The following is a 72,089-nucleotide window of genomic DNA, read 5'->3' on the forward strand; positions in this document are numbered from 1 at the left end:
ATAATTAAAATTATTATGTAATGGTTTTGGTTTTTTTAATTTTTGCTTTTAGGTTTTGGTTTTGGTATAATGGAGACAAAAAAAGATTATGTAATAATTACTTTTTAATAATAAAAAACTAATTAAAATTATATAACCAATAAAACACCATAAAATCTACAGTTATTATGAAACATGTATTATTTCATCTACTATAAATACTTCATTTCATTTTTTAATTTATCACACCATTTCAACTTATATTCATAATATTAATTTAGGCATTAATAAAAAAGTAACTATAATAATAATCATAATATATATAAAATAAAAAACTTACGAAATACAATAAATATGAAATAAATACTAGATTTCTACTGATGTCTAATATTAGTGCAATCTTTGCGGGAATGATCAGACATCCTACAAACGCCGCATCTTCTCTCAGTTTCCACATCGTCCATCTCGGTCCTAATGCGAGTAATTGATGGACGACCTTTCTTTGCCCTACGCATGGACTTGTTGGGAACCACCTTCAGTCCTTCATAATCAGGCCAATACGACTGGTGGTGAACCACGTCGAAGTGGATGTTGTATACGGCGTATACACACTCATTCGTGAATTTGTTATCGACAAAAGTCTTGTAGTCGTGAGAAAAGCTAGAACATGCGGCAATGACATGTGAGCATGGTAGGTGTAACGCTCTAAATCGTCCACAGTCACACCATTTATTTTGCAGGTCCACCTTGCAAGGTATTTAAAAAAAAAACCAGCACCAAAACCTAAAACGCAAAAATTTAAAAAACCAAAACCATTACATAATAATTTTAATTATTAAAAAAAAAAAACCAAATAAAAAAAAAACGCAAGTTGTATTAAAAAGGAGAAAAAAAATTAAAAAAAAGAAAAGAAAAGGTAAACCGCAAGTCCCACTTGCGGGGTAGTTTAAAAAATAGAAAAAAAAATATAGGAAAGTACCCCGCAAGTGCAAGTAGCGGGGTACTGATTTTTAAGGGTACCCCGCAACTTCAAGTGGGGTGGTACCAGAAATTCTGAAAAAGTAGAGCATTTTTGCAATTTTTCGAAAAAGTGGGGCATTTTTGTATTTTTTTGCACAAACTAAGGCAGAAAAAAAAAAAATTCGACCTTTTACCTCCAAGCAGCATTGCTCCGTCAGGCTTTCGCCCATTATCGGTTTATTACATATTTAATTAAAAAAAAGAAGACATTTCTAGAAGATGAGGACGAATCATTTCAAAAAACAGAAAAAAAATTAAAAAGGAAAAACGCCAAAAATATCAAGCACCATCCAATAAAATAACGCCGTGACTCAACCTACCCACTTGGCGCGTGAGAATATGAAACCAATCTGAGAATCTTCATCAATAGGTTACTTGGAAAAGAGGAAAACAGTGTGAACGAATACGCACGGTATGCTTCAAAACCGCCACCCTTAAAAACCCACCAGACCCAATCTCTCACTCAGGCGCGTCGTTTTTCAGACCTTTTCTCCACCGCCTCGCTTTGATCCTGAGTATCTAGGGTTAGGGTTCATAGCTCCTATTCATAAACCTAACTTCTTGAAATTCTAAATCCGTGAATAAAATTCCGATGGTCAAAATTTGAGACCAAGAGGTAATCGAATTTTTCTTCATGATTTTCAGTTTTGATATCGATAATTAATTAATTGTTCGTTATTATGAGTATGATATTATGATTTTTGAAATTTATGAAATTTTTGTGTATGTTGTTGACTTTATCGGTTTCAGCTTGGAATTTTCTAGATCGGCGTTGATTTCGATTGTTTATGAGTTTTTGTATCAACTTTTTCGGTTTTCGTGAATTTTTTTAAGCTTAATTTATTGCTGGAAGTGGATTATAGAGTTTTTTTTTTTCTTCCTGTATTGATCTGTTGATTAGCTGATTTATTAGGATTTGGCTATTGATACTCAATTATTCAATTAACCCCTAAAAGATGAAAAATGAATCTTTGCCTAAAAAAGTGATTTTTTTTAAGCTTAGCTTTGTCTGATTTGTATTTAATCTTGATTTTGTGATCAGGATTATAGGTGTTTCGGATAAAAGAATGTACAATATGGAGGGTAACTGCAGTGCTTGGTATGCATAATTTTGGTTTACATGCTTTTAGTTCATTGTGGGAGTTCTTAATTTTGGTTGATATATGAATCTCTTGTTGTTTTTAGTTTGGTTGTTATGTTTTACTCTTTGGATTTGAGTACTGATACTAGTTTTTGATTTGTATGCTATACTGCCTTTCTTATGGATTGTGGATACTTCAATGATGTTTGTGGTTTTAGACTTGATAATCTTCAAGACTGTCTTATATGGCTATTGGTTAAACTAAGGGTGGATTTGTTTAAGCTTTTAAAAAAATGATTTTGTTTTAAAATCTGAAGTTATTTTCCGTTTGTTGACTTTCATAAAAGTCACTTTTCTTTATGAAAATGATAAAGTGATATTTATTTATTTATTTATTCTAACTTGTGTTATAGTGAATATGCTAAGATAGTTTATTTATTTATTTATTTTTTTTTTTTGATAAAAGAATATGTTAAGATCTATCTTATTGGACAACTATAATTTGTTATTTTCGTTAGTTTCCTTTTTGCTCTCTCTTTGATCTTATTTTATGTTCATTGTGCACATTTAACACTATTTGATTTTGTCTAATGTTTTAAAATAAGCATGTTATAAGCTTTTTTAAATGTAAGTAAATGTTGCAACAAGTTTTAAATTTATATTGGAATTTTTGGTGTTTGATCATTAATATAACTTCAAACAAATGTGTAATAATATGCGTACAAGATTGTTAGGATATTAATTTGCTTATTCATTTTTGGACTTTTGAGAAGTGAGATACCAATTCTTGTGTTGAAAAATATTGCTGTATTTACATTTTTGGCAAAATTGAATTGTCCCTGTAATTGGATAGTCCATAACTCTTATGTCCATCAGATGTTTAATTTCTAGAAGGGTCAACACAGCATCTTCTAGAATATTTTGTTTTTGCTTTGTCGGATCTGTTTTTACTGTTTTTATTTTAAAATATTAAGTTATGAATAGTAGCATACTAGCATGTGACCTTATCATAAGGTCTATAAACTTTAAAGGCTTTGTTTGGAAGTTAGGAGGGACAAGTAGGGAAAAAGAGTGGAATCCATCAACCTTTTGGCGGTGTTTTTGGAGGGGAGGGGAAGTCTTGTGACTAGTATTTTCTTTGTTTATAAAGAGAGAAATGTTTTGAATGTGTTTTCAAATCCTTCCAAAGTGTATTTTGTGAGATCAGATCACTACTGGGGAGGTTTAGTTCTATGGAGAAAAAATAAACCTCCATGCAAGGTAGGAGATTATCCTCCCTTCCCCTTGCTCATCCCTTTCCCCTCAAATCCCTTCCCTCCATTTCTCCACCAACTCCCAAACAAAGCCCAAAGGTTATACGGGGTGGCTGAGTGTGTTAGTAACCCTGAATAAATTGTTCTAGGGTCTTATTGAACTACATCGTTAAGCTGCTATGTTTCACCTCTTATAGCAGCCGACATGGTGCCTAAAACTTAAGAAAGCATGTGTCTTTCTTCTTACTATATACTCCTATTGATTAATAAGAATAAAGAAATATTGACCAGATGACTAATTAAAGTATTTGATGCTATACTATTAATCTATGGACTAAAATGGATGAGTATTCTTGGACATAATTATATCTCTTATCTTCTTGGAGATGGTGTTTTTTAGAATTTCACCTGGAAGCCGAAGTGCTTTAGACTGATTGTTTTGTCACACATGGAATACTTCTATTGATTAATTTATTATTCATCATGTCAACTTTACAAATCATGTGTATGTGACCCTATTCATTAGTTCCATATTCCCAATTTTTTTAAATATCCAGGGAGTTCCAAATATTCTTGATGTCATGCTCCTCACCCTCACCAGCACAGTTTGTTTGAAACTTCCCAAGGACCAGAATTCTGTTTGGTTGCTGCACTTGAGCTTTTATATTTGAACTTGTTTATAGATATTGATCTAGTAGATAAACATGGAAGCAAACAGCGGAAAGGCATCGGATAGGGTTGTGCTTAATCTGAAGCGTAAACATGCTTCTCGACATGCTACATGTCCCAACGGAGCTCTGCGACCAGTGTTACCTCAATGGGCATCACTTGTATCTCCAAGAAACAAAGTTGTCAAACAGATGAAATTGAACAGTTACAAGAGCAAACCGACGAAATCAGAGACTCATATTAGACGGTCATGGGTTAGATATTATATGAATTATAAGAAGAGTGGACGCCCTGAACGTTTGATGGTCTATCAAAATGGTGAATGGAAGGACTTTCCTCGGAATGTTGTTGACTTGGTTAGGGAAGATTTTAATGCGAAGAAAGGATCTGTGGAGGTAGAGTTACATGGCCATCATCTTGTGCTGAATTTTTTGCACATGTATCAGATGAATTTGAAATCTGGTTTGCAGCGCCCTATTGCCTGGATTGATGAGACAGGGTGCTGCTATTTCCCTGAGATTTATGATGATTCTGATGAAGGGCCTTATGATCCCTGCAATCAGGATAGTGGAGAAAGTCAGGAATCATTGTTCCAAGATCCTAATGATATTAAATTACATTTAGAAATTGAAATAAATGGAGTCGATGCTTCCAAGTTGGGGGAGTCCACAGGGGAGTCCAATGTTATAGTTAAGCATACTCAAATTGATGCTAAACAAAATGATTTAGAAATTGAAGATAGTAGCAATAACATGGGAAATGGAAATGTTGGTGAAGCTGTTGAGCAAAATAAAAATATAGTTGGTAGTGCAGTTGTATATGTAAGGTTGGATTTGGATACTGTACAGAAGATGTTTCTTAAGGGAACTAGTAGTTTTGGTAGTGCTGACATAGTTGAGATTTACCCCTTCTCAAGTACAATGATGCTATCACGATTGGAGCTGTTTGAGAAGCAAGCTGAAATTACGAAAAATTGTCGTGGGGATGCGAATATTCAATATGCCTGGCTTGCTTCTTCTAAAGGAGAACTATCTACTATGATGAAGTGCGGGCTTGGTCATTGTGGAATATCTACATCTAAATGCACACATGGCTTTGGTGTTCATCTTGCAGCTGCTACCTTTCCTTTTGCCAGGTTTAATTTCTAATCATCAAATTTAAACAATAAAATCTTTTAAGTGCTAGTAATATTGTTGAAGCAAATATGAATAGAAATTCAATATTCAATAGTTTTTTCCTTTGGTTTTTTACACTAAGTATTTATTTAAGGATGGAGTTCTACCAACATATCTCTGCATGGTATTTTTTATTTTTTTTACCACTTCAATTACTGTCAATTGTCAATATATTTTTTCCTTGAAAATGTTCTATAATACTAAAAATTTGATATTTTTAATGCATTATGAATGTTCTATATTACTGTCAATTGTCAATATATTCTCTTTAAAAAAAAATACCTTTTTACCCATATTTATTGTTGAAGCAAATATGGATAGAAATTCAATAGTTTTTTCCTTTGGTTTTTACACAAGTATTTATTTAAGGATGGAGTTCTACTAATACATCTCTGCATGGTATTATTTTTTTTACCACTTCTATTACTGTCAATTGTCAATATATTTTTTCCTTGAAAATGTTCTATGCTAAAAATTTGATATTTTTAATGCATTATGAATGTTCTATATTACTGTCAATATATTCTCTTTAAAAAAAAGAACCTTTTTCCCCATATTTTTATACATCAATGTCTTCTTTACATTCTACTTTAGTTCTTCATTTTATCAGTTATGTACTTTTTTTATTATTCTGTTGTAATGGAAAGAAAGGGATTCAAGTTTGGCTTATTTACAGTGCTAGTCATTGTGATATTGACGAAAATGGGGTTCGACACTTGGTCTTTTGCCGTGTAATAATGGGGAATATGGAGCTTCTCCGTCCTGGCACTAGACAGTTTCGTCCCAGTAGTAGTGACTATGATAGTGGGGTGGATGACATCCACAATCCAAGATACTATATAGTATGGAATATGAATACGAACACCCACATCTGTCCAGAATATGTTGTTAGTTTCAAGGTCTCTTCTGCTACTGAAGGTGAAATATTGTTCCTTTATTTCTTTAATGTCTTCTATTTTTTTACGTTTTCCTAACAAAAAATAAGATCCTTTCCATTTTCGTTTTATAATATTGATATATGGTACTTGATGAGTTAATCAGAGGCTAACTTCTTGATATATGATTCGGTTCATTCCATTTGGATGGAGGGTTTCATCCCTAGCTTGTTGATTTCTCCTTCTGGTTGGGCACTTGAGCTCCTTCATATTTGACAGATCACTTCATGTCTGGTCAATGACGTAGTCATCTGTTTGCCCTGCTAAGCTGTACAAGTGCCCTTCCTTTTGGAAACTTGTTTCTTTCTTGATCACTGATATATAATGCATTTTTACAGGCCTTCTTTTAGGAAGTAAGACTAAGAATAATATTTTTGGGGTTAACTCAGCTAGCCGAAGTCCTAAAATCTTGTCACGTTCAGAATCTTCTACAGTAGACACTGTAAGTTCTTCAGTATTTTGAGCATAACCTCCGATGCCAAATTTCCTTTGTAAAAAGCAATGCATTTATTATATTTAACTGCCACTTTCCTTTTTTCATATATATTAATTTTTTACTTTGTTAAAACTTACTATTATCCTTGATATTAAGATGGCCAATGTGTTTCATCTTTGATATAAGTAGCAAATCTTCAGAAGGATAAATTCCAGCATATAGAAGAATTGATAACTTAATGAAAGGTGAAAGCATGTTGCTTGCTACAATGCTAAGAAAAGTTGACGCAGAAGATAGTAATTGAGCTCAGTTAAGTTCTAGATATGCAGGCATAATTTAGGGTTTTGGAGGAAATAAATTATTTAGATGAGACAGGAGATTGATTTAAATTCCGAGTGACTGAATTGATAAAAGGAATGGTGGTGATAATGATGTGATAGCTATGTATCACATGACATACTCTAGTTAGTCTTATCTGAAATCATATTATACGTACTGCATAAAATAAAAATTTATGATTGATACAAGTTTATTTTAAAAAAATTCTGAGAAGGCTTTCTTATAGATTTCTGACTCATCATGGTTTTGAAGATTCACTTTATAGTTTATACTATCTAAGCAATCTAGGTTTCAGTCAGATAAAAAAGTATCAGTTCACAGTGGAATGTGTGTGTGTGTTAGAACACCTTTATGTTCTTTTAGATTTTGAATTTGCTTTTGGTTTGAAATCTTATATTGTTAATCCTTGTTGTGAATAAAAAAAATGTCGAATCAATTTTTGAATTGTGGGATACCTCAGGGAATAGCATCTGGTTCGCGTAGAGGTCCAACATCCCCTTCAATGCCTTTTCCTGTGCTTATTGATGCTCTCAAAAACAAGGTTTCTGCTAAGGATATGGAAGTTATCAATATGCATTATCTGCAATTCAGGGTATGTAGTGTAAAACTAGCTTTGCTGGAGGTCCGTCTCTGTCTTAATTGATATATCTAATTAAATTGTCGTTGTTTTCTGGTAATCACCAGGCAAAAAGGATGACTCGTGATGATTTTGCTAAGAAGTTGAGGTTGATTGTGCGAGATGATGCTCTCTTGAGAGCTACAATAGTTGGCCTTCAAAGCAAGGTACTTTTCTCAAGGCTTTAATTATTTTTGCATGGGACTCCAGTGAATGGTTTATCTGCTACATGGTTATGCCTATACCTCCTAATTGTTTAAACGGCTTCTTGCAGATGCCCCCCCAACCATCTCGCGTGATCAAAACAGAACCTTATTAAGTATTGGGAGATGACCTTTTCCGTCTTAGCGTGGAACACTGAACGAGAGATGAACATGTGAATATTGTTGGCTCTTGGGATTACTGTCTGCTTTAAAATGTTATTTTGTTGTTATGAACTTCATTTGAATTGTTTTATTTTTATTTTTATCAAATCTGTGATGAGCTGTCCAGCACAATGGTTCAAACATTAAAATTAGGCGTTTATGATAAAGCTGTTTGGATATTCCATATTGTTTTTGGTACTTGAGTTTGAGCTGTCACTTTGCGCCGTAGATTGTTGGATAGAAAATCTTACGAGTGTTTGATGCATTTTACAAAATTGTTTCTCAATTGTTTGCTATTTCGATAGCTGCAGTTTTTCGTTTAATCGGGTAAGAATTGTTATACACATATAAATTATAAATCATGTCTCTTAATATTTTTTCTCAACGTTGGAAATGTCGTATGCAATAATAAAACTAGGCCTATGCCCCATAGAAACTGTCTACCTTAATGTCTATAATCTTACACTACGCAACATTAAAAATATTAATACAAAAATATAAATCACTCCGTGAGAGGTGCCTATGATTTGTTATCCGACGATAATGTTTCTCAGATGGGCATACCTTTTGAGTTGGTGTGGCATCATCAAAAGCTAACCTTTGAATGTCTCAGTTTTTGCTTGGAGGCTTATTCAGGATCGACTACCATCGAAAGCTAACCTGGCTATTCGTGATGTTATTCCTGCAGATGATATCTTTTATGTTTCAGGGTGTGGTCACGTGAAGACGGCCGAACACTTATTTTTATCGTGTTCTACGTTTGCATCTTTGTGGCAACAGGTGCGCAGTTGGATTGGTTTTCTTGGGGTGGACTCTAATATTATTGCAGATCATTTGGTGCAGTTTACTCACCAGGTGTTGGTAAAGCTAAAAGTTCATTCATGCGGCTTATTTGGCTTTTGTGTTCTTGGGTTATATGGAATGAACCTAACAACCGTTTGTTCAATAATACTGTTACTACTGCTCCTCGCTTGTTAGATAAGGTCAAATTGTTATCTTTGCGGTGGCTGAAAGCTAAAAAGAGGCAATGTTTGTTTATGGTACGCAGAGGTGGTGGTCGAGCTCGTTAGATTGTCTGAGCATCTGTTTTAGTATATTTCTGACATCTTGTAACTTTTTAGTAGTCTCCTAGACACACCTTGTGCTTGGGAACTACTGATTGTTGTTGTGGTTATATAATTTCATTTTGATTTCTTAAAAAAAAAAAATATTGTTTTTATCATTTGAGTCATAATTTTTGTCAAAAATCCCTAAAAAAAAAACTTTTGTTATGAAATGAAAAAATGACATTCACATGGAATTAATTTCATTTTCCGCCATATTATCACGGCATCTTCCTATTCTCACGGCAGCTTCTTACACTCTCTGCTGAGGGTATTTGGATCCATCCAATCCAATAAGCACAAGCAAAAAAACCGTTACAATGTCTTCTTCTTGTTCGATTTCATGCACAAAGCTAACACTATTCACCATAACAGCAATCACCATCCAATTCATCGGTCTCTACCTTTTCGTCTTCGCTTTCTTCCCTGTCAAACCACTTCTCTCCGGTTACAGGTAAGTAATAACACTTCAACTTCAAATTTCTCTTATCAATTATCTCTCACATGCTTATTCTTCGATTCTCTTTTCATTTTTAGTGGCTCTGAGAGTTTCCAACGCCCAAATTGCAATGGAGATGGCCATGCGAATCGGAATGAAACGTCTCTGCCTCCAGATCGGCTTCGGTTTTTGTATCAGGTTGTGATACTGAATTACGAATTGCGTTGGTTTTTCTGATTCATGATTTTTATTTTTATTTTTTTAGACATATAGTTAATGATATTCATATAATTACGCTTAGTTCGATAATAGATCACAGTCTAAGATGACTTTTGTTGCTCTATTTTACTTGAGAATTGCTGTTCCCACATTTGCTTTGGCTGTGCCACACGAGTACTTTACAAAAATGCCCTTCGGCAGTAAACTGCCGAAGTTTTTAGTAAACCGGCGGCAGTTAACTGCCGAGGAAAACCTCGGTAGTTAACTGCCGAGGAATGAAAAAAAGGAATGAAAAATAACGTGTTCTTCTTCTTCCACTTCAATAGCTTTTTTTTTGTTTTCTTTCTTTCACAACCACAAACTTCACTTTTCTTCTTCTTCCAAATCAAACACTGCTACATTTTGCAAGAGGTAACAGAAGAAGAGCAACAAAATCCACATCCAAACACAAATTAAAGATTGTAAATTCTATAGATTCATTGAAACAAATAAATTGGAAAATGAATTGAAGAAAACTGTTCAGAAAATTGACACAAGTTAATTGCTGATGGGAGAACCATCAGAAAAATGAAGGAAATAAAAGGGTGTGGCGTTGAGTCAAAAGAACTATGATAATTGAAGGAATAAAAGGCTCTGAAAAATAATGGGTATAAGAAAGTTATCAGCACAGGAAATCAAAGTGGTGCATGACTATCTCTATGATTCATCATAGCCTATGAAATTAATAGCTTTATACTATGTTATAATTGAGAAGGAATAATTAAGATTGCAAAAAGAAAAAGCATAGAGAAGAAACTAGAGATTGAGATATTTGTGAAGAAGACAATGAAGAAAGAAGGGTGTGGCGTTTACAACTCCTCGGTACTTAAGTGCCGATGGAGATGGGTGAAACTGAATTTCGGCAGTTAACTGCCGAGGTTTTCCTCGGTAGTTAACTGCAGCCGGTTTCTTCAGAATTCGGCAGTTAACTGCCGAGGGGTATTTGGGTAATTTACTCGTGTTTCTCAGCCAAACAACATGTGTCAACAGCAATTCTCCTTTTACTTAGCTCTGTTTGGTAAATTAATAATAGAGAATAGCTGATAAGCTAGCTTATAGCTTACGAGCATATAGCGAATAACCAATAAACTTGCTTGTAGGCTATAGCTGACAGCGGATGAGCATATAGCAAATTGCTGATAAACTAGTTTATAGCGGATAGCGGAAAAGCTAGCTGAGTGTTTAGTAAAATTAGCAGTTGAACTAGCTTATAATTATGAATGACATCAGATGATATACTTTATTAATGTTTAATTTGTTTCAACTAAGATTGTAGGGGTAATATTGCGATAAAAAATGATAAGCTATAAGTTTTAAGCTATAAGCTACTTGAATTAGCTAATCAAAAACCACTATAAGCTATAAGCTTGTGAGAAAGTGACAGTTACAAACGGGTTTTTTTTAGTCAAATGAGCTTATAAGAGATAAACTGTAAGCTCAAAAACATGTCATACCAAACATACCCATAGGCATCAATAATAATTTGAAAAAATAGAACTGATTATTTTTTTTTTTAAATTGGGGGAAGGAGGAAATTTTCATTAATTAAAGTGACATCAATACCATTATACAACCATCCCCGATGAGATTTGAACTCTGTACCTTGAGGTTTACAACACTAAGCTCTTACCAGCTACCACTGAGCTATCACTTCAAATATATGTAATCACATGTGTCGGTAACTGACACTGAGAAATGTTGGACAGTACACATGTTTAATTTGAAGTGCCAGTGCTACATAGGTTTTGCTGCATTTGTGAATGTTGGTAGGTTCATATGTTATGCTGTAATTTTTGAATATGGAAAGAATTCTTAGGATCTAGTAGCGAGTTTGGAGGGAAGGTGAGGAGAAGGCTTTGGAAGGAGAGGAGTAGAGAGGAAAAAGAGAAATCTTCCATCTTCTTTGAGATAGTGGTTTTGTAGAGAATGATAAATGAATATTTATGATTAATATTTTTAATTTTTGAGAGTATTATAACAACACGGATTTGATTTGAAGAAGTTATCTAAACCCTCCAAAATCTTCGTACAATACCATTTTTGAGTTCCCCCATTTTGAGGGGATTTTGTATTTCGAAGAAAAATAAAACCCCCCAATCCGTTCATCTCTTCCGCTTCTTCATTCCTTTTACCCAAAGCCCTCTCCCCCCTCCAAATTCGAAAACAGAGCCTTATGATGTGTTTGGACGGAGGGTTGAGGAGAGGAGAGCTTACTTTTCTTTTTTAAATTATGGACACTATAAAATGTATTTTGAAAAGTTGAAATAATAACATGATAGACAATCATATAATACTTCAATTTATTTATAAGAAAAAAACTTCAATCACACTTAATTTAGAAAAACATTTTATATTGTCCGTAATTAAAAATAAAATAAAAGTAAGCCCGCCTCCCGTTCTAAATTTTCAATCGAAACATACCCTTTGAGACTTTGATTTGCTCATAATGAATGCTGATTAGTTGATTTAATCTGATTCTCGTTTCTGCTTCTAGTTTTGTTGTTACTGAAATGTTTGGAAAAATGTTCTGTGTAGGAAGTATCAAAGATGCCTCCTTCATATGATCGACTCATCTTAATGGTATACACAACTGCCATAACTTCATATTTTCTGTGGTCTTTGATTTTATCATTTTATTGTTTTTGGTTGTTTATGGTCTGTGGCCATCATTGAAAATATTAATTTGTCTCACACAAGCAATTAACTATAGGTCATTGATGGTCTTCCAGCAGAATTTGTGCTTGGCAAGAATGGTAAGCCACCAAACAAGGGTTTTATGGAAGCTATGCCATACACCCAGTCATTGCTAGCAAATGGCATGGGTGTTGGATATCATGCAATAGCTGCAGCGCCAACAGTTACCATGCCTCGTTTGAAAGTTAGTGTCAATTTCAGTTTCAAATGTGGAAGTGTGAAGAGAACATATGATCTGAGTTTCCTTTTTTTCTTTTTCTTTTTCAACTTCTTATTTTATCTTGCGTTTTTCCTTCAGGCCATGGTTTCTGGAGCAATTGGGGGTTTCTTGGATGTGGCTTCCAACTTTAACTCCCAGGCTTATTCAGATGACAATCTTATTGGTTAGTTAAGCATGTTGATAAAATTAAACATATCATTTGAATTTTCTTGGACTAGTATCGATGCCCTCATTACTTGCTGCAGCACAATTCTTTAAGATTGGATGGAAAATGGTTATGCATGGTGATGATACGTGGCTGAAGTTATTTCCTGGTTTCTTTGCACGTCACGATGGAGTTAGCAGTTTCTTTGTAAGTCTTTGATGTACATGTCCTCGTGCCCCTATATAGGCCAGAGTATTCATTTAGTTATCAGTAATCGCTTAAATTTGTTGTACATATAATTTTTCTTAAATAAAGAGTTGTATTATATATATAATGTCTGCTTGTAATTTACATTGTTTTTCTGAATCTAATTGTCACTATAGGTTAAAGATACTGTACAAGTAGATCACAATGTGTCTCGACATCTTGGTGATGAACTTAGCAGGGATGACTGGAATTTTCTCGTAAGTAATTGCACAGGCACTTCATAATTTTGTTCCTACCTAATGTTACTTGAATTCCCATTTTGTAATGATTTTTCTCTATTCCGACTTTTACACCGTTGCTTTTCTGGTTTAAAATATGCCATTTGCTTTATGCCTTTGTTTTTAACTTTTTCTTCTGTGGAACCTGTTGGTTTTACCTTTTTCCTCCCTCGTATATTCATGTTCTTTTTCCAGCCAAAAAGGTTGAAGTTTTTCTACTAATGTCACAGTACCATTGAACATTGTTGCCATTTATTCTGTGATATATTTCTGCGTTTTGGATATAAGAATAACTGTCTAGGGTGTACGCATTTTAAAATTTATTTATATTCCCTGCTTTTTGTTTTTAAGAATACTATTTCTATACATATAGATTTCATGAATGAGCTTTCAATATGAATTAGTTGAAATATGTTGGTAGTTTTTGAAGATTAAAGAATACAGTTAGTGGGTTATGCTGCTGTTTGGAACTTAAGCAATTCAACTGCATGAAAACATTTTTCCTTCATTTCCTTCAGTCCTAACTATATATCACTATACTTTTTTTATGGATGCACATAAGGAAGATGGTTTGGGTCAATCATACCAAACAAACGGTATTGGTTTTTATCTTCTATAAAAGTTAGTTTGGTTCTACTTTTTTGATTACACCAAATAGGAAAATATAACATTTTTTTTTGTTTTACTTTTTAATATTTACTCCAAACTCTAATCAATTTGTTTATGGTTAGATAGTACACTATTTTTTGTATCTCTTATCAATAGAGTTCTTTCAACTCATGACTTCTGTGAAGATATTAATCTAATTTAGCACTAAATTGTTGGTTTTCACATTTCAGTGAAATTAAGATTTAAGATTAAGATCCCATCTGTTACATAGTTTAACTATACTATACATGTCAAATGTGGAGTTTTTCGGTCTACTTCAGAATTGCATGATGCTTTTCAATGAAAATTTTATTTCAACTGTACACATTTGACTGAGTTTTTTTAGATACTTCATTATTTAGGCTTGGATCATGTTGGTCATATTGGTGGACGCAACAGGTATCATCTCGAACTCTCTGCGCTATACATGTAATTTCATTCTGTTTTTAAGCTTCACTGGCACATTTCCTGTTTCAGTGCACTAATGGCTTCAAAACTTTCCGAAATGGATGAAGTAGTGAAGACGATTCATACAAATATCTTGCAAAATCTTGAAAATGATCAAGGGAAGACACTTCTGGTTTGTGACTATCTTTTTGTTGCTTTTTTGAATTGTGCACTACAGAATTCACGTGACTTATTTATCGAGGTGTGTAGAGTGTAGACATTATCTTGCAATGTATACAACTTGTAGAGATTTCATTTAAGATGTATTTGCATGTGTGAGCCTGAACACATGCTTGGATAAGAAAACAAAACACATGTTGGAGTTCTACTTAAATGTTTGCCTTTTAATTTTTAAGTTACTGGTGAATGGCACTTGGCTTTTTCATGTATCCATGGTATATATTATGGCTTTTCAAATCACAACTTTAGTTTATGAGCATACATGCAGTAATAAAATTTTCAATTGTGATCATATACCTTTGGTGTTATGTACTTTGTAGTGAAATTTAAGTCTTTTAATTTTCTTTATGAGTGTTTACAATTAATTATTGTAAAGACAAAGTCCATTTAAAAAGTCAGAGTTTTAAATAGTATCTTCTGTAATTTCTATACAGGTTGTAGTCAGTGACCATGGAATGACGGAAAATGGTAATCATGGAGGTTCATCTTACGAGGAAACAGACTCTCTAGCTCTATTCATTGGACCAAAAAACCATGCTTCTGACCACGCGTTATCCAATCATGACACGATTTTTCAGGTAATGGAACTATACTTCGTGCTTGTATCACAAGAACTATTCATATCATCTTTTGAACCTGAATGTATTGCCAAAACAGTTAGCAAACCATCAGAGAATCTTCTTGCATAGAGTGTATTAGTCGGTTTTTGTTTGTATGCTTCCTAATGTGGAGTACCTTTTATGTTTTAAATGACTTTGTAACTGTTCTTAGTTTTCTTGTTTGTCAATCTTGAACTTAAAATGAACTACCCATTTAACTAAATATCCTGGGGAATAGGTGGTTAACTATATATGCTACATTGTATTGTACAACAGGTTGACATTGCGCCAACATTAGCTTTACTTTTTGGCGTGCCTATTCCCAAAAACAATATTGGTGTTTTGATCTCTCAAATGGTTGACCCTCTGGCAGGTTAGTTCTCTTTCCCTCTCAGTCTATTTATCAAACAAACTAAACTTAAGGTGATATGGTATTTCCCCCCATCTGTTTCTGATGTTATATGAAGCACATACACAAGCACCAGACAGACACCAGACACCGCGCATACACAAATATATCAACACCATTTATGTTGAAAATATATGACTCCAACACGGATATATATAGTATAACATAATTACAAAATAGCATCATCTATAGAAGATGTTGGAAATTCCGCCTTAATTGCGGTCCGCCCCTAGTCGCCTAAATTGCGACCTTCGGTTAGCCTTAATTGCAGCCTCCAACACCTTCATTGTGTTGGCTTTGAGGGGTGGATTTAGTCCCACATCAGATAGATAGTACTCTTGAGAAGAGTTTATAAAGAGGAGGCGCTCCTCACCTTACAAGCCGGTTTTGTAAGGATGAGTTAGGCCCCAAATTTCAACATGGTATCAGAGCCTATCCTAGATCTATCGTTGGGCTTCCTGCATCGTCCACGCTTCAGGCCCATTGGGCCGGGCTGAAGCGTGAGGGGGTGTGTTGGAAATTCCACCTTAATTGTGGTCCGCCCCTAGTCGCCTAAATTGCGACCTTCGGTTAGCCTTAATTGCAGCCTCCAACACCTTCATTGTGTTGGCTTTGAGGGGGTGGATTTAGTCCCACATCTGATAGATAGTACTCTTGAGAAGAGTTTATAAAGAGGAGGCACTTCTCACCTTACAAAACGGTTTTGTAAGGATGAGTTAGGCCCTAAATTTCAACAGAAGATTTAAATTGAGAGTCAAAATGGCCGCCAAATTCTCACCAAGACATAATGAAGATGATGACCATGACAGATCAAATAAGAGGCCAGAAAAAGGGAAACCCAAAAGGAGAAATTGGGAAAGATGAAGATTGGAGAATGTGTGTTTGCAGGAAGACGTGGGAACAGTTCAAATGTCTAATTAAAAAACTATTATATTACTTTCGCACACTTTTTGCACAAAAACATAGATGTGTTCGTTCTGACTGTAGTTGTATTCAAGTAGTGTCGAAGGCAAAACAAAATATATTATTTGGGCCACTTGTCTGAGGTGTTTGACACGTGTCGTTTGGGTGTCGATGTCCGGTGCGTGTAGGACACACTGATATGCACCTAAACCCACAAATGTTGGTGCTTCATAGCTAATGTTTCTTTGTGCAATGTTATATGCCATAGCAGAAAAATTATGTAACTGTATCTTTTTTTTCCTTATTGGGGGAGCTAGATGAACAAAAGTTGAGGGCACTGCAGTTGAACTCATGGCAGTTATTCAGATTACTTCAAGCGCAATTGCCTGAATTGTCTTGTACAAATTTTCCGTGTGATTCTTTCATTACTAATAGTGGACCCACAATTAGTGAATGCAAAGGTAACAAGGAGAAGTTGTTTTGTTGCTTGTATTTAAATGCTACCACTCTTCACGATGCCTGGAGGGATGAAGTAGGCACCAAGTATGCGACAATTCTGTTGTTTCATGTTTTTAATAAATTTTACAAGAAATATTTGCCAACATTTTTTCACTTGTCATTTATTTTTTAGGTCTAATAATGCAGAAGGCTACAACACCACTGTTGCAGCATATCATGAGTTTCTAAGCAGAGCGAGTGAGTGGCTATCACACAAAGCAACTGATGTATGTATTTGTCTTCTGTTTAGAGTTTCTCTTGAGATTTATGACTTTCTGTTTTTTTGATTCTTGAGTGTTTGTTCAGAGACCAATCAGTTTACTTGCTTTTGGAGTTGCTGCTTTGATCACATCATGTTTGATACTACTGAAGCTTCTATTTGTTATCCACAAAGAAGTTCCTGCTCAGGAGATTCAAGGTGTTGAGAATTATATGAGGCCATGGAAGTTGGATGAAGTGTTCATTTTGTTTGGCATCCTCATCCTTGTCATTAGTATGGGATCAAGTTCCATGATTGAGGAAGAGCATTACATTTGGCATTTTCTAACATCCACAATTAACTTGTTATTTTTTCGGAAAGCAATACAGTCATTTAACCTTAACAAAGCAGTTGATGATCTGATTTCAGTAGCGAAAGAAAACTGCACATCAGGATACCAAATTAGTTTGTTATTCCTGATTCTTTTTTGTGGAAGAATTTTAAAAGGCTGGCATCAAGGTGGTGTGAATTGGACTAACCTTCCGGACATTTCTACCTGGTTTGAGCAGGCTGGTAGTCAATATATAAACTGGATTAAGATAGCATCATGTGTGATGATCATCATGCTGGGTATATTTGCATTATTCCTATTGCAGTCCAAAACAAAAGTTGTAACAGTCATTGGGTTCAGCCTTTTACTGTCTGGTTTGTTGGTACTGCAACATTTTCTGAAACATCAGGACATGTCTGCCTCATACAATAAGGATGCCACCTTATCAATTCAAGTTTTCTATGCCATTATTGGAATCACTACTGTTATAGCTGTATTGGTTTTGCCATGGGTTATGCCTATCAAAACTCGTGAAAAGTGCTCCAAATGGAACCTCTACATGTCTACTTCTGTTCCCACAGAAATCCAGGATACACCAATATTTCTTTTAAAAGATTCCTTATATGTTATGGGGTGCATGTTCATAACATCCTGGTGTCTTCTCCAGCTGTTGCTTCAGCGACCTATTAATGCAATGCCTTTGTTGTTGCTCAATGTTCAAATCTTGGCTTACATGCTTGTTTTTTCTTCTAGTGGGTCACATCATAAGAAGTGGGTTGAGGTAAGTTGTAAGATTCATGAATAAGTATTGGTTTTTATTTTATGTTCGTATGATTCGTATGAAAGGTTAGTGACGTCTCGGAGTAAGGAGTAACAAAGGGAATTAAAAACATATTTTTTCCCATCTAACCCTAATTAAAGGGTTATACCCTGGTGAAGGCCTTTAAAAAGAGACGGATTCCATTCCTTCTATCGGAATGACGGAGTGAAGTCAACAGACTTGAGTTCCTAGCTATTAATCTTATAGTCCTGGGAAAGAGAAAGAAAGGACTTCCCTACTACCCCATCTACGTTCTTGACAGCCTTTCTTCATCTGCGCCTTCAAAGCAAAGAGTGGATTCGAAAACTGGATTATTCTTAAACAGAATCTGGTTGTTACCACCAAGTCTCTTACTCTAGCAAGTTTATGTTTTGGGTTCTAGAGCACACTGCTAACTTTGAGAGTGATTCCACCAGAATCTAACTAGATATGGGTTCTTTAATTTCTCTTTATGGAGTTTTGATTTCTGTGTGTATTTTATAAAATATAATGGTTTAGGGTTCACAGTTAGAATTGTGTTTTTCAAGCATTACTTCTTTTTGCTTCTTGGAATTTTCATTAAATTTCAACTATATATGGAGTATTTCATTAAAAATTTGATTTATAGAGAACGAACTATTCTGACTAATCAACTGTAGTTATGAGCTTCATGCATTTGAAGAGAAAATCATATATAGCTCAAAAACTTAGGAATATGAAGATTTTATTTCCTGAATTGCTTGAGATAAGGTTCCAATACAATCTTGGAAGTAGTTTCTTGTTTAATAATGTGTTAATATTCCAACATCCCAGCTTTCCATTTTTATGTAAAACTAAAACTCCTGTTCATTTGTTAGATTACCGCACTGTACAATCTGGGAATGACAGGCCATTTTGCTCTTGGGAACAGTAATACGCTAGCTACCATTGATGTGGCTGGAGCTTTTATTGTAATGTCTCCTATTTTTCTTTTTCTAATATTTCCCAAATAGCACACTATTTTCTGAACTGCAATTCAGATTTAAATTCTCCATAAATATCTATTTTCTCAGCAATATTACCTTTTGTTGGCAGGGAATTTCAAGTCACTCAACCTTCCTTTCAGGTGTTCTAATGTTCATCATTACATATGCGTCTCCAATGTTATTCTTTTTTTCTTTGGTGATGTACATTTCTATGAAGGTCACAATCTGTCCACTAGTTACTGGAGGTGGAAATTCTGGAGAAATTCTCAAGTCTCTTCTTGGATTTCCTTGCCTAGTACCACTGAGCATAAACTCGATTCTCTTGTCGGCAAACACTATTGTTTTGGTGTTGATGAGAAACCATTTATTTATTTGGAGCGTCTTTTCTCCCAAGTGAGTCTTCCTAGAAGTTGATGAATGATTGAGACAATTATTATTCTTTGCGATTTATTGAAGTAATAAGGATTAATAATTATGATTTTCTGACATTATGTTCATGGATATCATTTAACCTTGTAATACACCGTCAAATTGTTCTGTAGGTACCTTTATGTCTGTGCGGCAACTGCATGCGTCTATATTGGGGTCTTCATTGTCGTCACAACCGTGATTTATACATATATAGTGCTTTTCTGGCTGAGAAAGAGTTTTTCCATAGCTAGCAAGGAGAAGGGTACTTGATCATACATGTTAATATTATTACAGTCAAACAACAATTTTGACTTTTAAGTGCTTGGTTAGTAAGTGAATGTTGTTTTTGATTCTTTTAATTTTCCGGATGCATCACAAAGTGAAAAATATGGAGATGCTTTAGGAGAGAATTTAGAACTGAACGAAACCCTTCTACAAAGAACCTTACTGTTGATGCCAATTTGCAAACTGAACTAGGTTTTTATACACATTTCATGACCTAACCTTTAGACTAAAGTACATTTAAGGGTATATTTGTTTGCCGTTTTTTATGCTTTCAAACAGATGAGAAATCTTGTTTGAAAGCAATGTTCTTGTGTAAACTGTCAAAGAAAATTATAATTGTTTTTTAGCTTTAAAAGCAGAAATCGTAGAACAAAGTTGTGGATATTCTTGTCTTGTTTTGTATTCTGTTCTCAATAACAAATGCAATGCATCTTCTCCAACCCTCTATCAACTTCACTGTCACGTTCACCTAGAGAACCACTCATGTTCAATCTATGAACCATCAAACCACGTCAATTAAACTACGACATATGGAGTTTTCATTGAGTAAAGGATGAAGGAGAGTGAGGTGTGGGAGATGAAATTAATTAATTTTTTATTTTTTTTGAATTACAAGTTTTCTTAACACAGCAATTTATGAAATATGATGGATTATTTTTTATATAGTGGAATTCAGTCTTAGGATGTGTTTGATATGCAATAAATTGGGTAATAGATAGGAAAAAAAAATTAGTCTTATGGTTGGTTTGAAAATTGACCATGAGACTAGACAAAAAAGGGGTGAGGGATTGGACAAAAATCCATTTTTTTTACCTAAACCATGGTACAAAAAGTTGTTCATGGACAGGATAAACTAGCACAATGACGAAAATCATTACCCAGTGTTATTTTTTCCACCCTATGTATTTCCTCACGCGCCCTATTTTTTTTTTTTCAAAAATACTCCCGGAGCATTCCGGATTATAAAATTTGGAAATGTCCGGATTGTATATTCCGGAATCAACCAATACACAGAACTGAAACAGATTTGCATGTCATTGTGGGTTTTATCATTGTTTTTCAATAAATCATTATATATGTATGTATAAAAGGCAATTAACTTAAATATTATATCAAAAAATGATTATATATATATATATATATATATCATTATACCAAAAAAGAGTTGAATTTATATTATTACACATTTCACCTAATGATATACATTTCAACTAAACCAATGATATATATAATCTATAGCGCCGAAAGATCAACGGAGCTATCATCATTTTCAGCCTTCACACCAGGACCAACAGGACCAACCCTCTCATCAGGATCAAGATGTTCAATAATGTACAATTCTTCATCATCTTCTACCACTGATTTAGCTCATTATAATCTACCATTCGGCTGACATATCTATCAGGCCAGTTGTCTGCATCATCTTGGTGGTGTCGTCTCCATAGATTGCAAGTAGGAGGAATCAGACAACCATCCTTCAAATCCAAAGCCATAAAATGGTTGTCATTCACATATGTCAGACACATCAACGGAGAGATACTTGGCGGCGGCGATGGACCACATAGAGGGAAATAGGTTGCCGATGGCCCTAACCCAGTGGACAACACAACAATCGGTTGGTTGCATTTTTGTGCGATGAGGAAACTCATATCCGGCATGGTCATCCATTTATCCCATGGTACATTCCCAATACCGGCGTAGGATAGAACGCCTAAGATCTCTTTATACCGCCTATCATTATTAATCATCGTCCGATAGCGGGCATTTTCTACACCGATAAGCTCTTTGTAAAGGTTGTACCAGACTAATGTGTGATCATCAACAATCAAGTAACGTAGGAACGCAACTGCTTGGAACCCACAATGGCAATCACCGGGTACATCTGTAACCATTTCACACAACATTGATCAAAGCATTGTCCCGGTCAGTGACAACTACTTTGGAATAGAGATCTTTGGAGTGCAACATCTCACGACACCTCTCAAGCGCCCAATAAACATTGTCTTGCCTCTCAGACATCATATAGGCAAAAGCAGTAGAGAATGTTTTCATGGTAGAGGTGTTACCAATAAACTCAAGCAATGGAAGACGATACTTGTTTGTCTTGTATGTTGAATCCAAGACAAGCACCGTGGAGAACGTGTTAAACAACTTGATAGAATCTGGATGTGCCCAAAAAACATCACTGACAACCTCAGAATCAGGATACTTCCTATAATGATAAATGTAACCATTATCAACCAAAGACTTCAAGAGATGTTGCATGTCATTCCTCGTACCCCTAATGGACCGCCTATACCTATAAGAAGCATTATAAACGTGTTTGATAGTAGTTGAAGTGGTACGGTTCCTCTTCTTTAAGTTGGTAAGCATTTGCCTCGAAGGAACGTTTGAATCCACCATCTCTTCAAGGTGAACACGTTCATTTGGATTTAGACGACCGACGGTTTTATGACCTTTCAACACATCTGTAATGTCATGGTTGCGTTTACCATCACCAACTTTGAGGCTCCATTCACCACCAGTCAACAAGTAACCTCTCAGCCGAAAGAGACACTAATATTTAACCGAACCAGCTATCTCGCGCCGACTCTTTCTCTTGTACTCGGTGTATGAACCACCCCTTTCACATATCGAAGTAACAACTACGCTTCTTCCATTGCCACCATTATCGGATTTACCAATAACAGTGGAAAAACCAAGCTTCCTAGCTTTCTCTCCAACCCACTCCAACAAATCATTCCATGTTGCAAACTTGTGTTTAGTGGTAAAATGTTTTCGCTGGTCGATATAAACAGCAACAACTGGAGGTGGTACAATAGGAGGAATAGGAGGAGGAGCATCCTCTGCTTTCGAACCACCTAGAGAAATTTCAAGTTTTGGTGGTGGTGGTGGGGGATTCTCGGATTTGGCATTACCGAAATCATGCGCATCTTCAAGTAAAAGAAGCGGCAACACATTAGGAGGTTAAATCTCAGGTGGATCAACATTTGGGGCATCAACTGGAACAACCATATCTAAAAACAATGCATGCATAGTCAGAAAATGAACACAGTTTCTGTACTGGTGCAGTCCGGATTACGAACTCCGGAAACCATGAATCCAGTGCGGATTGCATAGTCCGGAAAGGTACAGTACAAATCATATGACGTGATCAAAAGGAAATCGCCTAAAAACGAATGGGGGAAAGGTTTATATACACATTACCTTTGCATTCAGTCGAAAATGATGATGTTAACACCCCCTTGATGGCCAGATTGCTGCTCCAAACCATGTTTTCGCCCTAAATGGTGTGTTTTTGGAGGTGTTGGGGGTGTTTATGATAAAGGTGGTATGCTTCAGCTAGGTTCTGGAGAACTATATATAACCTAGCTGTCCGGATTTTGTTTTCCGGAAAAAAACGACTACTTTTCCCGCTCAGTTTAAATACAGGGTGAGCGGAATTTCTATTCTGGAAAGTAACCATTGTGTCCGGATTATGTTTTTCGGATAGCCTTTCACCCTCACCAAGCCCAAGTATCACAGGCCACATGAATCAGAGTGATTTGCTAACCATTTCGGATTATAGGATCCGATTTGGTCAAAATCACAAGGCACGCGAGAAGGCTATAGGGTGGAAAAAGTAATAGTCTTATTACAAAGTCGAACCCATCTTGCTACTACCAAGCACTCACTCATAATCCCCCTTCCTCTTCTTCTATGATCTCCCACCTTGTTCCTTATGGTAATGCCAAATACAGTTGTAGAAAAAGGTCAAATGCATAAATTCACTATTGATAACCCGCAAACAAAATCCCAGTGTCAAGACACATTGATAAGTTGAGTGAGAGTAAGAGTGTGAGTAATTTTGACTTTTGGGTACACCTTTTTTTTGCCACTCGAACGATAGTGGAGAAGGGGTTTGTAGTGAGAAATGATGGAGTAGAGTGGGTTTGGTATGGAAATAGACGTGCGCCACCCTATATTGAAGAATCCGCGTCTAGGGAGGGAGAGAGTGGCTGCAACAAGGATGCATAATACCTTTATACGATTTTAAAATTATTCTTTAATAAAAATAATGAATATTAGAGTTAAGGTTTATCAATATTGTTTGTGCAAGTTTCAATGATGTTTGTCACTTTAAAAATGTTCAAACCGACAAAATCTACATAAGCTCGGTTAGGTACAATTTTCAACACTATTCACAAGTGGAACCGAATTAAAATAAATGGATGATATGCAGCTTGATTCGTTTAATCGGTTTGTCTGAAAATACAAGTGAAAAAAAATTACTTTTTAAATACTAAAAGTAAAATACTTTATTGTTTAAATTCAATCACAAAATAAACCCGTCATTTGTTATGTTTAGATATTTCTTTCTCCTCATGCAAATAAATGGGGAGAAGATTTGATTACACCTCTAACGTAGTTTAAGTCATTTATGCCACTTCCGTTTAGTTATTTCTTTCTCCTCATGCAAATAAATGGGGAGAAGATTTGATTACACCTCTAACGTAGTCTAAGTCATTTGTGCCACTTTCGTCTTTGTCAAGTACGTCAATTTTTTTAGGGGAGAACGTTAGAGACCAAAATTTAAAGAATATGACTTTGCAAAGAGGAAAAATAAATTGCATGGACTAAAACTAGTTTCTCTTTATTTATAAATATACTTTTGATCAAAACTATATTAATAAATGCTGAATATATTCTCCTAAAAAAAAAAAAATCTAAACATATATACAATTCTTGCGAATTATAAAGGTCATATATCTCATTAAATTTTAACAAAGTTGTCAGAAAATTCTTTTCTAAGCTTCCTGAACAAATATCAACATACGTACATGGTAAGATAAAACTGCAATTCCAAATGTTCTAAAACAAATAGCCTCTAGTTACTAACAAATCAAACTTATTTGCATTCACATTATTGTGCGTTTTCATCAAGCAGCTAATTCCAGTATACTATAGTCTCTTTCTACTAGCAGCACCATGCCTCCCCTTCTATAACCTTTATTAGTTTTGCATATGATACTTGAAAAATACTCCTCAAAGGGACAGCCAAAACAATAATCATTGATTAGGCTAATTGTTCATTAAAAAATTCACATTCAATTAAACAAACGAAGGGACAAAAAGTTTTAGTTTGCATTTTTGTTTAATTTAGATATTGTAGCAAGAGGTATTCAATTACAACAATTGACCTATAGTGAAAGTATGTGTTCTGCATCTGTTTGAATGCAAGTTTGGTGTCATGCACACAGTAAAGAATCAAAATTAGTAGGTTATCATAGATTAGTAAAATTCTTATGATTTTGATCAAATCAAAATCAGGATCAAAATCTATCTCCTCGCACAATTTCTCAGGCATCATTGGACTCATAGGAGATCCGTAATCAATAGGTTGTAAAAAGTTGAAATAAGCATACTTAATGTTAAATTGAATATCATAAAACTTGTGTCAAACTTTCTTATTAACATTGGATATGGACAAGAAAAGAGGAGGATTGATCCTTACATAAGCATGACATGACAGAAAGATCCCATGTATCATAAGCATGACATGACATATTGGAAAACCAAGTTGCTTAATCATGAATATTATGGGTATGAATTTGCAATAGCATAAAAACTGGGGGAATGTGCCAAGCAATGCTGCAACATTTTCTTCTTACTTGTAAATTAAATATAAATGGTACAATATGAAATCAGGTAAATTAAATATGTTGAGAATATCATTCAACAGAAGAAAGATTAAGAAAAACAGATACATGATGCAATGCCAAGGAAAAGAAGGGAATCATACAAGTAAAGAATCTCCCCATTCTTAACAGTACATTCAAACGGTGAAGGGTCATTGAAGTATAAAGGAAACTTTGAAATCTCATCCTCCAAGTTCTCCGGAGAAGGAAATACCTAGTCGGCTTCTCAAGTTCCAAATCAAACTCTCCAGTATCCTACAAAAAATATATATATCCACAACACCCCAAATGGATTCAATTCCAAAAGCTAAAACCTTTGGCAGTGACCTTGTTTGCATAAAGAACTTAACTCGACACTTATAGCATTGACGCTTATCATATAAGTACTTATGTATAACAAAACGTCAAGTAAAATCAAACTGTCTTTATTTAAGCTCTATGTTCTTTTCATAAGCTATCCTGAAATTGGAGTGTTGGTGGAGATTCTAAACGTTCTATGGTTCTGTTGCTTCCTAAACTTAATTCTCGTACTTCTCTCCATAGTTCTTCTATCTTCTCATTCATTCCGAGAATATGTAATTTGATGCTGATGAGTTGTTATTAATTTCCCCCAAATTGGTACCAGTAAGAAGCCCCGATACCTGACACGATACCGATATGGGAAAATTTTCAAAATTCCCGATACGATACGGCCTCGATACGTTATTAAAAAATTAAATTTAAAATTAATAGTATAAGTGCACAATGTATAAAGATAACTAAAAATGATGATAAACAAACATTCACATTAATGAAAATGATCAAAACAAGTGACAATTACATATTTTTTCCGCACAAATTAGATAGAATATAGCTAAACATCATTAGTACCATCCAAAGAGAACATCATAAGTACTATAAAAAAAAGAACATCTTTGTCTAATGTTGACTACTTAACAGTTAACACTAATTTATATCGAAACAAATAGCAGAAGAAACATAACATTAGAGAGAAGAGAAACAGAGTAGAATTCAATCAGTGGTAATGGTTAGAAGAGATAATAGTTATTGCTATGTGGTGACGAGAAACCCTATTTTTTTTAGGTTAGGAGAGACAATATGATTTTGATAGCGCTGCCAGACTTGATAGGTGTCGGAGTATAAGTAAGTTGTGTCGGAGTACAAGTTAGTCGTATCCGACACGTATCAGTCATTTTTTTTTTCCTTCAAAAAATAAATATTAACTGTGTCGTATGCCTTTGTTTTATTTCTGTATAATATCTTTAGGCTAATGTATTAGTCTTTGAAATGATAGCATAACTTCATAGACCAATGCTGACTTGATTTATGGATGACAATGATTTGTTATTTGATAATCAGTAACGTTCCGGAGATAGTAGTTTTTGCAATGCCATGTTATTCTTAGCACTAGTCATTTCGTATGTTAACAATGGCCAGGACAAAAGAGGGTATTCTGCATGCTGTCGAAATTTGTGGCTTCTACCTTGATATTTTATCCCTGTAATTTTTTTTCTGTTTCCTTGTCATTTTAGAAATGAGATTTTTATATGCTGCGGTTTGAAAATCATAATCAAATCACCAAATAGATGTGACTTTACCCAAATGGGATAGTATATGAGACCCTTTTGGACACCTTTAATATTTTCGCCCCAATAATTGGGGAATTGCCAAGTTTTAAAATTCTATTAGTTCTCTTAACTGTTGCTTTTTATACTCTTAACTGAAATCTGATGATTGGATAAAATATTCGAAGTCTTGAGATGTTTGGCAGTGGCTCAATTTGTATACTGTGTATGCTTAAGCATTCTGGCGGGGCGTTGTATATATTTTTCGTTAAAAAAGTTAAATCAATAACCTTGTTATGCAATGAAGAGTACCGTTTGTTTCATCTTTCATAGGAATTTGGTATTTTTGAATAAAGTATTTATGTCTAACTGTTATAGTGCATGTATAACCAGTTGACCAGTGTCAGTACACTAAGATAAATTCTCATTGTCTTCAACATGATTCTTCTGTATTCTATATCCATGGTAGATTTTGATCAAGAAAATGGCAAGGTTTGTAAAGACTTACTTAACACAAAAGACAGAATAAATCGTTTAGCTCGATGCAGCTCATCGGTTGGAAGGTGAGCTCATCTGTTGGAAAACAAAGGACCAACTTAAGGGAAAAAAAGATTAATCCGAAGTCTCTTACTGCACACTAAAAACTGTAGCTCCTTACTGTAATTTCATGCCTTGTTAATACTGTTAAGTATTTTGTTAAGGATATATATAATAGGGATCAAATCCTCTCACTCTTGTCTCTCTTTCTTTTGGAAGAAAAGCTTCATTGAATGGTTAATGTTCTAGTTTTGAGATATTGCAGAAAACTAAAATGATTTTAAACGCATGAAATCAAAGAGAAAAAGATTAAACATTTCAAATAAATGTGTCAAGGAATAGGGGAAATATGTGAGAATAGGTGGGTGTCTGATAGAGTCCCACATCAACCAATTCATAAACTAAACTATGCAGTTCACATATAAAAAGAAAGGACCTCTACCTCTTACAAGCACGGAGCCGAGTGATGATCACATAGCGAACTATTCTTTCGCCTTTTACTAAAGAATACCGTGTGAGCGTTGCTATTAGCGGCATACACTAGTTTTTGGGAGAGTCCTCTTCACAGAGGGCTTTGCAATTTTAGTTCAATATTTTCCTATTCTAATCTTGCTCTTTCTAAGCAGGCTTTTTATATTTATGTTTATGTTTATAGTAACCATCATGAACGTGATAAATTTCAACTCTTTCATTTTAATTTATTTACTTAACACACTCATTTGTATTTGTTGAAAGTCAAATAAATCCTACTAAAATACGTAGATACCACATAAAGTTGGTAGAACTCTGTGAAGTTTAACCAATATATAATAGAGTGTGTTAGGTAGTGTGATATTAACATTTATTCATTTCATTAGTTGTATCATTTTCTTCTCATTGAATTGATCAAATCATTCAAATTAGTTAGCATAAAGAAGCAAGTTCATAAAATTATAGCAGACGAAGTTGCCTCCTCAATGACTGGCCTCGCACAACTGCTAGTTTGATTGCTTGTTCATTTGGTATTTGAAACAGCAGACCTTGCTACTCTGATTGAACGAGTGATTTAAGACTTTTATTGTTCATGGCATGAACATTTCAGATGCAAATCTTTTCTTCTGCTTCTTATCCGAAACAAGGATTTTTCATGGCATGAATTCTTCAGATTCAAAGAAGTGTCTTTAGTTTTGGTAACTGCTATGAAATAAACCATGTTACCAAACATATAACACTCCTTAAAATTCCATTCATTCCTGATAAACTATATCAAAAAGCTTATTATCCATTTCCTCACACGCTACAGATTGAAGCTGAATAGGAAGTACATAACTTAGGTGTAAGAAAAAAATGAGTGGTACCAAAGTTGTAGAAAGAGGAGTTATGCATTTAACAAGTTTAGATATCAGATTGGCTAACTTGAATAAGAGATACGATTCAATTCCATTAATAGCTCGACAATCACCCTCAAATTTTGCATTGTTAGAAGAACCATCCAGCAAACTGTTAAGGAACCTGTAGCATAAATGAGACACTTACTCTTGAATAGATATTTACGCCTATCTTCTAATTTTCTATAGAACGCAACATTTCCAAGGCATACTTGTCATACTGATCAGTAGAGATTTTATCATTTGAAGCCCTCTATTTCCTTTCGGCAGATGATTCCTTGCTGAATGTATCCACTCATACAATGTCTGTCAAATTAGCAAGGGAAATTTTTATAAGGTGAATACGTAATGTTACTTAAATTGCAATGCATTGTATTGTCACTGTGACTGTTGTTAACTCATCGCCAATCCATGATCAAAGGCAAATTTAACCAACAAAAAAAAAAACACGCTAATACAAAAACTGAGTGGCTTAAGCACAATACTCAGTTTTTTCCAATTCATTTTCAATTCAACATCAGCACGATTGATACACACATTTACATATCTACTTTAGAGTTGAGAAATGACACTTCATGGCAAACCTTTGATCAACTTCTAGGGTACAATGTTGTCAAGAAAAATTTATAATAGAAATTCAGAAACACAATCCAATAGAATAAGACACCATTCTCTAATCCAATTCAGGTATCAACAATGTGTGCAAAATCACGACATTAGGCTTGTTTATGAAGAATGACATACATATAACCACTTTAATTGATCTTTCTCTTTGTCAGATCACACAACAAAGTTCCGATTCTCTTTGATATCTCACGCCTTTCTACATATTGGCATAAAGTGACCGCACTTTATGTGAAGATCAGGGCCGGCCTGATGTGTTTCTAGGTCTAAAGCGAAATTTAAACAGAGGCATTTTAAATGTGTTTAGAGAGAATAATACAAATTAATTAAAAAAAATCCATAAGTACCCTCAACCAAAAGTAATTCTATATGATGTGTGTGTCCGACACTAATTAAATGAGTAATTTGTCAACTAGAAATTAAACTTTGTTTTGTCACAACTTCATTAGTGTGTGTGACATTATGTGTGTGTGTGAATGTGCGTGCGTGCGTTTTGAAAATGATATTTCATATAGATATTATTTACCAATTGTTAGAGATCATAAAATAACAAAATAATATTGAAATTATACAAATATAAATTAATGTTTTACTTTTACAAACTTTTATTACACACTACTTGTCTTAATATATTTAAAACAACCGACATCGAATTAGATTGATAGGAATCTGAAGGCAAAAAGAATTTAAGTATGGTTCAAATAACTAGTAAAATAGCTAGCATTGAAATCGAACTTGCAACATGAATTATGACTCATCATTTACATACCACTTGAGCTTCGAGTGAACATGTTTACAAAATTTGACGTTCAAAAATATTTTCAAAAACAAAAATATGAGGCCTAATACGGGGCGTTAAAAATTCGGGGCCTAAAGCCTTTGCTTTAGTGTCAGCTCCCTTAGACCAGCCATGGTGAAGATAGTAAAATAGAGACATGTATGATAAGCTTGAAATGTAGAGTCATACGATGTTCAGGCTGTTTTGATTTTTTATTTTTTTTTATCGAATGCCACTCTGACCAATGTGCCATTACACAATATAATCAAGATTTTGTGAAAATTATTTAAGGTAAGTTGAGAAATCATCCCATTAGGTTAAGACTTTTGAAACTTTCTTTGTATTGAAGATATGAAATGTCAATTGTTACAAGGGATTAGAAATCACAATTGCTAGTTGGGGTCAGGCTGCTAATAGTCATCGTATATCATTGCCATCATCAGTCCTTTCTGCTAATAATATGCCCATTGATGCGCTTGTTGTTGCTGCTAATCGAACTCTGTTGCCTGTTGTATACTATCCAGGGTATATTTAATTTGCTCTAAGCCTTGCCTAACCAAGGTTAATTTATAGTATAACAAATACAAACTTTTGGATTAGGATATACTTTTCTTGAGTGTAATGTTTGTTTCTGCTCATTTGCAGAGCATGCGTGTCAGAATTTGTTGTTCCACTTTCAAAATACAACAATGCTTTATTTGTCTCTCAATTGTCCATTGGATTGAGATTTGATATGATGTTTGAGACAAAAGCATTTGATACGTGCTGGTAAATCAAACATCTGAACTATTGAACTCTGTGTGTAATGTAGCATCTATTTTTGCTAAGGCTACATAGATATATAATATACGTATATTCTTTATACTGTCATTGATGTGTGTAAAATGTTTTTAAGAAGCAGTAAAAATATTGATGTATGCTTAACCCTTCTGCAGCAATATGGGTACTATTGTGGGCATCAGTGATTTGGATCCCTTAATGTGGCCAGATTCAAGATGGAAAAACATCGAGGTTAAGTGGGACAAGCCAGATTGTGGGGGAAAACCCAATAGAGTTTGTTCTTGGGACATTCTTTTATCCTCCCGGTCTTTGGCATCAAGTTCTAAAAGGCCGTTACAATCTAGATTGTCTGGTATATTTTCTTTACTTTCTTAAAGTTTAGATTTTATATGTTAATTTTTCATCAAATTCTTAAAGTTTAGATTTTATCTGCATTGCATTCATTCACTTTGTTATATTTAAACTGAGAACTGACATGCACGTCTTCTTTATGTTAAGAAATAACGTGTTCGCAATCAGCTATTTCATTGTCTCGGAGCAAGAAGTGCCAAGATAGTAGTGTAGTTGAAATGAAAGGTGGTAGTACTCTCAAAATGGCAGAAGTATTATTGTTTAACGACCCCGTCGATGGTTCACTGGAAGGTTAGATTTTTTATCCTATTTCTTCAAATTCAGCTTCCTATATGCTCATTTGTAAAGACCATTGATATTCTTTTTGATACTGCTGTATATGCTTAGACTGATTGCTTGAGAGGTGTAACTGAAAATATCATGTTAGGTCAACTATACCCGATAGGCACTGATGAATATACCCGGTTACTGATGAATATACATGTCTCTATTTTACTATCTTCACCAGGCCGGTCTAAGGGGGCTGACAATAAAGCAAATGCTTTAGGCCTCCAAATTTTCAACGCCCCGTATTATGCCTGTCAAATTTTGTAAACATGTTCATTTGAAGCTCAAGTGGTATGTAAATGAGGAGTCATAATTCATGTTTCAAGTTCGATTTCAGTGTTAGCTATTTTATTAGTTATTTGAACCATACTTAAATTCTTTTTGCCTTCAGATTCCTATCAATCTAATTCGATGTCGGTTGTTCTAAATATATTAAGACAAGTAGTGTGTAATCAAAGTTTGTAAAAGTAAACCATTAATTTATATTTGTATAATTTCAATATTATTTTGTTATTTTATGATCTCTAACAATTGGTAAATAATATCTATATTAAATATTATTTTCACACTAATGAAGTTGTGACAAAACAAAGTTTAATTTCTAGTTGACGAATTACTCATATTTAATTAGTATCAGACACACATCATATAAAATTACTTTCGATTGAGGGAACTTATTGATTTTTTCAATTACTCATATTTAATTTTGCCGGACACACATCATATAGAATTACTTTTGATTGAGGGAACTTATGAATTTTTTTAATTAATTTGTTTTATTCTCTCTAAACACATTTAAAATGCCCTTATTTAAATTTCGCTCTAGGCCTAGAAACACATCGGGCCGGAATGGTTCTTAGGTAAAGAAGTTTATGATCATTGCCCAATTATGTTAAGTGAAGCATCACAAAATTGGGTCCCGAAACCGTTTTGCATGCTAAATTGTTGGAAGAACGTAGAGGATTACCATACTTTTTTATATGAAAAACATCGTTAAATATTTGCACCGTTCTTGTTGCATATATTAAATGTTTATATATGTTGAAATAAATTTTAGATACATATATGAGAAATTCGATATGATAAAATATTTGAAACTCGTGATAATTTTCAATATTTTTTTTTGAGGGAATACTTTACAATATACAAACATCAATGTAATGTTTTTATTAAATAAAATTTTATTTTATATGAAAAACATCTTTCAATGTTTGCTGAACGGTTATAAAATTTAGGAGGTAATAAGTTTTAATAAGGATGATTACCAAGTTTTGTTGGACTTCGATTTTTATATATCATTAGTCGATATGACCATCATTCGTAATTAATTTTTTAAAAAACAAATAGATTAGTTTCATAATTATCAATGGGAATTGATTACACTTGTGATGACCATTATCCGTAATTAATTTTTTTAAAAACAAATAAATTAAATTTTACTATATGACCATTATGCACATAAAATTAAGGAGATCATGAATTTTATTAAAGACAATTATGAAATTTTGCTGAACTTCGATTTTTATATATTGTTAGTAGATTTTTTATCGGTTCAACACCCATAGAGCATTTTTTTTTCCTTTCTTCTTCTTTAGTAATTTTTTTTTTTTTTTTTGTATTAGAGGCCTCGATTTATGCGTTATTTATAATGGATTTAAGGTACATATGTTCTCAAGACTCACTCTTTTTCCTCTAATTCATCCCAACTTTCCTTAATATATTGACTTACATATTTACAAATAAAAACACATAACTATTTTCTTGTTAGAGCACTTGTAATTTTTTGCTCATGCTTGTTGTATAAAATAACAAAGTTATAACAAAAAACATTATAATTATAGACATTTTCTGTGTTACTTACAATGATGAATATTTTTTATGTTTACGAATCTTATTTTCAATTTAAAATAGACGATTGCTCTTTTAAAAAAAAAATTGTATTTTGTTTAACTAGGGGCCTATTTTTCTTTTAGAGCCGAGCCTCCATTTCTATAGAAACGGCCTTGATTTTGATGCAACATTATCCGGAAGGTGAACGTAATTTTTATTTTATTTTTAACTAGTTACAAGCCCAACATTTGCACGGGCTTATGTTTAAATTTTATACTTCCTCGGTTCTTAATAATAAACACATTTTCAAAAAAGTTTTTTCCTTAAATATATATAAGTTCGTATACAAATTATTATGTGATTTACAAGTTTCATATACCCTTAATTAATACTACTAAATTTTTTATTAGAATATGAAATATCAAATTAAATATATATACAAAACAAAAGACAATTTTTTTTAGTCAAGCAGCTTAGTGGTTAGAGCTCACACAAATTGTCCCCGTGAGCATAGTTCAGTTGACATGGATATGCATTGTTATATGCAGGGGTCGGAGTTCGAACCCGGACACCCCACTTATTCTTCTTGAAAAAGGAGAATTCTAACCACTAGGCTACCTGACAAAAAAATAAAAAAAGAGCTCACACAAATTAATTGTGGAGAAGTGAAGTATCCAGGATTCGAACCTCGACTCCCGCATATAATATGCAATATCCCTATCAATTGAGTTGAGCTCAGAGGATAAACAAAAGATAATTTAATAATATTGATAAATAAAATAAACATATTACTATACTATTTCTCTCAAAAAAAAAAACTATACTATCAACTTTTTTTATATATAAAAAATTGCCACATCTATTATAATGAGTCGGGAAACTAATTTACCCCCATATAAAATGTTTGGTACTAATTTGAATATTATTATAAAGTGGACTATGAGAAAATTTTTAAGGACCAAATTGAATTTTACTCAAAATCAAAATTGATTTAATATTAATGTTGGATGTATGAATATAAGTTGATGTCTATCGCAGAAAATCCAACTCATTCCATAGTCAAAGTTTTCATTTAGAATTGTTTAAGGTAAGGTTGAAGTACCAAAACAAAGTTACTCCCTCCGTCCCTATATATAAGATCCTTTTGCCAAAATCACGGGAATTAAGATAGTGGATATTTGTATTAAAGTTGTTTGTAATCACTATTGTTTTTACAATTTTATCCTTTAAGAAAGAAGGTTAGTTTATGTTTTCAACATGTTATTTATTGTTGACAGAAGAAAAAGATGTATAATAAATAGGGGCATGTATGTAAAGAATTAATTAATGTAGTTGGAAATAACAAAGGAGTTTTATAAAAAGGGACAAAAAAAATTCTCAAAAGGGTCATATAATTAGGGACGGAGGGAGTACTTTTGAAAAAAGGTTGTATCTTATTAACATTTTGCAATTTCAAAAGTCATTTTTGAATATAAGAAATGCTATTGAAAAACTATATGTCAAACTCCTTTTAATACACTCCCATACATAAAGCCACGTCACCCCTTTTGATAGTGGTCTACCGAATCACCTATTCTTCAAGTTGAAAAGAAAATAATTTAATTTTTATTTTTACATTCTATTGATGGGAATGAAGAGCAAGCTCTCAAGGAGATTGATGACAATGATTCATGTACCGTTGATTTAGAGGCTAAGGGTGGTCAAGAACCAACCATTGGAATGAAATTTGATCACAAGAAAATGCTTATTCATTCTACACTCATTTTGCTAAGGCAGTTGGATTTGAGATATCAATTAAAAATAGTTCCCGTTCAAAGATTTCTAGAGAGTTTATTGATGTAAGTTATGCTTGCACGAGATACACGGCAAGAAGCGAGAATCCAATTCACAAAATCCACGTCCTTATTTGAAGGTGGGATGCGAGGCTAGTTTACGTATTAAAAAAAATTGTGATGCGAAATGGATTGTTCATAGCTTCATTAAAGACCACAATCACGAACTTTTTTCAGCATATTCACATTATTTTCCTTGCCATAGAGAAATCAATAAAGCTCAAAAGCATTCTATTGAAACTTTGCACCATGTTTGGAGTGAGAACAAGCAAATTTTTTGCCACAATGGCCAAAGAATATGAAAGATATGAAAACATTGGTTGCTTGGAGGATATGAAAGATGTTGTGAAAATTCAATAAAAGGGTATGATTCAATTTCTTCTTTCGTATGAATTTGAACAGAATTTCATTAACTCAAACCAAACCAAGTTGAGCTACACATCCTCACCTTATAGCCCTACAAATTCTCTTTAAACGGTGTGGGACTTCAGCCTCTGTTGCTGCTGGTTTCAAGTCCAAATTCTCTTTCCAAAAGTAATAGCACGTAGTAATTAGTCAAAGCTATTCTCTGTTTGGTTTTGTTGAATAAAATCAGTGATAAAGGATAAAAAATTTACACTAAATTCTAAACTAATTTTTCCACTTTAAACTTTCAATTCTCAGTGGTCCAGACCCAAATGTTACTCATGGATCCTCTTCCCTCTATTAACAAGGGGTATGCCCAAAAATATAGTAGGGCTTAAACCCATGATCTTCAGATCCAAAACCTATCATTTTACCATTAGACCAAACCGCAAATAAACCCTTGGAGTTTATAGTTTTATTTATTTTAATCTAAAAGAACTTTAAATACTTTATTAATTGTTTTAAATTGGTATTCCATCGATTCTCGTGAGCTTAACTCAGTTGGTATGAACAATACATAATATATGCAAGGTCCGGGGTTCAAACCCCGACCACCACAAAAAAAAAAAAGACTATATCAGAGAGGGGCACAAGTTTTTCTCTTTTTATTTTATGAAGAAATAAATATATGTTTTCCACACAAAAAGTGAACAAGTGCCTCCACCTAAGCAGAACCAAGCACATCACCACAGTAGTAAAAATGGTTTGTGATTGTCATTAACATTGAAACTTGAAAGAGGTTTGGTATCTTAGCCAAAAAAAACTTTCCATAAGTCCTTCATTTAGCTCATATTTAATTTAATTAAAGGAGATTGAGTGAGCTCCTCAATGTTAAAACTTTTGGAAATACATTTAGTTAGTATATAAGTCACTTTGTTGGTTCATTTGTACCATCTTCCTCACTTTCATATTTTCTCACATTCATTCATCTCAATACACTTTACATATATATTCTCTCCTCTTTTTACCCAAACCCATACAAGTGCAGAATAATAACATAAAATTTATGAATAATAATAGTTCCTTCAAAATATAAAAAATAAGGAGTTGGTAAATATTTACATTAGAATTAAATCAAATCGTCTATCATGATATTGAAGTCTCACTTTTAAAGTGTGACCATGAACAGCATAATAGATGATTTGATGGGAAGCTCTAAATGCCACCCAATTTACAACCCCAGTTTCACTTTCACCCGTGAAAACAATAAAACTTGTGGCTTGATGGCTTACTACATAGCAAAGAATTCCCAATTTTATATTAAACTTTTTGGCTGCGTTTATTGAATTTAAATGGATCAAACCATTGCTTCACAATGTTATGCTTATCTTATATTTATTTCATTTCACTCAAAGTTTTGCTTTGTTTTCCTGATTGTTTACAATTGCATTTCCAAATCGATCTGTTATTCCGTGGAACCTTACTATTGATCTATCTACATATTAACTTATAACAATGAAATTGAAGTGCCTCAGTCAAGTAGATTAAACTTGTTATTATCAAGATATATATTAGTGTGGCTGAATATTTCACCTTAATGTGATCAATTTCTACTCTATCATGCTGCTATCTAACACACACATTTTAACATTTTTCTATTTGTTAAAATTCAAATTAATCCTACTAAAATATGTAGATTCCACATAAATTTGCTATAACTCAAGTGAATTTTAACCAATATAATAATGTGTTAGGTAGTGTGATGTTAACATTATTCATTTCTGTTAATTATCACTTTTATTCTCATTGAATTGTATCAAATCATTCAAGGAATTTATAAACCTGTAGCATAAAGGAGACACCTTATTGATGAATAGATATTTACTCATATCTTCAAATTTTCTATAAAATGCAACATTTCCAAGGCATACTTGTCATACTGATCAGTAGAGATTTTATCATTTGAATCCCGCCATTTCCTTTCAGCTGATGATGAGTTAACGTTTGCTGAATGTATCCTTTCATACAATGTCTCCTGAATATGTAATGTTAAATTGCAATGCATTGTTTTGTCACTGCTGTTAACCCATCACTAATCCATGATCAAAGGCAAATATAACCAAAAAAAATCGCTCAAAAACAAAAACCGAGAGGCTTAAGCACAATACTCGTTTGCACGATTGATACACACATTTACATATCTACTTGAGAAAACAAAACTTCATGGCCAAACCTTTGACATCTTCTAGGATACAATGTCATCAAGAAAAATTTATAAGAATATAAATTCAGAAACACAATCCAAAAGAATAAGAAATCATTCTCTAATCCAATTCAGGTATCAGCAATGTGCGCAAAATCACGACATTGGGCCTGTTTATGAAGAATGACATACATAAAACATAAGGGTGTTTATGCCTCATTAAATGTAAAATTTTGTACCTGATGAAGTCTAATCAGCAATGACTATCAACCCTGTGTTTTGGGAACTGACAAGTGATGTTTTTTTTTTTTTTGCAAGGTGGGTGATAAAGGTTTATGAATAACGTAAACTTAGAGTTCCTTTTAAAAACAAAAAAGCTTATCCTTAGAATATGTAAATGTTTACATTGATAGGAAGCTCTAAGTGCCACCAGATTTGCAACTCTAAATCATCTATTGCACGTGTAAACAAAGAAAAAAGTGGCTTGATGCATTATATAGCCAAAAAATCCAGTTCATAAGTCCTTCATAAAGGAGGTGAAGTGGCCTCCTTCACGATTGTTGGTTCATTTCTACCATCTTCCTAATTTTCACATTTTCTCTTATTCAATCAATTCATTGTGTTGTGTTTAGATATTCACTAACAAAAGCCTCAATTGATTTTAAAATAATTTGTTATTCATTTGTACCATCTCATTTTAGAATTGGTATATGTTAACTTTAGAATTAAATCAAATAATCCATCATGATATTAAAGTATCACTGCAAGTGCAACTAGATTTGCAACTACAGTTTCACAGTGAAAACAATGGAACTTGAGGCTTGATGCCTTACAAAGTAAAGAAAATCCAATTTTATATTGAACTTTCTGGCTGTGTGTTCTGACTTTAAAGGATGTGGGACTTCTTCAGCCTCTACCAGTTTTTACAACTCCAACCTCTTTGTCCTTCTCTTTAAGAACGGATCACATCACACTATTATCGTTATCAATGTTGCCATACAATGGTAATATGGTATGCTTATCTTATATTCATTTCATTTCACTCAAACATTTGCTTTGTCTTCATGATTGTTTACAATTCCAAATCTATTAATTTGTTATTCTTTTGAACCTTACTTATGACATTGCATTCACATTAATTCTATCTATATTAGTGCCTTGTAACAATGAAATTGAAGTGCCTCAATCAAGTAGATTAAACTTGTTATTATATGAAGTTATTAGCAGGTAAATAATCTGTTATTCATTTTTGTGCTTATTGATTAGCCTTCATGTGCATGCATTGCAGATTATAAATTCAAATTGTTTACACATCGTCAATATTATATTATATGATATATATGTATCAATAAGCAGCAGTTTCTGCATGAAAGGAACTGATATAGAAGTTCCTGTAATAGTAAGTTTTGTCCAAATTTCAACCATCACTCCTTTCTTATTATATCTCTTTAATAAGTCATATATCTCGATTTTGATTTCTATTTCTTTAATTAGTAATTTAACAAATAAAATTAAAAAAAAACGATATCGGAAATGAGTGAATGTAAGAAGGGCATTATAAATAAAAGCATAACTGTCCTCGTTCTCATTTTTTTCTTCTCCATACATCCGTTTCCCAAAAAGAAAAGAAAAATAAAATGGTGGGCACCGTCGTCGACCGTCAGCCCAACGTGGATCATATCATTTACATCGTCAACCTGTGGGGCACCAATATCATCGTCACAGTTACTTCCGTTGCCTCCTCGTCCAAACCTGGATCGAAAAGGCGCTCCAACTCCGTAGCGATGTCTATCCCAAGTTTACCTTCATCTTAGGCTTCGCCATTGATCCGGACATAAACACGTTGCAGTTCTGTGTTGGTCATCGCTGCCTCAGTTTCCAGCTCGCTCATGCAGCTACCACACCGGATTGTCTCCGTGTTTTCATGAAGGATCGTAGGATTGGATTCCCAGGGTTCAAAAACTTAAATTATTCACAAGATCTGAAGTCGTCGAAGCAGGCCTTGGAGATGTTCATAAATCCTGCTGATCTCACACTGTGGCGGGAACGGTTGTTGAATTACTCCGTGGATGACATTGTTAAAATAACTCTTGGATTCAAGGTGCGGCTGAAAGAAGACGTTAGGATGAGCGATTGGAGCGTAGAACGTCTCAGTGATGAACAAGTTGTTTATGCTTCCGTTAAAACTCATTGTGCTTTTCGCATTGGAAGGGAATTTAAGGTTTGGCGTTGGGGTTGATTGAATGTAATTAGGGTTATTTTACTAAAATGTATGTTAAAGAGTCATTTATGCATGGCTTATTTCTCCTATTACATGTTGATTTGACATTAATCCTCGTGTTACTTAATTTTGAAAACATTCAATGTGACAATATTGGAAATGAAAAATCTGATTTCCACTTATGTTGATTTATGCATACTACTGCTTGTGACAGAATTCCTTAAAGCATAACTAAACCTATCAAACCTGGAGATCATCTTCATCATCATCTTCATCCTGATCTTCCTTCTTCTTCTTGAGCTTAGGGACAATGATTTGTAGAACATTGTTCTTCAAGTTGGCAGTGGTGTGAACAATGTCGCCGTGCTTCCCAGTTAAGTTTTTTCTTTTTTTGAATAAGAAAATTTATTAAAGTCACCCGAATCATACAAGACTTACAATAGGTGCTCAAAATAATGCTACAATACAACAGGCCTGATCTGGCAGTAACCCAAAAACCGGGACAGACAACACCCTAAAACACCAACAAACTCAGAAAACTGAGCTGCAACCCCACTGCGAAAAAACGCAGAAAAAACAGCAGGAGCTGCGCCTAAAAAACTGCTAGAAACAAAAAACCAGAACCACCCCCTACTGCACATAAACAGCAGGAGCTTCACCTGTCAACCAAACTAACACAGCAGCCAAAAAACACCCACAGCAAGGCTTAGTTATCTTGCAAAACACTCCCTTGGATTCCAACTCCATTCGTAAAACATACACGAAGGGATTTTGAGCCGCGATAAACTCCATTGCCAAGACATCATTTGGATTTCGTCGACAATCTCATCCGACTCCTTAAAACAGTTGTTAAAAATCCGATCATTCCTTGCTCTCCAAATCACCCAAAGCGTGGCATGCAAGACTAACCAATAACCTTTCCGGAGCTTTCTCTTCCCAGCCTCCTCACTCCAACAGACGAAATGGTCAAACAAATTTTGCGGAGTAATAAAGTTAGGAGAAATACTTGCATAGAAGCGTACATAACATGTGGCACTTACAAACATCCAATGAAATCATGACAGGTCATAAAAGCTTAAAAAATTATTAAAATGTTAAAATTAAATAAAAAAAAATGAGTTTTCTTTCTCTTCTCTTTGCTTAAACCGGTGGAATAATTCTAGAAACGCCAAACTTCTCTTGTTGTTTAAATTATGAAGATGGTTATGTCTCATCCACTGCTCATTGTAACACCATAATTAACGGATCCAAATCATGTAGAGATTGTTTCTAAATCATGCTGTATTGGGTGTTATTGCAATCCAATCGAGCAATGGGTCAAATTCTATTAAAATAGTTAGTTTTAATAACTTTGCATTTGGAAATTCAGATCTCTTGAAAGGTTGAAATTTTCTCTTCCATGAGTTGAGATATGGTGGCTGAATGTTTTTTTAAGGTTATGTTCCTAGATTTTCAGAAACACTAATAGAGAAATATAAAACAAGAACATAGATTCAGTTTATGAGCGATTCAAAATAAGACATGATCTATACCACGATGCAAAAGGATGACGATGGTTCTGTTTCTATTTTCATTTTTTTTAAATTAAAAAAAATAATGATATGTCATGATTTCATTGAATGTTTGTAAGTGCCACATGTTATGTACGTTTCTATGTAAAAATTTCTCTAAAGGTTAATATGTAACCAACCAAGCACCTTAGACCATACCTTGAAGGCAAACTGACAATGAAGGAAAATATGTGAGGAGATTTCAGCCCTCAGATTGCAGAAAACACAATTCACTGAGTCATCTAAAGGCAAAACTCTCCTCCTTGCCAGGTTTAATTTAGTCGGAATTCGGTCAAGAAGAAGTTGCCACGAGAAAGCCACCACCTTTGTAGAAGCCAGGCTTTTCCACACGGACCCAAACACCCTTTCTTTGGTACCACACAATTCCTCTCTCGGTATCAACAAATTCTCCAAGATCTTGTAGGTTGAACTCACCATAAAACTACCTGTCTCCTCCGACTTCCACCACCACCTATCCTCTCCTCCCACTCTTCTCCAATTCCCAATTACCTCCAAAAGACTATTGCACAAAATGGTTTCCCACACAGAGTTTTCTTCGTCAAACCAAAGACAAATAGCCTACTTCCCAGTTAAGTTGATTGTTCCATTGAACTGATTCCGGCCAGGAAGAGCATCCTTAACGGTGAGAGTGTTGTCATCCACAGTAACCTCAACTTCCTCCTTCCTGACACCTCTGAACACATACACACTCAAAAACAACAGAGTCCTCCGTCTCTCTCACTTTGGTCAAGCGATCCATCAACGAAATCATGAAACGGAAAGGACGCCAAGGATAATCCGCATCGATTTCATCATCGTTGGGGTTGAAATAGCGAACCAGTGGAGGTGCGGTGTAGGAGATGGCGAGGTAAGACACGGCGGCAGTAACAATGGAGTGGCGGCGAATCAATGCAGTTACGGTGGCTTTGATAGAGGAGAAGAGGCGGGAAAATGCCATTGAGTTGATCAATGAGAAATGGCTTAAGAAGAAGGTTCTAGAATGATACTAACTTGGCTACCAAGCCACTTTGCTTACTGACCACGTGTCGTATTTTCATTTGAGTCACTCATCACCTTTATAACTTACTACTTACTCATCCATTCATTGCGCATTTAATTCTTTTAATTTTTAGTTACTTTGGATTTGGATTAGTAGTTAATGAATTTTACCATATTTAACTATCCTAAGACACCGACCACAGTTAATGAATAAAGTCTATCCTTAGTTTTAATTTCTGTAATTGAATTGAATATTCAGTTTAGTTAGATTCCTTATGTCATCATTTGTTAGTTAAGGTTTCCCTTATATTCATTTCACAACGATCATAGCTTGAGCCTTGATATAGTAGTTATGCCAGCAAATTATTAGAATAAATTTAGTTGAAATTTTCATTCTTTGAAGTTCACAGTAGCACCTATGAAGTAACAAATCATATACTTACTGAATTTATTCACACTGTCAAATTTAAAAAAAACAACTGATAGTTTATAGATAATATGTCTCTAAGTAAATTTACAAGCAAAATTTAAACTGAGTACATTTAAATGTCTTTGTCGCCCAAACACATGATCAAAGCAAATTTCAATGTTAAAACTGTTTGAAATACATTTAGTTAAGATATCTTGTTTGTTAGTAATCCGTAAGTCCTGGAATATAAGTCACACTATTGGCACATTTGCATTATATTCTCTTCAATACACTTTAAAGAGTTTGAATCATCAAATGTTACTCTTCCCATAGATAGATTAATAGTTTGTTTGTTTTACATCCTACGGCTATACCGACAAGAGTTTGTGGCAAGCCAATTTTTTTGGATGAAGTCCAATGGTGCCTTGTACACAATTAGCGAAAATTAATCTAATTGGCTCTTAAACTTGTGAAGTCTATCATATGGAAAGAATGGACTTGGACTTGGATTGGATGTGTTTAGTAACTTCATGTAGTCATTGCAGCCACCAATTTCATCACCATTGAAATGATTTCCCACATATCCTACACCATTGATATACTTTTTCCAAATGTGTCCTCTATGTATTAGATATACATAAAACCAGAAAGAGATAAAATAGAAATAATTACTATCCCTATTATTTGATCTATGTAACTCACCCTCTTCTCTTTCACTTTTGAACTGTCGATTTGATAATTCTTGGTATATGCAAATTGCAGTGCCTCTAGTGATGGTCCCATCTGTGAATGTACCTGGTCAAGTGGTCTTGCAGAATCACCACTCTAAACCATGATAAAGAAACAAACATTCAGCAGTACATTACTCGTAGGAATGCCGGAGAAAGACAATTACAAAGAACTTAACAAGTGAGGTGATCACTTGATAGTTCCATAAAACAGTTAAAAATGAAATTATGCTATCAATACTATGATTTGACAATCCGACAAGTTACGGCAACAGAATGACAATTACCAAGAACTTCAACAAGTGTAGTGATCACTTCCTATAAACACAATTAACAAGGAAATGGGGCCATTGATTATTTGTAGCGATGCCTGGTATAAACAAAAATTTTAAAAGTGCTTAATCAAACTATTTATCCATTCTACTAATTTTAAATTTGTTTCCCTTAATGCAAACTTCTTGTTTATCTTATCCATAAGTGCTTGAAACGAACATTTTTAATGTCACCCATGTACACATACACGATAAAATCTTCTAAAGAATAATTTACCTTATGCTTTCTCCGATCCACATACATGGAAAAAGGTTAAGGTTTTATCAAATAATATGACTTCTGCAGTGCTCATTTATGTTCCAAATATGAAGTTCCTATTCATATTGCGAATAGAAGAATTATATATTCTCTAGTTATTTTGAATCCAACTACTTGAACCAAACTTGTTTGTCGATTACATAGAATGCAAATTAAGCAATTTTCTCATTTTTCTATAGTACATCCATGTGATGAGAAATAAAGTGATAGCAACACACTCTAACATACATATTTCAACACTATAGGTTCCCCTTAAATACAGTGAAACTCATTAATCTTAAGTTCTATTAATATTGAGAAATATGCGTTAGAGATTGTAATGTTAACATTAATTATTCGTTTTATTAATTCAATTTTCTTCTCCGTGAATTGGTTAAATCTTCCAAATATTGTGAGCTTTAACAATGAATATTGAAGTGGCTGAATCAAGTAGATAAAACTTGTTAGTATGAAGATGTTAGCGGGTAAGGAAGTACGTGTTTCATGATTTTATCATGAATGTTATGATGAGAGATCATTAAATGGTCACGAAATAGTGTGTACATTATTGGTTTGGTAGTAGTAAACTTTGGTATTTCACCTTTTAATTAATCAATTTTGATTATCTATAACAACAATACATAATTTTTTTGGGTTGCATTTAAACAAATTTCAGTTATAGTTTTAAACAAATTTGTCCTTAAAAATATTATATTGATGTGTTATTGAAAAAGATAAGAATTTTTATTATATCTTTGGCAAAAAAATAAATATATATGTTTGTTTTTTAAAAGTCGCAAATATCTATACATATAATATTAATCAAAATTAAAATTTCAAAAAGACATTGTCTATAATTTACCAGTTAACGTGGTAAAAAAAAAAAAGGATAGACGGACACCGTGCCTCTTTGAACGCTAGTGATTATAATTTGTTTGTTGAGAGAACTATCATTGAAAGGTGTAAGACACTATTAACATTAACAATTGGTTGTTTTATTAATTGTCAATTTTCTTATCGTGTGTCTATTAATATTGAAACTTGAAAGAGGTTCTGCATCATAACCAAAGAAACCAGTTTATAAGTCCTTCATTTGGCTCATATTTAATTTAACTAAAGGAAATGGAGTGAGTTTCAATGATTGTCATTGAAGAACTGATAGTTTGTAATATGTGTAAGAGTACCTTAATTAGTGAATTTTAAAGTTCATTGTCACTCAAAAAAATGACCAAAGAAAATTTCAATGATAAAACTATTGGAAATTCATTTAGTTAAGATAATTTGTTTATTAGTAATCCTTAGGTTCTAGTTCAATTGGCAAATGTCAAAATGGTATTTGTCATTTAATTTTAAGTCAAACAAAAACTTGTTGGTTAGTATATAATCACATTGTTTGCTCATTTGTACCATCTTCTTCACTTTCATATTTTCTCACATTGACTTCAATTCAATTTACATATATTTTCACTCATCTCTTTTGATGGACAAAAACCTCAAGTACTGTTGAATTTATTTGTAGCTCATTTTAGATCTTAAAGAGGTTGAATCATTTACTCATCCCCAAAGATAGACTAGTAGTTTGTTTATTTTACATCTTATAATGGAAAGACTTTGTGGCATATAATCATTTTCCATTTTACTTTGGCTAGCCAATTTTTTCAATGACGTCGTCCAATTGTGCCTTGAACAAAATTAGCGAAAATTAATCTAAGTATCTTAAACTTGTGTAGTCTATCATATGAAAAGAAACGGACTTTGATTGGATGTGGTCAGTAACTTCATGCAGTCACTGCAGCCACCAATTTCATCGTCATTGAATTGATTTCCCATATATCATCCACCATTGATATACTTTGTCCAAATGTACTCTATATATACATAAAACCAGAAAGAGATAATTGCAGTGATTCTGGTGAAACAGTATTACAAAGAACTTAACAAGTGAGGGGATCACTTGATAGTCCCGTAAAACCATTGAAAATTAAATGATGTTATCAATGCTATGATTTGACAAGCCAGCAAAATATTTATGGGCAATAGAATGAATGAGAATTACCAAGAACTTCACAAGTGTGGCGATCACTTAGTCCCATAAACACAATTAACAACGAAAATGAGGCCATTGATCACTTGACGTTGTAAGGACAAATATAGTGCTAAAACTTTCTATGTCCTCTCGTCACCATATATTGAAATTAAAAGAACATGGAGAGAAAACCAACCACAAGTTGAACAAATTACTTTCTGCTGCATATCACATCTTTTCTAACAGCTCTAAGTATAATGCAGCAAGCAATTATGTGTGTACGCTTCAATCAATAATTGTTTACTACTACATTTTGTATTGTATGTATAAAATTTGAAAGATACGTCGCAACAAAATACAAGTTGCATTTAGCTAGCTAACATTGAACAAAGCCAAATGAATTGATGTGGAACATGTTAATCATAATCATATATAATATTGATTGATACTACCAATTAATCACTGAATGTGTTATGCACACTGAAATTGAAACAGGGTAAATCTGTGAATTTCACTAAATCACTTTTCAAATCTCAAATACATACATAACATACTACTTGTCTTCTGTTCAATGTTCTTCATCCCTCACTCTCTTAAGTGAAAACCTAAAACATATATAGCTAGATGAGATCATCATTCAACATCAACATGATGAACAATGACATCATCATCTTCATCTTCTTCCTTGTTGTTGAGCTTGGGAACCACAATTTCAAGGAAATTGTTCTCTATCATTTTGGCTTTAGTGTTAACAACGTCGAAATGCTTCCCTTTCAAGTCGAGTGTACCTGAAAATCGATTTCGACCTGGAAGAGCATCCTTAATCCTGAGAGTACCGTGATCAACACAGACATCAATCTCTTCCTTCCTCACGTTGTTGGCGACCAGATTCAACCGAAAAATCAAAGACTCCTCGGTCTCCTCAAAATCACAGAGAACAAGATAATAGTCATCGTTCTCGTTATTGCTCTTCTCATTGGTGTTGAAATAGCGAATGAGTGGAGGTGCGGTGTAGGAGATGGCTACGAGTGACATGGCGGCAGTAGCGACGGGGTGGCGGCGAATGAGTGAAGGCACGGCGGCCATGAATGAGCGGTAGCAGGAAGAGAGGAGGCGGGAAAATGCCATTGTGTTGAAGAAACTTGACTTCACAGATTTAGAGATTTTTTTGGGATTGCTTTCTTTCTTTCTTAATTTTAGGGTTTTTGTAGTGAGTGAGTTAGTGAAATGGCTTAAGAATGTTCTAGAAGGATACTAACTTGGTTACCAAGCCACTTTGTTTTGTGACGTGTCACGTTTTCTTTTCATTTTTAGAGTTAATCACTCCTCACTCCTCAGATTACTAGTTAATACAAAGAGAAGTGATTTCACCTTTCTTATTTATCATAGAAAAAATGTAAAATAGGTTGGCGTCTTGGAAGAGAAATCTCCTTAACAAAGTATGTAGAATGACTCTTGCTTCTTCAGTCTTATCTTCAATCCCAACTTATTATTATATGCAGATTAACTGGCTTCCTCAAAATATTTGCGACAACATTGATCAAACAACTCATAATTTTATTTGGAGAGGTAATAACAACATAGGAGTTCATTTAATCAATTGGAAAAAGGTAGCTAGCCCAAGACAAATGGGGGGGTCTACACCTTCTAAAATTCAAGTGGGTGTGCATTACCATTATCCATATATATATATATAGCGAAATATGTTACACACCACTTGAGATATATAATAAAATGCTATGGGACATGGACATTTTTTTTTTGTTAAATAGTTTAGTGGTTAGAGCTCACACAGTTAAATTGTGGAGAAATGGAGTGTCCGGGGTTCGAACCCCGGCCGCTGCATATAATATACAATATCTCTATCAATTGAGCTAAGCTGACAGGGATTCTATAGAACATGGACATGTGTATTTCAAACAGAAGAAATGCATGCATAATTACCAATTGATAAATGAAATAAAAAGGATATTTTTTACATGGATGAATTGTTAATTTTGGGAGTATCGAACTGGCTTCATAGTTTCTCACTGTGTTTTCCGAGCATGTGTTCATTACCGGTTTATTTCAATAAGCTAGTCAAGATAGCTTGCGGAATCAACTTAGAATAAAAACAACTTTATCACATTTCCTCTTTGATCGTTAAAATAGTTTATTTTATGCATAAGTGTTTAATCAAACTATTTATCCATCTTACTAATTTTAAATTTGTTTCCCTTAATGCAAACTTCTGTTTGACACTAAGCATGTTAATGGCCTGTTTGATATTGTGGTACATCAAACAAAATCACGTTAAAAAATCATATAAAAGCAAAAGCTTATATTTGTAACTTCATAATTTCCAAATTAAAATTGCATTGAGAAGTGGTATTTGTGTCCCAAAGCTGATCCAAACAACCACTCACAAAACGAACCTTTTTCATGCCACCCATGTATACATACACAATAAAATCTTCTAAAGAATATTTTACCTTCTGCTTTCTCTATAACAATATATAAAACAATACATAATTTTTTTGGGTTGGATTTTTCATTATTTCAGTTATAGTTTTAAATAAATTTGTCCTTAAAAATATTATATTTTTATGTTATTGAAAAAGATAAGAATTTTTATTATATCTTTAGCAAAAAAATAAACATATATGTTTGCTTTTTAAAAGTCACAAATATCTATACATATAATATTAATCAAAATTAAAATTTCAAAAAGACATTGTCTATAATTTACATGTTAATGTGGTAAAAAAAAAGGATAGACGGACACCGTGTCTCTTTGAACGCTAGTGATTATAATTTGTTTGTTGAGAGAACTATCGTTGAAAGGTGTAAGACACTATTAGCATTAACAATTGGTTGTTTTATTAATTGTCAATTTCCTTATCGTGTCTCTATTAACATTGAAACTTGAAAGAGATTCTTTATCATAGCCAAAAAAACCAGTTTATAAGTCCTTCATTTGGCTCATATTTAATAAATCTAAAGGAAATGGAGTGAGTTCTTCAATGATTGTCATTGAAGAACCGATAGCTTGTAGATAATAAGTATATGAGTATGTTAATTAGTGAATTTCAAAGTTCTTTGTCACTCAAAAAAATTACCAAAGAAAATTTCAATGATAAAACTATTGGAAATTCATTTAGTTAAGATAATTTATTTATTAGTAATCCATAGGTTCTAGCTCAATTGACAAATATCGAAATGGTATTTGTCATTTCATATAGAAGTCCTTCACTTTCTTATTTTCTCACATTCACTTGAATGCACTTTACATATATTTTCACTCATCTCTTTTCATGGATACCCTGTTTACTAACAAAAAGCTCAAGTAATGTTGAATTTATTTGTAGCTCATATTAGATCTTAAAGAGGTTGAATCATTTACTCATCCCCAAAGATAGACTAGTAGTTTTTTTTGTTTACTTCCTATACTGGAAAGAGTTTGTGGCATATAATCATTTTCCCTTGAACAAAATTAGGGAAAATTAATCGAAGGCTCTTAAACTTGTGAAGTCTATAATATGAAAAGAATGGACTTGGATTGGATTGGATGTGGTCTGTAACTTCATGAAGTCATTGCAGCCACCAATTTCATCACCATTGAATTGATTTCCCACATATCCTCCACCATTGATCTACTTTGTCCAAATGTGTACTCTATGAATTACATATACATAAAACCAGAAAGAGATAAAATAGAAAGAAAAAAATTACTGCACACAGTTCAAATCCCTCAAAATTAAACTTAAATTTTCTGATATAAGTTTCTTCCTTCTTTCTTTGAAGGAAAACTCATGATAAAGTTGGGGAGAGGACTCAACTCTAACTATCCCTGTAATATGGAGCTTGCTAAGCTGAGAGCCTCAAAGGGTGGCCTATGCATCACCTCCTTCACTTTCAAGGGAGCATGAATCTGTTCTCTGGATTCCCTGGGCATGGGCAGTCAAAAATGAGTGAATGTAAGAAGGGAAAGCATGAACCATAAGCTATCCGATTAATATTTGTAGGTAAGATTGAGTGATTAACTCAAGCTGGTTTCATAATAGATTGAGACCATCTATCTGCTCCCAATATCTTAACTTGCTGCAAACCAATGATAATCAATCTATATACCTATTCAACTCACAGGTTAACATGATAATAAACTGCAAAATTGTCCTATTCAAAGTCTCCATTTGGAGATAACTCACCCTCGCTCTTCTCTTTAGCTTTTTGAACTGTCGATAGATTCTTCTTGGTATTTGTAAACTTCAGTCCCTCCAGCAATGGTCCCATTTGTGAATGTACTCTGATTCATTCACACATTAAAAGCCTCAGCCCTCAGCTCATGAATAAAGTGAAAAGTTATCTATCTATTACCTTTGGTGCTAATTAAAACTTTGTATGTCCTGTCGCCACCATATATTGGTTTAAAAGAACGTACATGGAGAGAAAACCAATTGCCACAGCAGAATATCACTTGATTTTCAATGATCTTTTCTAACAGCTCTAAATTTAATGCAGCAAGCAGTTATGTGTGTACGCTTCAATCAATATAACAAAATTTGAAAGGTCGATCGCAACAAAATAGAAGGCAGATTAAGTTGCATCAACTAGCTATATAATTATAATAGCAAATGAAATTGTTAATCATATATTTATAATATTGATTGATAGCAATTGGTAATTAATGTCAAATCCAGAAATTGGTACAAACAGAACAGAACACTAATTAACTAACTAAATAGCTTTTTAGATCTCAAATACATGCAAACTAATTCATCATTTAAAATAGTAACTAAAATACTACTTCTCTGTTCATCCCTCCCTCTTTTAAGTGAAACCTAAAACATAGCTAGATGAGATCATCATTCAACATCAACATGATGAACAATGACATCATCATCTTCATCTTCGTCTTCTTCCTTGTTCTTGAGCTTAGGAACCACAACTTCAATGAAATTGTTCTCTATCATTTTGGCTTTAGTGTTAACAAAGTCGCAGTGCTTCCCTTTCAAGTTAAGTGTTACTGAAAACAGATTTCGACCGGGAAGAACATCCTCAATCCTGAGAGTACCGTGATCAACACAGACATCAATCTCTTCCTTCCTCACGTTGTCAGCGACAAGATTCGACCGCAAAATCACAGACTCCTCAGTCTCCGTAAAATCCCAGAGAACAAGATCATCATCATCATCGTTGTTGTTGTTGTTGTTCAGCTCATTGGTGTTGAAATAGCGAATGAGTCGTGGAGTGGCGTAGGAGATGGCAACCAGAGACATGGCGGCAGTAGCGAAGGGGCGGTGGCGAATGAATGCAGGCACGGCGGACATGAAAGAGTGGTAAGAGGAAGAAAGGAGGCGGGAAAATGCCATTGTGTTAACAGTTGACAGTGAGATTTTCTTGGGATTGCTTTCTCTCTTTATCGCTTGCTTTTAGGGTTTTTGTAGTGAAAAATGGCTTTAGAATGTTCTAGAAGGATACTAACTTGGCTATCAAGAGACTTTGCTTAGTGACGTGTCACTTTTTCATTGAATTACTCTCACCATATAACTTAGTTCATTCATCATTTTTAATTCATTTAGTTCTTTTCTTTTTTTAGAGTTAATCACTCCTCATAGTCTATCGGATTAGTAGTTAATAAATTTCAACATTTATTTATGTAAAAATCATGAGACACGCATTATTGAATAAAGTCTACTCTTATTTCTGCTCGTGAGCTTAGTTCAGTTGATATGGACAATACATAAAATATGAACCCCGGCCACCACCAAAAAAAGTCTATTCTTACTTTTAATTTTTTTTCTTAAAAAATTCTTACTTTTAATTTCTATAACTAATTATAGTTTATTTATTCAGTTAAATTAGATTCTTTATTTTTAGTTGTTAGTTAAGGTTTCCTTTATATAAATTAGACTTGGGTCAACTTTCTCAATTCATAATTTATAATCGCATATTATCAACGTGTAAACTCTTTGAGGTTTATTTAGCTAAATCTCGGTTTCCTCTCTCAATTCACATATAGGCCAGTAATTAACATGTCAACAAATTGATTATCTAAAAACATGGAAACATAAAGTGTTAAAAGAGAGAAACTCATGGCACACTAACTCTAAAGATCTTCAATTTAAAAATACACTAAAAAGGTGTATACCAATCAACTCCATTTCATACTGAGGATGGTTAATTTGTATATAGAAAACTACGTGGAATAAAAAGCATAGAATTCGATCTTACAAAAGATGTAGTAATATGGTAAATGTCGCATAGGAAACAAAAGATGTAGTTACTGCAGCTACCAATTTCATAAACATTGAATTGATTTTTCACAAATCCTCCACCATTGATCTACTTTGTCCCAATGTAGATGTGACAAGAATGAGATAGAAATAAATGACTGCACATAATTCAAATCCATAAATAATTTACACCATGATTCATAGTAAAAGAGCTCAAGTCTAATTACCACTGTTATTTCGATCATTAACATTAACCGTGTCTGTCCATTTTGAGGATAAGATGAAAATTATAATGTTATATTTCCATCAGATTTGAAGACTGACTGAGAAGCTCAAATGGTGGCCTCTGCATCACCTCCTTCACTGTTAAGGGGCATGAGTCTGTTATCCAGAAGTATGTGAATGTAGTTTCTGGATTCCCTGTGCATGGAAAGTAAGAAAATGTTGAATGTAAGAAGGGAAAACGTAAAACGTAAGCTATCCGATTAATATTGATTAAAGTCTAAAGTGATTAAACGCAATACTATCATAAATTTAGTAACACAAGCTGGTTTTATGATAGGATGAGACCATCTGCTTCCAATATCTTAACTTTCTGCAATCCAATGATAGTCAATCTAAACGACTATTCCACCAATAGGTTAACATGTTTGTTCAGTAACACAAGTTGAATAGACAGCGTCTTTGGTTTAGGACACTGCGAGGAAATAAACCATGTTACAAAACATATAACACTACTTAAAACTCCAGGAGCATATTTAAATAGGCAAGAGTCAAACTTCAAATGAAAAAAGGAAAAGAAAACTTGCATATTCAATACGATATATGTTCTAATCGTGTAGAACACAAGCATTTTCGTGGTAAACTATATCGACAAACTTTTCAAGTTTTATTGATTTTCATATGCATATAGTTGAAGAAGCTTAATATCCATCTCATCAGTCACAGCATCTTGAAGCTGAAATAGAAGTACATACATTAAGTGTCAGAAAGAATGAATGGTACCAATGTCATAAAAAGAGGAACTTATGGCTTTAACAATTTAACCTGTTTAACAAGTTTATGTATCATCTTTCCCAAGTTTATATAAGGGTATAATTTAGACATTATAATTTTAGTAGAGTACAATCATACTGAATGAAAGGTAACTGTGCTAATTATACAATAATTATACAACTTGAAAGTTGAAACTACAGAGAAAACCAATTAAGGTTTTGAAAGTCAGAAGGGAGTGAATGTCTAGTAAGAACATAAATGGGGTACATGCTTTGCCAATGGCTTCACGTTTAGAAAATGGCAATGACGTTCCATCTCCTTCAACTTCATGCGCATTATCCATTTTCATCAGCTTCACCTTCACTTTCAGCCTTATTATCATGTTCTGCATCCTCGCACCATCAATAGATTTGCTTCCAGAAACATCAGCATTTGCAGAAGTATTTTCGCTGTCCTCCAATGACCTCTGAGGACTTTCTTCCCCTTCATCATCAGCATCCATGTAGTTTTCTCCTCTGGCTTCACCACAAACTTCTTCCCCAGGTTTGCCGTTTCACACCACCATCTTTTTCTTTATGGATCCAAACCAGCATTTCCATAAACTGAAAAACTATCCTCTTCAAAGTTTCCATTTCAAGATAACTCTCCCTCTTCTCTTTGGCTTTTGAACTGTTGATTTGATTCTTCTTGGTATCTGCAAACTTCAGTGCCTCCAGCGATGGCCCCAATCGTGAATGTAACTGGTCTTGCAAAATCACCACTCTAAACCATGATAAAGAAACAAACATTCAGCAGTACATTGCATGTAATGACGCTGGAGAAAGACAATTACAAAGAACTTAACAAGTGAGAGGATCACAGTATAGTCCCATAAAACAGTTAAAAATGAAATGATGTTGATCACTTGGTATCATAAACACAATTAACAAGGAAATGATGGTGATCACTTAGTACCATAAACACAATTAACAAAGAAATGACATTAGCTTTCACTAACAGCTTACCATAGAGTTTCATTTTTACGCACAGTACGGTCTAAATCAAGACATTTATCTTCTCTAGAAATTGAGTGATGTCATGGGTCACATTGATCATCTGTAGAAGTATTTATATGGTTTTGGTTTCACTATGGTAGGCACCCGCACCAACACCAGGACTACTACCCTCACTTTCATTAAAATTCTCACAGAATTATTCCAAGCCACAACAACATTTCTCACATAATTGTTTACTACTTACTACAAATTGTATGTATATTTCTGAAAACTTGCAAAAATACTGTATCAACTAACTATCTAACTAAGTAGGTGTTCTAAAAAGAATAGCCTCAATAGATAACAAAATTATGGATGAATGGAATAAAATGTCCTCTAGTTACATAACAAATTAAACCTATTTGCATTCACATGCCTCCCCTTCAAGCATCTAATTCCAGTATACTATAGTCTCTTTCTACTAGCAGCATCATGCCTCCCCTTTTATAACCTTTATCAGTTTACATCTGGCCAATCTGCCAATGAAACTTGATAAATACTCTTGAAAGGGACAGCAAAACAATAGCCATGGATTAGGCTAATTGTTCATTAAAAAATTCACATTCAATTGAACAAACTAATGGACATAAACATTTAGTCGCATTTTTATTTAATATAGATATGGTAGCAAGAAGAAATCAATTACAACAATTGATCTCTAGTCAAAGTATGTGTTCTTCATCTGTTTGAATGCAAGTTTGGTGTCAAGCACACAGTAAAAACATTTAGCAATATAAACAATCTCGAATACTTACCCAACTTAGAATGTACGGTCTGTCGTGTGAAGGAAAACAATATGAGGAACTGATTTAACGAATGTTTGATAGCGCCATGAACTCTTCAGATGCAAAGCTTGTCTTATGCCTCTTATCTGAAACAAGAAGTCTTCCATACCACGTAACAAGAAGCAACATGTCTCAAGAAAAAAATACGAGAATAGAAATTCAGAAACACAATCCAACAGAGTAAGACGTCATACTCTAATGCAGTGCAGAACAGGTATCAACAATGTGGAAAATCATAACAATAGGCTTGTTTATGAAGAATGACATATGAAAAATGGCAATAACTTTCCATCTTCTTCAACATCATGCGCATCAGCCATCGCTTCAGCTTCACCTCCACTTTCAGCCTTATTATCATGTTCTCCTTCAACATCATGTTCTCCATCAGTCATCAACAGATTCGCTTCCAGAAACATCAACATTTTCAGAAGCATTTTAACTATCCTCCGATGACCTCTGAGGACTCTCTTCCCCTTCGTCAGCATCCCTCTAGCTTCACCACAAGCTTCTTCCCCAGGTCTATTTTGATATTGTCGATTCACACTATCATCCTTTTCTTTAAGCACTGCATCCAAACCAGCATCTCCATAAACTGAAAAATTAACCTCTTCAAAGTTTCCATTTGGAGATAACTCACACTCTTCTCTTTTACTTTTGAACTGTCGATCGATTCTTCTTGGTATCTGCTAACTTCAGTGCCTCCAGCAATGGCCCCATTTGTGAATGTACCTGATCTTGCAAAATCATCAACCTAAACCATGATAAAGAAAGAAGCATTCAGCAGGACATTACTCGTTGGGATGCCGGAGAAAGACAATTACAAAGAACTTCACAAGTGAGGTGATCACTTGATAGTTCTCACTTGTTAGTTCCATAAAACAGTTAAAGGAAATTATGCTATCAAAACTAAGATTTGACAAACTAACAACTTACGGCACCAGAATGACAATTACCAAGAACTTCAACAAGTGTAGTGATCACTTCCCATAAACACAATTAACAAGGAAATGAAGCCATTAATTACTTGCAGTGATGTCGTATAAACAAAAATCAGAACATCACTTGTTAGGATGCCACAAGCAAGACGAATGCAACAACATCCAGTTTACTGCATTGTGCATTACTCACGAGAATTTCTGTTTTACGCACATTACAGTCTGATTTGTAGAAGTATTTATATGGTTTTGGTTTCACTATGGTAGGTTACAACATCAGGACTACTATCATCACTTTCAGCAACAATTCTCACAGAAATATTCTTAGCCATAACAACATTTCTCAGAGACTTGTTTAATACTTACTACATGTATGTTTAGAATTTGAAAGCTCACCATCAAGTAATTAAGTAGGTGTGATATTCATACATACATTTAGCTAGTTATCATCCAACAAAGCATGGTTAATTGAGAAGAAAAATAAATAATCATAACTAATAATAGCAAATGAAATTGTTAATCATAATAATCATATATTTATAATATTGATTGATACCAATTGGTACAAACAGGGCACTGACACAAAGGATTTGTTTGTACATCTTACTAATTAACCAACTAAATCCCTTTTTAGATCTCTAATACATTCATCATACTAATTAAGCATTTAAAATAGCAACTAAAATACTAATTGTTCCTCCAAAACCCTAAAACCTAGAGTCCTAGATCAATCATTCATTCAGTCAACAATGACATGAAGAACGGTGAGATCAACTTCATCTTCATCCTTGTTCTTCTTGGGAATCACGATTTCAAGAACATTGTTCTCGAACTTGGCTGTTGTGTGAAGACCGTCACAGTTCTTCTTAGCCAAGTCGAGTGTTCCACTGAATCGATTGCGACCCGGAAAAGTATCCTCAATCTTGAGAATGTTGCGATCAACAAACACCTTCACATCTTCCTTCTTGACATCACTGAGCCCACAGTAACGGAGAACAATAGACTCCTCTGTCTCTCTCACGTTGACGTGACGATCGATCATCGAAAACATGAACCGACTCAACATTCTTCCTGGATAGAAAACATCTGTCGCACGGAAAGGGCGAAGAGGATCATCAGCATTGGCGTTCTGCTCAGTGGTGTTGAAGTAACGAATCAGTGGACGAGCGGCGTAGGAGATGCCAAAGTAAGACACAGTGGCAGTGACGATGGGGCGGCGGCGAATGAATGTAGGCACGGCGGCCTTGAAGGAGGAAGAGAGGAAGCGGGAAAATGCCATTGTGTTGAAGAAATTTGACTTGACAGTGTGAGATTTTTTAGGGATTTCTTTAATGCTATGCTTTATTTTAGGGTTTATGTAGTGAAAAGTGAGAAATGGTTTAAGAAGAAGAAGAAGGTTCTAGAAGGATACTACCTTGGCTACCAAGCCACTTTGCTTAGTGACGTGTCCATTGCACATTTAGCTCTTTTCATTTTTAGTACAGTTAATTAATTACTCTATAAATTCCAGCATGTATGTAAGAACTGGGACACCGCATTATTGAATAAAGTTTATTCTTCATATAATTGGAGGAGTATTTATTTAGTTTTTTTATTCAGTTTAGTTAGATTTATTTTTAGTTTGTTAGTTAAGGAATGTCTATTCAATTTTATCAATTAATTGAAATTCTTTGAGGTATATTTAGCTAAATCTCATTCCTTCAAAAAAAAACAAAAAAAAACTAAATCTCATTTTCTTTTCTCAATTTAATAGCAGTTTGAAAATCCATTGATAAATTTTGATGAAACAACAACAGTTTTTTATAACTTATTTTATAAGAATATGGTGACGATAGAGAACAAAACGGTTTGATTACATATGGTCATTTGATTAATGACACTAGAACAAGTCATATTGTTCAAAAGATGGTGAATAAGAATGGTTTGTGGAAACAGAAGTTTGTTGAGATTATGACTGCAACTAAATCATTGTAGATAAGTGTAAATTGTCTGTAAAATAAAGTTATATTGAGATGAATTCCAAAGTAAAAGATAAATTATTTTGCCGAGAATAGAAGATATAAGCAAATAATGTTCTCCAAATTTTCGAAAAGCAAATGTGTTGATAAACATGAGCAAATTTATATATGGTATTTTTTGCAAAAACAAATCATCTCATCTCCTTTGATAAAGTGTATATCAATGCATTTGTATATAAAAGATAAATGAGTTTTAGATACAAATATTTTAATCATACGAATATACATTTTAATGAGTCATTCATTCGCTATGTTTAGTATTTTTTTCGATGGAAGTAGTTATGTCTACTTTCTGGTCTTGTAAAAATAAAAGGCACCATTGGTTATAGAGAGGAAAAATGTAGTGGAATTTGTATAAATGAGTAAAAAGTTTCATTGGTGCTGTTCTGGATTCTCATCTTCTTTGCTAACTTCTATGTTTATTATTAATTGTTATTTTTAGTTTATCTCAAGTATATTCTCCATGTGTTTGTTGAATACCTAAGAATGACTTTTTGGTTAGTACCGTATTTTAAGTAAGGGGTTTCTGAAGCATATCACCAAATTTAATACTCTCTCAGGCCTCAGCTAATGATTATTTCTCAACATGTTGATGAATTGGTCATCTCACACATCACATGTAGTCGATACGTTCGAACAACAATAAACATATTTTTCCATAAATGGATTAAATTAAAAACTGTTATTCTCTCTCCACAATTGTATCATAGTTCAACTATGTGATCCTAAAATAAAATCATTAGACTTAAGGGAAATTTTATGGTGAAGTCGTTAAAATGATTTTTCTGGTGAAGTGATTAAATTGACCAATCATAATTTATTTGTGTATTTAATGCATGTCACATCAAATTTTACTGCGCATTGTACATTTGCTCATATGGTGTACCATTATATTTTTACTTATTGCAATTGTGTCCTTGATTAAATCAAAATTAAACATTTTTGTTTATTATTTTATTCTTAAACATTATGCATTTTTACTTTTTATAATTAAAACATATGCATCCAAATTAGATACAACCCGCACGAGCCGGATTAGTCGCCCACCTTTAATGGGTCGGAACCCGGTGCGAAAACAAAAAAAAAAAAATTCGATACGATCAATTTTATGCATCTTCACCATCGCTCAAAATTCCAGATTTCTTCCTCCAGCTCTGCGGCGAGCTTCGGCGAAAGCTTCTTCACCCCATGGATACCAATCAACCTTGAATTAAATATAAACAAATAAATTATTAATCAATGAAAAAACTAAGTGAGATTGAAAAAAATAAATGAAATTGGGGAAGGATTAGATACAGGATTATGAGCGTGTTGAAGAAGATAAGGGCTTTGTTCTTAGGCAAGTCGATTGGTAAACTTATGTTGATTGGAATGAGATGATGTTGCCATAGATAGAACCTTGGGAAGTGTAACGCGCGAGAATTTGAAAGGGAATCGAAATTTCGTTGTAGTGGTGATGATGGGTAAGTGCTTTTGGTAATGATAGAACAAGGGAGGAGTGAATGATACATACCGGTTCAACGCGGAATTGCATTTCGATTTAAAACCGCATGGAAGAACATGATTTCGATTTTGAATGGAAGAATTGGATTTCAAATGGATTTCGATTTTGAGATGAGGAACTCAAGATTTTGAATGGATTTCAATTTCGATTTCGATTTTTGAATTGGGTTAAGAATGATTTTTGTTAGTGATGGTCATGTCTTCCATTTTGGGAAGAAGATGAAGAAAAATGAATAATATGCAGAATGTGCAGAAAGGTTGAACAAATTGAAAAGATTAAGAATAAAAAATGATTTTATTTTTTTAGAAATTTTAAATAAAATAAGTTAATAAATCAATTAATATTTTGTATGAGGACTGATTTATAATAAAGTAAAATTTAGTGTTACAGGGGTCCATCACAAAGACACTAGCTGACATGGCATAAACAACTATGCAATTGGTTAAATAAAATGACTTTTTTAAAAAAGTCATTTTTTTTACTACACCATAGAAGCTCCCCTCTTAATTCTCGAATAAAAACATTTTTCTCCTCCGAGTCTTAAAGGCCATTCATTAAGTGCCACTCATTTCGTAAATAGGATCGTGCAAACAACAAAACAAGTGGAGAGAAAGATAGTAGTTCAATATGATATGAGAAGAAATTCGAATTTTATATTAGAGATTTTGATGTCATCACTTTGAGCTACTGATTATGAGGAGATGCCTTGTTTTTAGTAGCTCATGTTGGCAAATGATGCTTTCCGATGAGGTCCTTCTTCCTACTCCTCAAGGAATGTAAATTCACCACATGTTGGGTAAAGTTCACGTTGCATGAGCTTATCGGAAGTAGAAGTTTTCCCTTCTTCAAACTATACAAAGTAAGTAGCAATGTCCCTCTAGTCCCTGGTCTCCTTTCAACATTCTCATCTTACCGTTATCGAGTGTGCATTTCAATGTTAGGTACATGGTTGATAAAGTTGGCATATAGCATTGAGAGAGTTGGAAGACCTGCGATGATGTTATATAATGAAAGGGGAGCGTCCACCAAGCTTTGGCATCAGTCTGTTCCTCATGAGAAGCCCACCAAGCTTTCTGTAGCACCTAAATTTTAACAATGAACATGCATTTTTTTTTTTGTTCTTTTTAAAACGCACTAAAATATTTACGATCATCTTCAATTTAAAATCAAAGTAAATCTTTTTCTTTCAAAAACGTTTCCAAAAACGATGATATGAATGAAAACCGACATTTTATAAATCAACTTCAACAAATAATTGTCACAAATCTTCAACCTTATCACAAAAATTATTATTATTCATTGACGGTGAATAGGTAACTCCACGAGATCACACAATCCGAACACTTTAAAGATGTCCCTTAAAGGGCGCCAACTTCAATCTAAGTTCCCTCCTCCATGAGGTTATTATCATTTGTTAAGATGTTATCTCAATGTGAGATTACGAGGTACTTTTTACTAAAACACTTAAATAAGTTTTTGAAATCTTATTTCACAAACATATCATGTTCGACATATTGTCATTAGGGGTGGAAACATGCTAACGGCTTTGTAAGGCCTAAGCATGACCTATCAAAAAAATTAAGGCTTAAGTCTGACTTGCGGTCTGTCATAGACTTGAGTCTAACCTCTTGAAAGTCGATGTGGCATGCTATAGTCTATTTAAAAGTCTATTTCATATGAACATCTTCAAATAAATAGCGTGATTTGAGTTTGAATAGACTAACGAACTAAGCCATATGACCTTATTTTGGGCAGCGATGGACATTTGAGCTTAGTGACTCATCCAATCCAAAATGGCAATGGGATGCACATTTTTTCCTTTTTTTCATTTTTATCCTTTGTTTTCAAATTTATGATCGACTTTGGTTTTTTTTTTAACATGCATGAATTTTGTCTATGTTGAATAAGTTTTTTTTTTTCAACAATAACTAAACAAATAAAAGCTTCAACTTCTTTTTTCCGATTAAAATTGAACAAAGAAAGCCACCAAATTAGTCAATCTTTCCTTAATTAAGTATAATGGTCAAAAAGACTTACTTAACCATGCCAGATTAACTTCTTCTAAACATAAGAATTTCCAATCAAATTATTGCCGTTGACCATGCATAGATTCATTAACTAAGGTAAAAAACCGAAAAAGAATCAAATCAAAAAACACATGAATACAATTCAAACCACCTAATCACTAAAATGACCAAACCACCCTTCTTCACTCTCTCTATCTCTATCTATACATTTCATTTCCCTTTATTCTCTTTAACCCTCTACTTCTCCCTCACTCACACACACATCACAACTCACACCAAACCAAAAACCCAAAATGGATCCTTTCAAAGGATCCGGATCCGAAAACCCGATCGGAACATGCATCTCTCTCCTTTCCGCCCGCAACTTCACCACCGCCAGCGACTTCGCCCGCCGCTTACCACTCTCCGATTCAGTCGGCCGAATCCTCACAATCGCAGACGTTCTCTCCGCCGCCGACCACTACTCCGTCCTCCGTCTCCCCCGCTCCGAATCCGTCAACCGTGACCTAGCTCGCCAGCATTACGCCAAATTCGCAATCCTCTTAGATCCCACTAGCTCCGAGAAATTCCCTTTTCAAGATGAAGCCCTAGCTCGTGTTCGTGAAGCCTGGCACGTTCTCTCCGACCCCGGAAAACGCACTGTTTATGACCGTGGTGGTGGTGTAACCGCCGCCACCACTGCGGCGTTTTGGACTGCGTGTCCTTATTGTTGGAATTTGTATCAGTATGAGAAAAAATACGAAGATTGTTCTTTGATGTGTCAAACTTGTATGAAAACTTTTCACGGTGTGGCGGTGAAGTCACCGGTGAAAGTTGGTGCAACCGTCGTAGAAGGGGAGGAGAAGAGGCAGTATTATAAGTGTAAGGCAAGAGTGCCGTTGAAGTTTTACGAAGTGAAAAACGGTGATGAGAGCTTAATGGGTGAAAATGAAGCTGAATTTGTTTATGTTTCTGATGATGATGGTGATTGGGAGAAAGAATGGGGGAATGTGGGTGATGCTGGTGTGAGAAATGAAGGTTTTGAGAAGGTGAATCAAACAGTGGAAACAGCGCAAGGAAACGATAAACGAAAGATGAGGGTTAAGACTGTGGCAAGGAAGAGTGTTGTGAACAGAATAACAAGATTTGATTTTGGTAATGATTTGGGTTTGGATGGAAAGGATTGTGAATTGGAGTTTACTGAAGGTGCTGATGATGTCTTTGTTGGGGTGAGGTTTAATGGATGATGATAGAAATGTTGAATGAAAGTTTTTGTTGTTCTTTGGTTAATGATATAGGCAAGAAGTGTGTAGTGTTGTTGTTAGAAAATGTTTTGCATAGATAGATTTTGGGAGGAAAAAAATGACTGTGATGGAGGTTGATAGTATAGTTTTTGAATTGATTATGTGCATCTTAGTGGGAGGCATTGCATTGTTTATATCTCACCATTTTTGTAATGCCACTTTTTCTTGATCTGTCTGAAATTGAAAAGAAAAAATTTAGTCTCCTTTTTAGATTGTGTGTGATTCAATTGTTGTAGGTTATATGTTCATGATAAGAGGATTGGTTTTTATGTTGTGATAGTTTTTCTGGAGATTTTCTTTGAGGAAATCTTCAATGTTCGTTCATTTTAGTCCCTAAAATTTACAAATATGCACGAACATCTTTGGAATTGTAAGGCAACAATCAGTTTGATCATTTTCGTCAAATGTTTTCGTTACAATGCATTAGCTCTATGGTACTGCACCTATTGAGTCACGTATTTGATGCGTCGTAGTGAAATTGAAGGGTTGTGTTCATCATATTTTTTGTTCATCTTTCCCCTTCTGAAAAGCTTTGTAACTTCTTTGTGCATCTTCCAAAGTGGCAGCATCCTACAATTCTTTCATGTATTTGCAAATTCAAAGTTGGAAGTTTTTTCAGCCCCATTTGAGTTTACCACAGCCTATGAAAGACTAGCATGCTCATCCTTACCATTATTTACCAAATTCTGATCCCTATGGGCTGTTTCTCTATCCTCAATAGCCATATTCTTATGTTGCTTGTTCTTGTTTTTTCTCCTTCTCATGCTCCATCTAGGTATCTACCCAGCTGAAATTTATATTCCAACTTCTACATTACACAAACAAACAATCACAATTCATTATATTGCATCAACAAAAAACACCAATCTGCATAAACTAAATGTTGGGCATCACAAAATCTTAGATATTAGAAGATAAAAGTTACTAAATTTTGGTGAAGTTTTTAATATAATAACAAAAAAAGAAAGTGGTAAGTTAGTGTAATGTGGACACCAAAATTTGTGTGAATGATTCAGTGAATGGAAAGTAAGTTTCAGTGAAATGAATTAGCGGCTGCCATGGAAGATGACTAGAGAAGGTTACAAAGCTTTTGTTAAAGGGATGAATGGGAAAATAGTTTAGATTAACTCTTTGCTTTTAGGTAGGTCCCTTATATAGTTAAGACTAAAGAGGATGTTTGGACTTTTTTCTTCACTTCTCTTATTGATCACAAACTTTGTTATTCATCAAATTAGCTTTTTATCTTTTAATTTTTTTTTAAAAGGGTTAATAATGTTTTTCATCATTGTAATATATGTCATTTCCAGTTTTCGCCCCTATAAAATTTTCGGTTTGATTTGCACCCTCATAAAAATTTTATTTTCCGGAAAACACCCTTAATAGGCCATTCAAAAACCAAAATTTCTTGAAAAAAAATTCTGAAAATGGCCTATTAGGGATGTTTTCCGGAAAATAAAAATTTTACGAGGGTGCAAATCAAACCGAAAATTTTATAGAGGTGAAAAACACTATTAATCCTTTTTTAAATAAAAAACAGAACTGGCTAAAAATAGGTTATAAACAAATTAGTCAATTCCTGTTATATAGTTTTTTTTTTTTTTTTTTTGTGTAACTCTAGTTCTAAGGGGAAACAAGTCCTAATAATCTAGAGTTTGACGAGAGATAAGTAAAGTCTTACCAAGAACTATTCCATCTAGTAATCTCCCTAACAATTCATTAACACTTGAGCTCAATTGAGGAATTACTAGTTCTAAACTCTTAGCAAAAGAATACTAAGGTTTGGGAAGAAACAAGAAAGAAGAGCGATATTTGTTTTAGTGCAACTATTTGGCTACTTTATAAGAAGATACTAATATATATTCGATTTCCTTAATGATTTAACGAAGATAAAATTAAAGATATAATTGCAAATCCAAAATATATTTTTGCAAATCAATAAGATTACAAAACTCTCTTATAAAAAAAAGTATATCAGAATATAATAATATCATTATGAACATTTAACATAGGCATGATCCCAACATTAATTTCAAAATCCTATCATAAAGTCCTTGATTTGCTTATTCTGTTTTATACAGTGACTAAATAATGGCCAAACATCTCCTATCTTCCTTGCTTTTGCTGTAATTGCATTTCACTTGCCTCTTTTAGCACAAAGGTTTCTTAAGGAAGCAAAATGGTTTTACTTCGACAGGTAAGATTATTGAAAGTTTCTTTGTTTAAACTTGTTTCCTTTCATTGTGTTTTACTAAAATAGTTAGAACACAGGGCATGCAGCATGTTCGAAATTACTATAACGGAGAAGCTCAAATGCTAAGAAGCAACTTTTCAAGTTCATTCATCTCGCAAACATTCAAAAGCAGTTTCTCGAAGCAAAGATCAAAGGCAGAGAACAAATTACTGGCAGCTAAGAAACATAGCGAAGCAGAAAAGAGACGTAGAATGCGAATCAATGGTCAATATGACACCCTCCGCAGTATCCTCCCCAACTTGATCAAAGTTAGTGTCATTCATGAAAAATTAAACCAACTGTATATAAGTTATCGTTTTCGCTGTCACTATTATTGTAAGGAAGAACAGTTAAATATGTTGATGTGGCTGCAATTGCAATCACGGTGCAGTCTAAATCATGGTTTTTAATTTTGGTCCTTGTGATTTTCCTAAACAAGCTTGCTATATTTAGAATTTGTTATTGATTAACAGAAGGACAAAGCATCAATATTAGTGGAGACTATCAAGCAAGTGAAGGATTTGAAGAAAAAAGCATCAAAACTAGAAGATAGCCATGGTACCTCAAAGGAGATCAAGTTTCCTAGTGGGGCAGACAAATTGAATTTGGAAAAGTGTAATGATGATGAGGGTCTAGTGAAAGCTACATTAAGTTGTGAGGATAGGCCAGGATTGATGTCATCTATATCAAGAGCACTATTGTCAATGAAAGCCAAAGTTGTTAAGGTTGAGATGGTGACAGTAGGTGGAAGAACCAGAAGTGTGCTATGGGTGCAAGGTGTTGAAAATGAAAGTTTGGGAATGCTCAAGAGTACTTTGAAAGTTGTTATGCATAAGCCAAGCTTTAAGATGAGGCAGTATATTCAATAGGTGTTCCTGAAGTAGGATAGGATTATCTTGCTAATGACTTCTTATGGTGTGGTAGAGTACTGACTTAAGAACTATAGCATGTAAAGCTAATTACATGTTTTTTTTCCTAGGTTTGAGGAATACATAATAATGACTTTAGGGGATTTATTACTCATGTTTACTTTTACAAGAAACATCAGCTTTTACTTGGTGAATATCATATTCAACTATTGAAATGAAGTGTGAAATTACATGACAGATTAACATGTAATTTGTGTTTGTAAGACAAGATGTTAAGCAGTAAGCAAATTCCAGTTTTACTTTATAAATTAGTAAATTTAATCTTGAATAGAGGATGAACATAAACAGGTAGAGAAGCACTTAATGATATACACTGTACCAAAAATTATTAGAGGTGATTGATGTCTCAACTCAAACTCAACAAAACGTTTGAGCTACTGCATCTCAATTTGTTATTCATCCTTACTTGTACACAAGAATTCTTGAGCTAATACTGAACATCAAAACAAGAATTCTCTCATTCTACTTATATTAGTGAAATATTGATTTTCACTGTACCAAAAATATTCCAGATGTTTGATTCTATCTCAACTCAAACTCAATAAAATGTTTGAGCTGATGCATCTCTACTTGTTCTTCTCACATGTACAGCAGAACTTTTGTCATGGTGCTTAGCAGTGACAAATTTTTTAAGGTCAATTCCCCATCTACCACTATGATTTTTGTTTTTGTTAGCATACAAAATTGCTTTATCTTCCGAGTTTTGCTGGAGCCTCCTATCAGCATCATTGTCCACTGAAAAATCTGTATGCAAGTTATCATAGGAAGAAGATGCAGCCGAGTTGGAAGAAATTCCATACTGGCCATGCCAATTGGACCCTGCTTCACCAAAAATGTAATCTGAAAAGTCAGCAGTACTAGCCGAGTCCTTAGTACTTGCAGTACTGCAAGAGCTTGCATCAGAAGAGCTGAAAACTGAGCTTTCGCTAGCAGAATCCACCATAGTATTTCTTCCCCGATAGTTGAATCTCCATTCTTCTGGGACAGATTCATTGCTAAAGGAATCATCAACGGCATTCCGGTGAGAGTGCTGTCCCTGCTTCTGCTGTACGGAGGGAGAATCAGCATTTGTAGCCATGGAATTCGACCGCGTCTTAGAAACAGCAGGAATGGCTTCCAAGCTTCTCCTCTTGAACTTTCCAGTTGAAAAGGTTGCATTGCTACTTACAGAACCCAGGGGTTTCGGAGAGTGCCTGGAATGAAATTTTCAAATGAGCATAAAAAATGTTACTATTTATGCCGAGACACTATAAAATAAATTAGAAGTCATATCGAATAGAAAAGTATGCATCAACCTCTGCAGCATTATTACCTTGCATAAAGAAGCATGTATGCGCTTTCTGATAAGACTCTTGACAATTCGACAGGTTCTACCTGAAGAGAAGCACAAATGCCATCCTCAATTTACATACAGAAATTCATCTCATAAATGAAGTATGTATTTTCAATGTTGTCATTTGCCAGTCCTTTTCAAAAGGTGTCTTAAAAATCAACGACACAAGTTGCAATAAATAAACTTAGAATAATGGATTGCAATTTCTTTAGAAGGCTTTGATATTCCTTTAAATTTGAAAAACAAGAGGCACAAGTAGCTTTCAAAGCATCTCTATAATGCCATAGCTTCTTAAGCCTAGAAAGTACAAAACTACAAACTACTTTTGAAGGGTAAACAAATTTCTAGGAATTGATCAAACCCTTACAACCTTGTAACATATACTAGATATACTTAAATTTTAAACTTTTGCCTGTTTATAAGTAGAATTGTAGAAGGCACTGATAAAGTAATTTTTTTTCTCAAGTTTCATCAAATGTTCTCCTTCCTCTTTGGACAAACTTAAAACGAGGACTCAGGACCAATTTTCTATTCAAACCACTTCTGAATTACAATTTACACAAGCTTCTAAGAACAAAACAGGACCCTCCCCAAATTGATTCTTAATGAACTAAGTTTAGGTTATAGGCTGAGGATAAGAAGACATGCATGTATGAAAACCAAAAATTGAACAAGTTGAACAACATCATCACTTGTATAATCTCATTTTAGGGGGGAGGAGGGAAAAGAGACCTTCAGACACAAAAAATATATGTTTAAAAGTTCTCACCCTGCTGTCATCAGTCCTGAACCATTCTCCTTGAATGTTCTTCACATAACAAACATAATGGCCTGAAAATGAAGCATTCATGATATCCAAATGGACAACCACTGCATAAAGACTGTAAAATGGAGATTTATCCTTTCTTCCACTCATGTATGGAGTCATATCCAGGACTTCTGGGAACTGAACTGACTTATTCAACTTCTCAAAGTTACCAGACTGTCAAAATAAACAACAGAACATGTATGAGAAAACCTAATATAAAAGCAAAATTACAAATCAATAAACAATGTACATAAGAAAAACATCAAAATTAATATTGACCATGCACCTGAAATCGTTTTAATACGATTGTAAGAATATTTGGTGCCTCCAGTACCGTTAACTTCTTCTTGGCTTTCTCGTACGATTTACATCTACATAGCAAGAGGAAAAAATAAAATGATTTCGTAAATACAACGTGTCCCATATGAAAATTGGACAAAAAAAATCTAGGAGTTTAAATCACAAGCTCATTAATACTCCCTCTAGTCCTATTTATAAAAGACAAATTAGGTTTTCTTTGTCCTGAACATAAACATAGAACATATTTTAAGTGTATTAATTATTGAAATTCCTTTTGCACCCTTACTTTATTGTGAATTTTATAGAAGTCCATCTTCCCTATGCAAGTGGGTCTTATTAAATGAGCGTTATCGGTATTTTTGGGAAAGAAGTTGGCATCTTTGAATGTGCTTCCTTAGTTTTTGTGATTTAGTCTTTTGCTTCATATAAATAGGACCACAGGGAGTAATATAGAACCATTTGTGCCCCTCTAAACATTTGTGACACTACACCTCAATGTTCATAAATCAGAATATACAAAGTCAACTTAAGGTCATAAAACCCATGGGACAGAATTGGCATTGTGCTTAGTAGCTACAGCTCTAAATATCTAGTACAATACTAAAAGACGGAAATATGATCATATGAATACATCTATTGTTGATGAACCAGCAGATAAATATCTTGAATTAGATGAACCAACAGCAATCAATGAAGTCAACAGATGTCCTAATAAAATAAGGGAAATATATTCATCAAATTCATCCGTTGCATACAAAAGTACTACTCAAATGGGTGTTAGGCTTTAAAAATTAAGAGAAGAAGGGTCATAAACCTCTTGGAAGGTTAAATCTTAAAGCTTTATTGGGAGGGGCTGGACTGACCAAAACCTTCAAAAATTGACCACAAACGTATTAGAAGTTCGTGAATGTTTTTCAGATGTGAATTCGTGGACTAGTACCTACTTCTGGGCTTTGATAGAATCCTGTCAAACAGATTTAAATAGTCATCTTTTAATGGTCTTCCGGATTCTCTTTGAAGTCATGAAGACCAATAAAATAATATATTCATCAAACAGAACAGTTCAGCTATTCACAAGATTCCACAGCATTATTTCCTCAAATTTCACAAAATATTGTTCAAACTTCTCATTTGTCTCATTGCAGTGGCATGACTTCAAAGAGAATCCGGAAACCATTAAAAGATGACTATTTAAATCAATTTGACAGAATTCTATCAAAGCCTGGAAGTAGGTACTAGTCCATGAATTCACATCTGAAAAACATTCACGAACTTCTAATAGATGTTGTGGTCAATTTTTTAAGGTTTTGGTCAGTTTAGCCCCTCCCAATAAAGCTTTAAGATTTAACCTTCCAAGAGGGTTATGACCCTTCTTCTCTTAATTTTTAAAGCCTAACACCCATTTGAGTAGTTTATCACTATGTATGCAACGGATGAATAATGACTTGTATCTTAGAACTGTAATTTAACTAATTATTCAAGCATGAGAGACTAAATAAGTAATTGCTCATTCAATTTAAGAATTTAACTGATTAATCCGCATTGACCATTTTACCCATCAAGTATTTGGTGATTTTTCAAGCTCAAGTTTAACTGCAAAACAGAAATTGAATACAAAACAACAACCAAGCATTTTCCTATTAGGTGGAGTTGGTTAAGTGCATCAATCAAAGCCAAAAAGCCATGACTCGTGTCATGTATTAAGTCTAAAGCAGTGTTGTTAAATAGCTAGAGGCGCTATACCACTAGTGTAGCGGAATTTGGACACGCCGATTTTATTCCACGATATACTATTTAGTACAAAATATTGACAAATGGCCGCTGTAGTGATGATATAGCACTGTTGTGTAGCGGAATTTTAACAACCCACTATTTTCCACTATCCGTGATTGACAACATTGGTCCAAAGGGCAAAGACAGAATATTTACATCTAAACCAGCCGATCCAAGATTGGGATAGCAGGATAACTTGATAGCCGTTATTTGAACTAATTATAATTAATATTGTATGTATATACACACGCTTAGTGGGATAAGGCTTGGAAATTATTGTTGTATATATACACAAACTAAACGTTAATTTAATGAGATCAGATTATGTTACTTTTATTTGATTATTATTTATGAGATTTATATTATTATTGGATTATTATTACTACTACTACTTTATTCTGAAGACTGAGTGATCTAAAGCCCAGTTTAATTGATAGTGCCTTTTTAAGTAATTTTTCCGAGAGCTACTTTTACCACGATGATTTTTTTAAAAACAGTTTTTTCCCTGTCCAGATGGGTAAATCCGGAAGGAAGCGGGTTTGAAGAATAATGGGGGTGGGGGGGAAAGAAGCTCCCTATTTTTTCTGCAGTGGGCCTTAAGGGCCCAAAAGTTGTCTTTTACTCCCTCAACCTAGCTTAAAATCATGAGGCAGCAACAGCTACAGACAACGAGCGGCAACAAAGATGAAGAAAACGCACACAACAGAACAAGCCGCACAGAACGAGCAGATCTGACCACGAAACAAAGATATTTGTTGCCAAAAAACTCAGATTTGGCCATAAATGGTGAGAAATCGTTTCTTTCATCGACTTTTTCACCCCCTCTTCCAGGGTGGTGCGCTGATATGGGCGCAAACTGCACAGTGCCGTTCCCTCTGAGAAGCCTGGTATAGCACTCGCACTCTTAATGTGCGGCGCAGCTGGTCTCACCGTGGCGGCCAGCCACTGTCCTGCGGCGCAACGGAGCGATCGTGGCGCTGATGATAACCTAGATCCCAATTTTTCTCTGTAATAAATGTACTTCAAATCCTACTTTGTCTTGAATAATAGTTTAAAATCTACTTATAATTTCCATATACTACCATTTGCGAAAAGGAAATAAATTTATTTACCGCATATTATAGAAAAGCCCAGTAACATGATAAAAAATAATAGGAAAGACTTGAATAGATGTGACATGGAAGGAAAAGTGACAAACCTGCCACAATTATACTTATTATCTTTATCTAATATTTCAGGCGCTGTAAATTGTCCAAGAGCCTCCTCCAAAGTTTCAATATCTCCATCAATCTCAACAGTAAGATCCATCATTC

At 34.0% G+C, this 72,089-nt stretch overlaps 5 protein-coding genes and 2 non-coding genes across 13 annotated transcripts in view; 5 read left to right on the plus strand and 2 right to left on the minus strand.

The window, feature by feature from the left end:
- The first annotated feature begins 1,370 nt into the window (after window positions 1-1,370).
- LOC11405491 (probable inactive poly [ADP-ribose] polymerase SRO1) lies at window positions 1,371-8,071 on the plus strand. The gene is made up of 8 exons (XM_003613009.4): window positions 1,371-1,615; window positions 2,042-2,098; window positions 3,891-5,137; window positions 5,854-6,095; window positions 6,451-6,554; window positions 7,348-7,479; window positions 7,572-7,670; window positions 7,778-8,071. The coding sequence occupies exons 3-8, from the start codon at window positions 4,038-4,040 to the stop codon at window positions 7,820-7,822; spliced, it is 1,722 nt and encodes a 573-aa protein (XP_003613057.1). The 5' UTR covers window positions 1,371-1,615; window positions 2,042-2,098; window positions 3,891-4,037; the 3' UTR covers window positions 7,823-8,071.
- Window positions 8,072-9,169: 1,098 nt separating this feature from the next.
- On the plus strand, window positions 9,170-20,277 carry LOC11405492 (GPI ethanolamine phosphate transferase 2). Of its 6 annotated transcripts, XM_003613011.4 has the most exons (17): window positions 9,170-9,425; window positions 9,509-9,608; window positions 12,204-12,248; window positions 12,379-12,546; window positions 12,661-12,745; window positions 12,828-12,934; window positions 13,111-13,191; window positions 14,207-14,259; window positions 14,338-14,440; window positions 14,922-15,065; window positions 15,363-15,459; window positions 16,716-16,941; window positions 17,030-17,123; window positions 17,203-18,207; window positions 19,083-19,175; window positions 19,300-19,583; window positions 19,733-20,277. In XM_003613011.4, exons 1-17 carry the CDS (start codon window positions 9,292-9,294, stop codon window positions 19,869-19,871), a joined length of 2,958 nt encoding a protein of 985 aa, XP_003613059.2. In that variant the 5' UTR covers window positions 9,170-9,291; the 3' UTR covers window positions 19,872-20,277. The 6 variants fall into 6 exon arrangements, with proteins under 6 accessions (XP_003613059.2, XP_039690291.1, XP_024639669.1 ...); XM_039834357.1 differs by lacking the exon at window positions 19,083-19,175; XM_024783901.2 differs by lacking the exon at window positions 9,170-9,425 and having other exon boundaries at window positions 12,208-12,248.
- Window positions 10,258-10,344, minus strand: LOC112422278 (small nucleolar RNA Z221/R21b). Its single transcript, XR_003012646.1, has one exon. It is a non-coding gene; the product is annotated as a small nucleolar RNA Z221/R21b (small nucleolar RNA).
- Window positions 20,278-28,123: 7,846 nt separating the features above from the next.
- LOC112422341 (U5 spliceosomal RNA) lies at window positions 28,124-28,239 on the plus strand. Its single transcript, XR_003012703.1, has one exon. It is a non-coding gene; the product is annotated as a U5 spliceosomal RNA (small nuclear RNA).
- Window positions 28,240-62,336: 34,097 nt separating this feature from the next.
- LOC11407362 (uncharacterized) lies at window positions 62,337-63,680 on the plus strand. Its single transcript, XM_003613025.4, has one exon. The coding sequence runs from the start codon at window positions 62,414-62,416 to the stop codon at window positions 63,344-63,346; it is 933 nt and encodes a 310-aa protein (XP_003613073.2). The 5' UTR covers window positions 62,337-62,413; the 3' UTR covers window positions 63,347-63,680.
- Window positions 63,681-65,492: 1,812 nt separating this feature from the next.
- LOC25494599 (transcription factor bHLH131) lies at window positions 65,493-66,765 on the plus strand. Its single transcript, XM_024784301.2, has 3 exons — window positions 65,493-65,597; window positions 65,672-65,902; window positions 66,107-66,765. Exons 1-3 carry the CDS (start codon window positions 65,580-65,582, stop codon window positions 66,500-66,502), a joined length of 645 nt encoding a protein of 214 aa, XP_024640069.1. The 5' UTR covers window positions 65,493-65,579; the 3' UTR covers window positions 66,503-66,765.
- A 72-nt stretch (window positions 66,766-66,837) lies between these two features.
- The window catches only part of LOC11405494 (ubiquitin carboxyl-terminal hydrolase 17), an 8,980-nt gene continuing 3,728 nt past the window's right edge, over window positions 66,838-72,089 (minus strand). For both annotated transcript variants that reach the window (XM_003613026.4, XM_024784300.2), the window contains exons 8-12: window positions 71,975-72,089; window positions 68,990-69,074; window positions 68,665-68,877; window positions 67,875-67,936; window positions 66,838-67,755 (exon numbers count right to left, since the gene is read on the minus strand). The exon at window positions 71,975-72,089 is cut by the window's right edge and continues 43 nt beyond it. In XM_003613026.4, coding sequence (XP_003613074.2) covers window positions 67,101-67,755; window positions 67,875-67,936; window positions 68,665-68,877; window positions 68,990-69,074; window positions 71,975-72,089 — 1,130 coding nt within the window. In that variant the 3' untranslated portion in view covers window positions 66,838-67,100. The remainder of the gene's footprint in view (window positions 67,756-67,874; window positions 67,937-68,664; window positions 68,878-68,989; window positions 69,075-71,974) is intronic.

This window comes from Medicago truncatula, chromosome 5, assembly GCF_003473485.1.
Source record: "Medicago truncatula cultivar Jemalong A17 chromosome 5, MtrunA17r5.0-ANR, whole genome shotgun sequence".
Taxonomy (NCBI): Eukaryota; Viridiplantae; Streptophyta; class Magnoliopsida; order Fabales; family Fabaceae; genus Medicago; species Medicago truncatula.

Bases quoted from the DNA above. Each gene is read 5' to 3' on its own strand.
- LOC11407362 (XM_003613025.4), top strand. From the start codon at position 62,414: ATGGATCCTTTCAAAGGATCCGGATCCGAAAACCCGATCGGAACATGC.
- LOC25494599 (XM_024784301.2), top strand. The intron at 65,903-66,106 runs GTTAGTGTCATT...ATTGATTAACAG, and splicing joins TCCTCCCCAACTTGATCAAA to AAGGACAAAGCATCAATATT.
- LOC11405491 (XM_003613009.4), top strand. From the start codon at position 4,038: ATGGAAGCAAACAGCGGAAAGGCATCGGATAGGGTTGTGCTTAATCTG. The intron at 5,138-5,853 runs GTTTAATTTCTA...GCTTATTTACAG, and splicing joins GCTACCTTTCCTTTTGCCAG to TGCTAGTCATTGTGATATTG. The intron at 7,671-7,777 runs GTACTTTTCTCA...GGCTTCTTGCAG, and splicing joins TAGTTGGCCTTCAAAGCAAG to ATGCCCCCCCAACCATCTCG.
- LOC11405492 (XM_003613011.4), top strand. From the start codon at position 9,292: ATGTCTTCTTCTTGTTCGATTTCATGCACAAAGCTAACACTATTCACC. The intron at 9,426-9,508 runs GTAAGTAATAAC...TTTCATTTTTAG, and splicing joins CCACTTCTCTCCGGTTACAG to TGGCTCTGAGAGTTTCCAAC. The intron at 19,584-19,732 runs GTGAGTCTTCCT...ATTGTTCTGTAG, and splicing joins TGGAGCGTCTTTTCTCCCAA to GTACCTTTATGTCTGTGCGG.